Source organism: Dromiciops gliroides, chromosome 1, assembly GCF_019393635.1.
Source record: "Dromiciops gliroides isolate mDroGli1 chromosome 1, mDroGli1.pri, whole genome shotgun sequence".
Lineage (NCBI taxonomy): Eukaryota > Metazoa > Chordata > Mammalia > Microbiotheria > Microbiotheriidae > Dromiciops > Dromiciops gliroides.
In genome coordinates this window covers 689,957,919-690,030,007 of record NC_057861.1, presented here as the reverse complement: position 1 = coordinate 690,030,007, position 72,089 = coordinate 689,957,919, and the positions used below count along the sequence as shown (strand labels likewise).

The 72,089-nt window shown below is 34.9% G+C and overlaps 1 protein-coding gene across 1 annotated transcript; it reads right to left on the bottom strand.

The window, feature by feature from the left end:
- Positions 1-29,750: 29,750 nt before the first annotated feature.
- LOC122753664 (60S acidic ribosomal protein P0-like) lies at positions 29,751-30,666 on the bottom strand. Its single transcript, XM_044001235.1, is given in 2 exon segments — positions 29,751-29,970; positions 29,972-30,666. Coding segments are annotated over 2 exon segments (915 nt in total).
- Between the last annotated feature and the right edge of the window lie 41,423 nt (positions 30,667-72,089).

Sequence of the window (72,089 nt, the reverse complement as noted above, 5' to 3'; positions counted from 1 at the left end):
TGCAAGAATTATTTTTTTCTTTAAAAAGAAAATTGGGGATTCAAATGAGTCCTGGGAGGGAAGTTGTGTTGTAGGGGTAGTAAAATAGATTCCAAAAAAGAAATAAAAGAATGCATTGAAGAATTTTCAATTTACAGAAAAAAGGACATATAAAGTATCTCATAAATTAGGCTGGACATCCTTGAATGTAACACGTTGAATTTAAAAAGTACATTTTAAAAATATTTACATATATTAATGTGTCACCAATTCAGTCTTCACAAAATAAGGTCCAATTCAAATTATATTAAAATGAATTTCCCTAGTAGTATAGCTTTCTTTCTCATTACTCGACTTGGTTCAAAGTTTCATTTTACTGGTATTTGTTTCAAAATAGTTATTCAGGTTTGAACTATTCTTGATGCTACCACATGAGCTAGAATTGATTTTAATACTCCAGAATGAAGCCAATTACAGGCTTTTACATTTACCTGTGTGGAATTATATAGCATCGTGTGTGTGTGTGTGTGTGTGTGTGTGTGTGTGTGTGTGTGTGTGTGTGTGTGTGTGTGTGAGAGAGAGAGAGAGAGAGAGAGAGAGAGAGAGAGTGAGAGAGAGAGAGTTCTTCCATAATATTATTATTGGTAGTCTTCAAGTTTGTCTCTGTTATGTTCTTAAATCACAACAAATTACAATAATATTTTCACCATTTAAAAATATTTCAAAATACAATGACATTTGGAAACAACTAATAATGCAGCTCTAAATCAAGTCTACTATTTGCTTAATTAGTTGGCATTGTGATAGATGTAGCATGCTTTAATGGATAAAGGGTTAGCCTTGGAGGTAGAAAGACCTAACCATAAGTTTAACCTATGACACAAGTGGGCAAGTCCCTAAGATGCTCAGAACACTATGCAACTATATCTCATATTCTGAGCTGTTAATGAGTTGTTAATCTTAACTCACAAAGTAAGCTTACTTATAAGGAATTATTTTCACCAATAGATTTATATCCACAGACATTCTCACAAAAAGGATTACCAATGTATACATCTGTCTCTATATTTTATACTGTATGTTTCTATACACATAAAGAACATAATTCCTATAGTGTCACCTCCATGTGATACCTAGATGCAAAAAATTCCCACAGTTTCTAGTGTTGATTTTGGGAGTGTAAAAAATAAAAGCAGAATGAGAGTTGGTGCCATCATTCAAAAAAAAATACACAGTTTTTAATTTACAACCCTAGTTTTGCTTATATAGTTTATTTCAAAGCCCTGATTCATTTTCTGAATCTATTCTTACCCTTATATTTTTGAAAATTGCATTTTTAACCCTTCTTTCAAAAAAAGTTCCATAGAAGAAGTACTTTTCTTTCATTTTAAAGCAGCTCATATAAGAAGGCCTTTTGCCAGAATATTTTTGCTAACACATTCTGGACCACATCATATAGTCAAAATATATTCCCATGACAGAATGACTGAACATTCACTCTGCTACATTCCAAGCCATAAGATTAACTGAGTCTCAAAAGGGGTGGGGGGGCAGCTTAATATAAATATTCTCCAGTGTTTGGATGGTCAGTGGCTGCAGTGAAGACAGATTTGAAGTCAGAAAATGTGGGGTTAAATATGGCTTCCCCGCTTAATAATTTGGTGACCATAGAATTTCACTTAGCTTCTCTGTTCATTATTTTCTTATCTATCAAATTAGGAGGACAGATTAAGTGGAGTATAAGGACACTTACATCTCCAAATCTATGAACCAATGACATGTTTCTGGATAGATTAAACATACAGCAAGAAAATGGAAAGTATTGAAGTACCTGGGATTATTTTTTTCCCTTTTTAGAATTTTATTTTTCATATTACATGTAAAAACAAATTTTGACATCAATTTTTAAAAATTTTGTGTTCCAACTTCTCTTCATCCCTCTCTTCTCACCCCCTACCTTGAAGAACTCAAGAAATTCAATATAAGTTATACATAAGTAGTCATGGAAAGATCCCAACAATAGCTAGGTTGTGAGAGAAAACAGATAAAAACAAACCTTCAGATTAAGGAGCTGTCAAAAAAAAAATTATGCTTCAATCTGTTTTCAGATACCATCAGTTCTTTCTCTGTAGATGGACTGCAATTTTCATAAGTCCTTCAGAGTAATATTGGATCATTGCCATGCTCATACCCAGAAGATAATCTTACATTATTGTTGTTATTTTGTATACAGTACCTTTCACTCTGCTTCAGTTCATGTAGGTCTTTCCAGATTTTTCTGATGGCATCCTGTTCATCATAACTTTTATATAGTACCTTAAACTTGACAAAGAATTTTCTTCACAATAGCCCAGCAAAGTAGGTACCATACATTTTGCTATTATAATCAATCATCATAAATATTTCCCTCCATCCTATTCCCTTTACTCTATTTTCTGTGTTCTTTTACCCCATTTCTCCTCAAATGTGTTTTGCTTCTGACTGCTCCCTCCCCTTCTCTTCCCTCCCTTCTTTCACCTTTCCCTCCTTATCATCCCTCCCCTCCTACTTTCCTATAGGGTTAGATGGATTATTCCTCCCAATTGGGTATGTAGGATATGCCCTCCTTGAGGAGACTCTGATGAGATTAAGGTTGTTGAGCTAATTCTGTGCTTTAAATTTTCTTCCTCCCTCCTTTCACAAACCTCCCTATGAAATCAAGCAATTCAATATGTTATACTTGTGCAGTTATGCAGAATATCTTCAGCTTCCTCAAAAGTGTTTTGCTTTTTACTGCTTCCTCCCTGAATCTGCCCTTCCTTCATTCCCCTCCCTGCCTCCTTATCTCCTTCCCCTCCCATTTTCCCTCAGGGCAAAATATATTACTATACCCACTTGAATATGTATATTATTCCCTCTTTGAGCCAGTTCTAATGACAGTAAGGTTCCGTAACTCCCCCACTATTTCCCCCTCTTCCCAACCCCTCCATAAGCTTTTTCTTGTTTCCTTCATGTGAACTGTCTCTCCCCAGTCTACCTCTCTACTTACCCCTCCCCCAGTGCATTCCTCCTACCCCTCAACCCTATTTTAAAGAGGTCATCATTGGTTAGCTAGATGACACAGCAGACAAAACACCAGCCCTGGATCCATGAGGCACTGAGCCCAAATCCGGCCTCAGATATAAGCCACCCACCCTGCCTGCCCCACAAAAACCAAGGATAAACAAAAAGTAAATGCTTTACAGATATCATTCCTTCATATTCCATTCAGACCTGTGTCCTATGTCTAAGTGCATTCCTTTCAGTTACCTTAATACTGAGAAAGTTCTTGTGAGTTAGAAGTATTATCTTCCCATGTAGGAATGTAAACAGTTTAATCTTTTAATATCCCTCATGATTTCTTTTTCCTGTTTACATTTTTATGCTTCTTTAGGGTCTTGTATTTGAAAATCAAATTTTCTATTCAGTTCAGGTCTTTCATTGAACATTCCTGAAAGTTCTCTTTTTCATTGAAATCTTTTTTTCTCCACTGAAAGATTATACACAATTTTCCTGGGTAGGTGATTTGGTCTATAGTCCCAGTTCCTTTGCCCTCTGGAATATCATATTTCATACCCACTAATCCTTTAATGTAGATGCTGCTAGATCTTGTGTTATCCTTACTATAGATCAACAGAATTTAAGTTCCTCTTTTCTAGCTGATTGCAACATTTTCTCCTTGACCTGGGAGCTCTGGAATTTGGCTATAATATTCCTGGAGGTTGTCCTTTTGGGATCTCTTTCAGGAGGTGAGTGGTGGATTCTTTCAATTTTTATTTTACCTTCTGCTTCTAGAATATCAGGGCAATTTTCCCTGACAATCTCTTTAAAGATGCTGTCTAAACTCTTATTTTGGTCATGGGTTTCAGGTAGTCCAATGATTTTCAAATTATCTCTCCTAAATCTATTTTCCAGGTCAGGTCAGTTGTTTTTCTAAGGACATATTTCATATTCCCCCTATTTTTTAATTATTCATTTAAATTTGCTTTTCTGTGTCTTGGTTTCTCATAAAATCACTAGCTTCCATTTGTTCAATCCTAATCCTTAGGCAATTATTTTCTTCAGACGATTTTTTTTTGTCTCCTTTTCCACATGACTTTTCAAGCTATTGACTTTTTTCTCATGACTCTCCTGCATTGCTCACATTTGTCTTTACATTCTTTCCCCCACCTCTCTAAATCTTTCTCCTATCTCTCCTACTTTCTCTTTAAAGTCACTTTTGAGCACTATTATGGCCTGAGACCAATACATATTTTTGGAAGCTTTGGATATAGGGACCCTGAGGCCCTTATCCTCTTTTGAGGGTGCACCTCAATCTTACATGTCACTAAAGTATCTTTCAGTAATTCTCAACTTTCTTTGCTTGCTCATCTTGCCATCTTTTATTGACTTTTAACTCCCTCTTATGGTGGGGCCCCACTTCCAAGTTATACTGTCCCCAGATTCAGGGGGCCCCAGGTGTTTTGGTTTGAGGTTGGGCAGATTTTCTCTCACCTGGCCTGTTCTCTGATCTGAAGATAACCTCAAGCCAACTTGCTAATTAACCAGCCACTAGAACTTTGTGTGATGCTGTGGTTCTTAGCTCTGGACAAGCCTGGGCCCCTCCCCCACCTGCCACCACCACTCAAGATTTCTTCCTGGTTCACTTTCTGGGGTGGGATAGCCAAATTCCTCCTTAGGCACTGCATACACCCCTGTATTTCACCACCACCACCACCCCCCACCATCCATTCAGCCCTCTCACCCAACTTTAAGCTTAGTTCCAGAAGACAATCATGCTATAGCTGATTTTGAGGTTCAGGGCTAAGTTCCACTGTCCCAGCATGAATGGGGTCTGTGTTGGTGTGATCAGAATTTGGACTCCTCTTACAGTCCAGCATATCCCCCTCTAATCTGTTTTTGGATGGAAAATAAACTTAGACTATCCTTTTGTGGGTTTTGCTGCTTCTGGGATTGTTTCTTGACTTTTTGAAGGGAGTAATTCTGTCAGCAGCTCTGTGTGTTTAATGTCTTTCCTCTGTCATCTTGGCTTCATCTGGGATTACTTAATAATTAATTCACTGATCTATTTATTATATTACCTTTCATTTCATGTTTTTCTTAATTTTCATTTTCATGTCTTTCATTTCAAGAATTAATTACTAAAAAGAAAATAATGTTTGTATACTTTTATCCCTAATCTGCTTCTGCTCCCAAGAGGAAAAACAAACAAACAAAACACAGAGACAAACATTTTCTCTGGGCTTTTAAAAAATGCTAAATACTTAGGGACCAAAGATATCTAGTACTTCTGTTTGATATCTGGAATAGTTTTTCCACTCTATAAAAAGTGTATTCCTCATAGCAGAGTGCATAGGTTATTATGTGAAGACTACTACCTCTGGTTTTAGGACTTACTGAGCCCATTTCAGAGCTGCTGTTTCACTGTTGGTATCCATCTGCCACCTAACTCTCACCTGTGGCTCCGAAATTCTGTAGAATGTACATTGGCCATACCCTGGAAAAGCCATCTTGGCACATAGTCAAAAACAGGTTGAGGGCAACCAACAGGTTTTAAATCCATCAGTGAGCTAAGGGGATATCTACCCCAAGCATGTGAAGACATCCAGTGGCAGAATCAACGCATGAGAACAATTTGTTCTAACGGCCACAAAGGTGGCAAAAGCAGACACTGAGGACCACTTAGAACTTGGTTAGAGATTGAAAATGCCAAGGTCATCTACCATCACAGGATATCACCAGTTATCTTGACTTTTGTCTTGCCACCGGACTCTAGAAGAGACAGTGTGGCTGATGAGTTTGTGTAAGTATCCCTCCCTTAAATCTAATTCATGGCAAGTAAAGATATCATTCTGTGATGCCATTGGTCTCTGAGAATGAAGGATAAACAGTGATCATTATTCAAAGTACTAAGATACTATAACCTTTGCAGAAAAAAAAATCTCTGTTGTCTTCATATTTTCAGAAGGTAAAAATTGCTCTGAAATGCTTTCTCTAATGTGTACATGTGTGTGTATGTATGTAAATATTTTTTAAATTAAAAAGATTCAAAACATTTTCCCCCACCAATAAACTTCAAAATAAACCCAATTACTGATAACTAATCCTAAATATGCTATTCTTCTTCCTGGCTATGTCATGGGACTTAAATTGAAAGATAAATGACTCGAGTTCAATACCTGCAAGCTGAAAGATAAAATCCTATGTTTTAGTGACATTATTATTCCTTGATTTTTATATTTGAGAGAGTTCTATGGAATACTGTTGTTTACATACAAGTGATCACACACAGTTGTTAGAATTACTTTGACTAACACTGAGCAGTGTATTTCATCTCCATGATTAGAATAATATTGTATTATATGAACAAAAGTTATTCTTGAAAGAGATTGGGGAATCATTCAAACACTTTAAACTGTACTGTCTGGGTTCACCTCCTCCCCCACCTCAATAATTTCTCCAGCAATACCTTCCTATATGAAAGTTCTTAATTGCAGTCATGAGAGTTGCTGTTGCCAATAACATTCATCACTGTGCAGTCAAGTTTGTAATGAGCTTCACTAAATTGTCTATGGAAATATTTGGACCAAAGCCACAAAATCCATCAGAAGTCCTATACTTAAAGTTTCCTGACTTGGTAAAACATAATATTGTGCAGAATACTTGGGACAATCAATAATGTTGACGCAATTTATTTTTGCAATAGAAGTGGTCATTCTTGTGGGCTTTTTCTGACACAGTGTTGCGTGAGAATATATGACCTTTGCCATATGAAATATGATTGAGTTGGTTTCTATGCAATTAATTAGATTTCAAACACTACATATGTTTCAGTCATCTTTATTGTTTGTGTAGTTACTTCTATGGCTTTAAGACTACCTATAACTCCAATGAAAGGTGCACAAATAATTTTTTTAAGCACATATTAGTGACTTTTAGAAATAATACAGCAACTATCACTGTGTAGAAAATAAATAATTTCAATCATTATTCAAGCCCACAAATGAATTATACTTAAGGACAAAGGAATATATGGTTGACAATCAAAATCAACACTGAGAATTTAAAAAAAATGTTGCTTCAAAAGAGCTTAATTAATCCTCAGAAAATTAAAAAAAATACCTACAGAGGGACCTGCCAGAGGTGTTGGTATTGATTCCTTTACATTGTAGCATAGATTTTTTTTTCATTTTAAACAAGAAATTAGTTTTGTTTTATTTTGTTTTAAGATGCTCATCATTGCTACAAAGGAGAAAAGAAAAAAAAAACACTTGTTATGGGAAAGAATGCAATGCCTGAAGTTCTAAGAATTGGAAAAGGACATTTATGCTGATCAAATTCAGTTTTGCAATTCAGGTTATAATAAAATCATTTCAGAAAAAGTCCAAGTGAGACTCCAAGATCTGTGAATAATGAACAGTGTGTAAAAAAAATACTTTCAAAATGTTTCAGGTTTTTTTTTTTTTATTAAAATTGGGCTTGGGCCTGGAAGTCTTGTCCATATTGAACAATTATGCACACATAAATATATTTATATAAAGAGAAAAATTTTTCTGGATATTGCAGAAATTTTCAGAAACAGACAGAATACTAAAACATCACAATCTTATACCATGCTAAACATTATGAAAAAGTGAGAAATTTATTCAATATATCAAATAAATGGCATTGATTGTGGTTTATGAAGTCACATGATTTGAACTCAATGAAAACCGATGGTCAATAATCAAGGCTGAGCTTGGAAAAATAAACTGTTATCAAAGGTGTTATTATTCAAAGTAATAAGAGAATGATTTTTAAATGAGTGGATGAAGTGAGAATGAGTGAATAATATGGTTGAAGAATTAAAGACTATACATCAAAACCTTGTGAACTAAATGTCAAAACACAGAAAGCAATAAAGGCAGCAAAAATATATATTACATAATTAATTTTTGTGTAGGCTTTTTGTATGTCAATAAATTTAATTATTTCAATTGGTACCAGTTAATTTGTATACCTCTGTACCAGAGTTTGCCTTCTTCTGGCACTACTGTTAAAAATGAAGGTCACCTACAATGTCAACTTGAAGCATCTTAAGTTATCTTTAGTTGATATCTTCATAATAACAAGCTGGTCAAGTTGTGCAATAAGGAACTTATTATTTGCAGAATTTTCCATTTTATCTAAATTTAGTTCTGAAAATTTACAACTTACATTAGAGTTAAGTGGAAATATAGTTTTCATTTTGAGTTGTTTATTAAATTTCTCTTCTTTCTCATTAAGGAAAACTCTTAATTTTTGCAAATAAATTAGCTGTGATTAGATGGAAGGTTTTAAAAGCAGATATTTTTGGAAAGTAGATTTAGTCTATTTTGTTTTTTGTCTTTCAATTTAAGAAAAAATATTTAAACTTTTAAACCTTTCCAAACTTGAAACAGAAGTAATCATTTCCCACCACTAATCCCATTATTTTCTCTTCCCTTATTAACTCTTCCCAATATTTTATAAAGACTAATCCAGAAATTAGCCTAATGGTGGCTACTCCCCCATAACCTGAACAGAAAGAGGCCTTTGAATAATTTTCATACAAAGTCCTTCACCTTTAACCACCTTTCACATCTACATTAATTTCAGTAAAGTGATTTGTCATTCTATGATAGATCATATTTACATGGTGACTCCTTCATGATTTAAGAGTACTTCGCCTAACTTATCTCATTGTATTCTTACCACATCCATAATAGAGATAGTGTAAGTTTTATTATAGCCTCAAAATCTCAAGGGCTTATATTTACTAAATGGCTAAGCTTGAATTTCATTTCATATCTTAGGATTCCAAACCCAAAGCCTATTTCAAGTGTGCCATGACAATTCCATTTTTCTAAACATTTTCTTTCTAAACTTTACCTGAAAATGATCTTAATGTTCTTATTGTTGGTTTTCACTAGAATTGTGTTATATAAATTAACATTCTGTCAAATACTACATGAACATGGCATCTTGATTATATTTATCTGAACAATTAGGACAATTTTAACAGGAGATGGAAACTCGTTTTCAAAATTACTATTTACTACATGTGCTAGGCAATACCATAGGCACTGTAGAAGATAGAAAGATGAATCAGGAAATTACACTGATATGAAATTTTTTGTCATTAAGGAGAGGACAGGAAAAAAAGAAAAGAGAAAAGTGGTACCTATTTTTCAATATCCCCATTCTTTTTTAAAGAAGTTTTCTACTTGCCTACCTCAGTGATGTGACTATTTTCTGATCCAGTGTATCACTTTATCCATTCCCTTTCCTTTCTTTCCTTTAAAGATGATCAGAATAGTAAAAAAGTCATGTATCAGTTCCATGTTATTTGACTCCCTCTCTGACTCTTCTTGACATGATTTTCATGGGATGAGAATCTCCCCCTTCCATTAAAATGGAAATACCTCATCATTGTAAAGAATCTGCTAATTTTTGTTTAAATTGATATTTGTGTGTTTCTCTTTATTGCATTCTTTGTATTTAAAATTTTCTATCCAGCACTAATTTTTCATCAGGAATGTTGAATTTTTCTTTTTTTTTCTTTTTTGTTTGTTTTTAACTTAAAGACCTATTTTTCCCTGTGGGATTTTACTCAGTTTTTCTGGTCAATGACTTTTAGTTATGATTTTTTAGTTTTTATCCTTTGAAATATTACATCCCATTCTCTTTGTTTCTCTATAGTGGAAGCTGCCAAATCTTATATAATACCACCTATGGCTCCTCAGTGCTTGAAATCTCTCTTTCAGGCTGTGTGTAATATTTTTTCTTTGACCTGGAAAAAATGGAATTTTCAATTTCAATTTTTTTATAAGAAGCGATTGGTGAAGTCCTCCAATTTTCACTTTACCCTCTTATTCTAATAAGTCTGAAAAATATTTTTAATAATTTCTTGAAATATAAAATATAGGCTCATTTGGATTTCATGTAGTCCAATAATTGTTAAATTCTCTCCTAATTTGTTTTGCAGGCCTCACTTTTATGAGATACTTTATATTTCCTTTTTTTCAGTGTTTTGTCTTTATTTTAATATTACTTGTTGCCTCCTAAACTTATGAACTTTGGTTTGATCCTTCCTAACTTTCAAGGAGTACATTATTTAGATAGTTTTGTACTTATCACACCCAGAAAATAAGTGACCAGAGTCACATATGTTATGTAACCACTGCTAACTCTAGAAAAAATTCAAATTATAAAAAACAGAGCTAATAGTATTTTCAGGCAAAAAATTCTTTATTCTATTGGGGGAGGGAAATTAGATACATGTCTGCTCTGATGCAGAGGAGACACACTACAACAAGGCTAAGTCTTGATACACATAACAGTGGTTAGACAAAGAAACACACATAGCTACAGTTGTAGCTATGACAATGGGGGGTAATAGTAATAATGAGGCAAGTTTGATTCAAAGCACAGATTCAAGGCCAGAACATAGTTCCTGTAGGTGCTTGTCCAAACTTGTGTACCACTTGGAGCTGGTACAGAAATAGTTCTGGGATTTTGCTTCAGTAGAGTTCACCTAGATGGTAAGTACAAAGAATTGTTTTATCCCAAGCCCAGCTCACAACATTTTTGCTGGACCATAGCTTTGGAAAGCAGTGTTTCTAAAATAGTAAAAAGAGAGCAGTGAAAAGAGAGGACTGGTCTTGGCATAGGAATCCTGGCATACCTCTTGTACTAAGCTAGTAATTCTACTTCTACATATTTATTCCCAAACCCTCATTTCTTCTCTTTACTTCTGTCTTTTGAGAATAAAGCCCAAACATATAGTGGCTTTAGAAAGAACTTTAATAGGTCATTTAGCAAAGGGAAGAGGTGGGAAAAGGTGTGGCTCTCCCTAAATCTCTGTTAAGTCTCACATTAGATAGATTTCAAACAAAGATACAAGCATACAAACTGCTGCATGTAGGCTGCTGAAGATGCATATCAATAGGTAAGTATATCTATATCTATATCTATATCTATCAATTTATATATATATATGTATATATATATATATATATATATATATATATATATATGTATCTTTTTTTAATTATTTATTTTTATTTTTGCGGGGCAATGAGGGTTGAGTGACTTGCCCAGGGTCACACAGCTAGTAAGTTTCAAGTGGCTGAGGTCAAATTTGAACTCAGGTTCTCCTGAATCCAGAGCTGGTGATACCTTGCTGTCCCCATAAGTATATATTTTCAAAAAACTCTTTGTTAAGCCAAAACATAATCTATTGAGTCAGACCTCAAACACAAGCATTTTGGGTGGACCCAAGACCAGGGTGGACCCAAAACAAAACCTTGATGGGGTTCAAGTTTTGTCTCCCTTAGAGGGTCTCTTACTTCTGACCCCTCAGATGATCCACACTTCAAAATCTAGGTCAAACACTATCTGGTTACATAAAACTAGATTTAAACAGTATAAACAAAAAATAAATAATAAAGTATTTCCCCACATTTCTTTGATTGAGACTTTGTATTAGGGTCAGGAGCTATGAACTTCTGGGATGGTATGTCAGGGTCTTTATAATCCTAGTCTATATCATTTAGGGTCCTATCACCATATTCTGAAGGAATTGGATGCTATACCTTCAAGGATATTTGAGATGGTAAGGCCAGGGAACTTAAAACTCTCAGCGGGCCCTCAGAAATATGATTGTTGAAATAATCTAATTGTTGCCCTCCTAGAATGTCCTTTGCATTTTCTAGACCCTGAATTAGGTCTAGGCAACAAAACTACAGGCTTACTACTAATTTGGAATTACAGGAAATTGTTGCTTGACCCAACTTGACCCAACTCTTGTCAGTTAACTGTAAATCTCTATAGGTTTATATTTATAAAGGAAAACCTTTTCGTCTGAAGGCTCAAATTCAATATTTCCTCCGACATTCAGCTCCAGGATCAGAATGATAAAGGAGGCACTATATACCTGGTCTGAACCCACTGGTTCAATTTGTGATCTTTCTTCTGGGTTCTGAGCTAGAGAGCTAGTAGCTCAACCCTTTTCCATAGTTTCTATTCTGGTCACTTGTAGAAAGACTTGTGAGTTGGAGCTGACAAAATCACCCACTGTGTTGCTGTTGTTGTATTTTTTTTTCTTTAGAGAAGCAGTGATGGGTTTATTGGAGTAGTTGTGGGGAGAGCTGGATTTTACTTTTATTTCTACTTTACCATCTTTTCTGGTCCAAGCCCAACTGTTCATTCACCATTCCACTCCTACTGGTCTCCATCATCTGCCTTCTCCAATTCTACATCAAACCTACTGATTGCTGCTGGGTGAAATCCCACCATCAGGATTACTCAGTCTATTACAAACATGTCCTATAATCTCAACTGAAATGTCCCTGATGCTGGAAAATCATTTTAATGTTTTTGATAGATTCTTTATCACATCATCTATAAAATTATTTCCCCTCTTCATTTCTCTCCTTAAATTCCAGTGCTAACTGGATAATTTTATTTAACAATAAATTAAACCACACCTTGCATTTTTCTGTTGAATACCTCATCAATCATTCCAAAAATCCAGGTTGGCAACATAAGACTTTTCACTTTCGTCCATTCATCTCCCGCCATATTTAATAAGTTGTTAACTTTTATAATTTCTTATCAATTGGATATGTCTTCTTTTATTTACTCATAAAAGTAAAGCCAGATGACCTTTCATTCAGAATAATTCACTAGTCTTCTAACTGGCTTCCAGAGTTTATGCTTCGCATGGCTGCAAACTAATCAAGCTTTTTTAAAAAAAGGCTTTACTATGTTTCTCTGTTCAACATTTTTGTTTGTTTGTTAGCCCTTATTGCCCTTTGAATAGAGAACAAACTAAATTATCATTTAAAGGGCTTTACTCTCCTACCTTTAAAGCATTCTACAATCCAGTGACTCTGTGTTATTAGTTTTTCCCTGATGTAGTTATTTTATCTTCCATCTTGGAAATTCTGCACAATCTCTCCTCAAAATGTTTCTCCTGCTCACAGCTGCTCATTAGGATTTTGTGAAAGCATTAAAATATCACAGAAGCCATCATCTTTGAAACATGTTACTTAGTCTTCCTAGGGATTAGTGTTCTTTTCTCAAATTACCTTTTATTAATTTCCTATTTATATGCTGGAACTACTACCACCCTGATCAGTAGAATTTGAAATCCTTGATGAGAGGGAGTATTTTTCCTTTGGATATTCAAAGCCTTGTATAATAGCTCAAATGAAATAATATTTGTAAAACATTTTTGAAATAATAAAATGTTACATAAATTCTAGCAGTTTTAGTAGTAGTAGTAGTAATAGTAGTAGTGAATTACTTATTTCCTGGAAGAATTAAGAAATATGCTTCCTTTCTCCTTTATTAAGAAAAAGTAATATTATATAGTATAAGGTACCTCATATTTACTATCATGTACATCAAAAACTATATATCTATATCTATATCTATATCTATCTATATCTATCTATCTATCTATCTATCTATATATATATGGGAGCATGTAGGTGGCTCAGTGGATAAAGCACTGGCCCTGGATTCAGGAAGACCTCAAATCTGACCTCAAACACTTGACACTTACTAGCTGTGTGACCCTGAGCAAGTCACTCAACCCTCATTGCCCCCACAAAAACAAAACAAAACAAACAAAAAACACTATATATCCTTATTGTCTTCCTCTCTTTGTTCCAATGTTCAATCACTTAATCAATAAATATTATTATATTTGGTATTACAGGTGGCTGTGCTAGTTGGTAGGGGTACAAATACAAAGAATTAAACAATCTCACCTCACAAGGAGCTTATAGTCTAATGGGAGAGACAACAAAGTTACACTCACACACACACACACACACACACACACACATATATGTATGTATATATATATACATGTATGTGTGTGTTAGTTATATATGTATATGGGAATTTTTGTATTTGTGTAGATGTACTATATAAAAATAAATATAATATCTGTGTGTATATGTGTATATATGTATATATGCAAATTAGTTAAATCAAAGGCCAATTCGGTGGAAAGGATGGTACTTTAACTGTGTCTTGACAGAAAGAGGGCTTTTAAAATATAGAAATGAGGAGGGGGTGTATGCCACATATGAGGGACAAACAGTGCAAATGCATGAAGACATAAGAGTGCCTTGAGGGAAGAACAGAGAGCATGTCAATTTGGCTGTACAGCATAATATGGATAACAGTGATGTACAATGAGCCTAGAATGAAAGATTCTGGCTAGATTTTGAAGGGCTTTGAGAGCTAAACTGAGAAGATTATATTTGATCCTAGAGGAAATTGTGAGCCACTGGAATTCATTGAGTAGCAAAATCAGTTTGATCTACACTTAAAGAAAATCTCTTTGGCAATATAGTAGAAGGCAAACTGAAGTGCAAAGAAATTTGAAGCAAGGAGATCAATTAAGAAGTCATTATAATGCTTCCTTTGGCAGCACATATACTAAACCTAGAACAATATAGCATCGATGCTGTGCAAGTATGACAAGCAAATTTCCAAAGTATTCTATGTTTTTAAACTCAGCATAGGGGGCAGCTAGGTGGCACAGTGGATAAAGCACCTGCCCTGAATTCAAGAGGACCTGAGTTCAAATCTGACCTCAGACACTTGACACTTACTAGCTATGCGATCCCAGTTAAGTCACTTAACCCTCATTGCCCTGCAAAACAACAACAACAACACTATTAAACTATCAGCAATTGCAACCAAGATTGGAAGAAAAGCAGAGAGCTAAGAAATAACTTAATAGTAAGTTTCTCTGACAAAGGATTCACTTCTCAAATATGTAGAGGATTGATTCAGATTTATATGAATACAAGTCATTCCCCAATTGATAAATGGTCAAAGGATATGAACAGGTAGTTTTCAGAGAAAGTTTTCAAAATTATCTATAGTCATAGAAAAATGTTCTAAATCACCATTGATTAGAAAAATGCAAATTGATACAATTGTGAGGCACTACTTTGCACCTCTCAGATTGGCTACTATGACAGAAATGGAAAATAGTAATTTTTGGAAAGGATATGGGAAAAATGCGACATTAACTCTTAAAGGTATACTTACTAGTGGCATTGATGGTTCAATAGTTATAAACAGTTTAGTGAAAAAGTACAATTTCAAATTCATTTTAAGGTTGGTTGGAATAATTCACAGCTCCATAAACAATACATTAACATATATGATTTATCACAGCCATTCCAACCTTTGTCATTTTACTTTTTATGGAATTTGACAATCTGATGGGTGCAAGTAGAAAATTAGAATTGCTTTCATGTGCATCTGTAATTTCTCTAGTGATTTAGATTAATTTTATATGGCTATTCATACCTTACATGTCATTATCTGAAAATGTCTTGTTTGTATCTTTGACCATCTATCAATAGAGGAATGACTCTCATTATGATAAATTTTAATTACTTCACTATTTATCTTGTAAAGGAGACATTTATCATTGGAATTTGATGCAAATATATTTCTCAGTTTCATGATCACCTTCTAATTTTGGCTCTCTTGGTTTAAGAAAAATGATCAATATAATCAAGATTATCCATTTAATCACTTTGATATTCTCTCTCCCCCTTTTGGAGGGGGCATTAAAATGAACTCTTTCTCTCTCCATAGATCCTAAAGAGAGTTTCTTCCTTCCAAATCCAATTGATTTATGACATCTTCCAACATGTCTAAGTCACCTTCCTATTTGAAGTTTATCTTTATCTATGGTATAAGAAGTTGTGCTATACCTAGCTTCTTTCAGAATGTTTGATATATCCCAGTAGCTCAGACTTTTTTTCTTTATCAAATACTGTACTAATTTCCTTCTCTATGTTTTATACATACATTTCCACACTGATTCTCCTTTCTAAATTTAATTTTGAATTACTACTTTGTAATATAATTTGATATTTGGTACTACTAGGCCAACTTTTTTTTATTGCTGGGCAATGAAGGTTAAATGAATTGCCCAGGGTCACACAGCTAATAAGTGTCAAGTGTCTGAGGCCAGATTTGAACTCAGGTCCCTCTGAATCCAGGGTCAGTGCTTTATCCCCTGTGTTACCCTAGGCCAACTTCTGTCTAACTATTTTCCCCTTATTTGTCTTTAATTTCTTGACTTCTTGTGCCCTTAGATGAATTTTGTTATTACTTTTCCTTATTCTATAAAGTAATATTTGGTAGTTTGGTTCAAGTGGTGAATAAATAAATTAACTTCCACTTATGCTAAGCTGTTAAGAAGTATTTTAAATTTATCTTCCATAGTTTTCATTTATTTTTCAGCTCTTTCTTCTAGCACTCTAATTTCATTTACACATTTTTTATCTTAAAAATAAAACTTTTTAGAAATAATTCTTCCAGTAATACTAGTTGATCTTGTGAGGAAGTGGTATGAGTCTTTGCTCATAAGTGTTTTGATTTATTCTTTTCTTCTAATTCTGTGTCTTGGGTATACATGACATCCTAATAGTAAATCTTTTTTCTTTTTCCTTTGCTCCTTTTTTCAACCTTCTTTCCAGAATTTGATTGAAACCTTATATTAGGTCTGTGCTCTGAGCACTTTTGACAAAACTGTGGTGACCCTATATTCTCCTGGAAAGCCTTATCTAGTGCTTTGTTCCTTGGGTCAGAGTGATAGTCCTGTACCCTTCTTATTTTCTTAGCATCTGGCTCCAAGATCTCCTGTCCTGGTTTATAGCAACAATGTCTTGATATTCTTCTGCTCATGTCTTCTGGCTCTTTAATCCTGGCTCACCCTTGTTTCACATTTCTGGTCCTGGTGCCACCCCTGCTGATTAAATTTCTGATCAAAAACTCTATAGTTGACCCAGTGTGGTTTTTTCCTTAAATATTTGAACATTCCTTGGTCTGGCATTCAAATGATATCTTTATTAAGGTATCTAAGTCATACAATATGCCACTGTGAATATTCTTTACCTTGTCGGCAACCATTTAGGACCATTTTTTAAGCAAAGTATCCTAAATAAAAAGAGTTAATGATAGGATATCTATGGATCTGTTTGTGAGAGATGAAAAAAAATATATGTATATATATACACATACACACAGATATACACATATATGTATAAATATACAAATATATATTCATGTGTGTATATATATATACACATATGTGTATATGTGTATATAAATATATGTATATATATGTCTATGTATATGTGTGTATCTATCCTTCAATGTATACACATATAAATATATGGTGAAAACCTCTTCTTAGTTTTGAGCCAAGAAATTAATAGTGTGAACTTATAACTATCTACTAAGTCTATTGATGTAAGATCTACACTAAAATGTAGCTTCAGGAAAACATTATAAATAATGAGTTTGTCATATAATTTTCCTTCTGGGATGGTTGCTAGGGGCTTTAAATTAATAGCATAGGAAAAGAATGCTGAAATTTAATTCAACAATTTTAATATACCAAGGAAAGAATATAAATACATTCATGTATGCATCTGTATATAGAACTACATGTTCACATGTATTGTACATATGCATCAATTTCCACTTTTTTCTGTAAGTTGCTACTGTATAATTATATATTATGTGTGTGTAGCTATTTGATAACAACAATACCCCTGTAATAGAGGTACTATCAGTTCCATTGTCAGATAAGGAACTTGAGGCTAAAATATATTAGGCCAAAAGTAAAACAGGTAATAAGTCTCTTAGGTGACATTTGAACTCAAGTCTTCCTGACTCCAAGTTTAGCTTTCAATCCACCATACCACCTAGCTCCCAAAGTGCTCTTGCCACCTTCTAACCCCCCACCTCCTCCAACAAATATTTTCCCTTCAGTGACTACAAACATTTCAAGAACTTTTAATTTATATTGAATTCTACAGGGGATAATGATCATGGGCCCCCAGAATTCTAATTTTGGTGGAGTAAAGTACTACAATTTAGAACACGGAACAGCCACTTACTTACCTGTGACTTTGTTGTTTTTATTAATCCCCTCATACCTGGAATATTCCTTGCTACTTCTACTAACTTTCTATTGAATTTTGACCAGTCCAAAAAAGACCAAATCAAATTTCACTTTCTCCATGAAACTAATCAAAACCAACCTTATTAGTGGTAGACTTTCTCCTAAAGATGTTATATAACACTCTTTTCCACGTCTCAAATGTGATTTTCATTTATTACTGTGGTTCTATTTGTGTACTGTACCTTCTTGCTAGACAGTGTTCAAACTGTGAGGTTTAAAATTGGATATATGAGCATTAAACACCACCTTTAACTTTTCCCTTATATATCTCGCAGGCCACTAAGAAAAAGAAGTCTCTGAGTTTTAATCAGTGAGGGATTAGTTTTTATTATTTGGGAATTAATTAGACAACAAAAGGTAATACCAATAAAAGAGATAGGAAAGTAGAAATACAAATGAATAATCTTAGATCTAAGCTTAGTCTATATTCCTTTATAAAACTCATCGAATCCCAATCTGCCTGCCAGGCAGAGAACCAGCACCAAACACCAAAACACACCACCACAGCTAAGCTGCAAAGCCAGAGAGACTGAACTCCCGTTCCACCCTCAGTTTTAAGTTGGTGTCCTGGAAGTTCATCACAGTCTCCACCCCAAAAGGGAGGTCCTTCAAAAGACACTTCAGTAGCATGCGCTCAACTCTCAAATGATTCAGCTAAAACTTCCATTTTTTACCACATTCCCCTCTTTATTTCATTTGAAAAATGAATGTTTGTTCAATGAAATAGAGCTTAAATTTGAATTGTCCTCAGAATCCAAGATAGAGTTCTACATACAATAGGTATTTAATTAATGTTGTTTCATTGCATTTGATAGCAAAGCAAATCAGAATTATAGTTTGATAAGTGACTACTGACACTGCCTGCAAAATGCTACTATGAGTCATATGAATGACCATTAAATTAATCATCCAAGAAATTCAATAGCCCTTTTAAAATAAACTTTGTAATATATTATATTTTATACATGAGGTATGCAGAATACATTTCAATCAGGCTACTTCAGTTCCACTATTTAAATGGACACAAGTAATTTTTTTTGAACCTTCACTTTTAGAATATTTCACTGTATATGGAATGTTTCAAACTAACAAAAAGGTGGGGGATTGTTGAAGATGATTGACTCTGACAATCTCAACTACATGTTAATGACATTAGACCGATGGTTATGTTTACAATGTTATTGAGAGCAAAAACACTGATACTGACATTGGGGAGCTCATATTCTAATGGGTAGACATTTAAACAATTATATGTAAGCTATAAATGAAAACATAGGTAATATAGTAGTGAGGAAGACTCAGATCTTGTAGATAGTGGCATTTCAGCTGAGTCTTCAAGGGGAGTAGCATAATTAGAATATAGAAATTAGGTGAAAGAACATCTAAGCTAAGCATGAGGGACATCTATCAAAATGGCATGAATTTAAGGAACAGAAAGTAGGCCAGTATTGTTAGATTTTAGAACATAAAAGGAGGAAAGTAAAATGGCAAATAGACTGAAAAATCAGCATATTATTAGTTATTAGGGCTCTACTTTCTGGTTCCATATCTGTTACATTTTACCCCCCTGGTTTCTGCAATAGCCTGAAGTCTTGTGAAGCCCCTTTTCTCTCATGGTGTTTTAAGACTGAGACAATTATGTTCAACTCTATGCCTAGCTCTTTAATTTTACTTAACCACTTGCAATCAGATTAGTTTATACAATGCAATATATTTTATCAATATTGATAATACTAATATGCTTATGTAAAGCAATATTTTTACATGAACAATTTCCTCCCAAATACCTCCTAATTTCCTCCCAACAATTTCCCAATGGGCAAAATCACTCCTCTACACCACCATCACACTCTACAGAAAGGAGGAGGGGCAATTAGGCTCACAGTTTAACTCAGTTTCTATAAAGCATTAGCTTTATGATGCTCAATTTCTAAGCCTTATTGAGCTAGTGTACCTCAAACCATTGGCCCTCAGCTTTTCACTGAGGGTATGACTGCAACACCTTGCTTGGATTTCTGTACTCTGAGGACCAATGGTTCAAGCTCCCATTTTGTGCCTCAACTCCCATTCTTAGGCTAGAAGATAATAAAGGCAAAGTTCAAAGTCCCATTGATGTATTTACCTTTGTCTACAGAAGGTCATCTAGTTTGAATATATTTTCCTAAAGATTAAAAGATGAAAAGTAAATATCTAGAAGTTATAATGTACTTTAAGAACAAAAATAAAATATTATTTGAAATATCAGAATTGGTTTTGGTTCAAAAGAACAAGAATTTTCTTAAAAAATTATGGAGGGGTGGCTAGGTGGTGCAGTGGATAAAGCACCGGCCCTGGATTCAGGAGTTTCTGAGTTCAAATCCGGCCTCAGATATTTGACACTTACTAGCTGTGTGACCCTGGGCAAGTCATTTAACCCCATTGCCCCATAAAAAAAATTATGGAAAGCAATCATAATATCTGATGGATTTTTCCTTCAGGGAGAATACATTTTCTTGGTTTTACAAACGTTTCTTAACACATAAAGGAATTTATATTTTGCTTCTTAATTATGTCAATATTTACTTTGATAATTACTGCTTCTAACTATAAATATAACTTACTCTTGCAATGATGTTTATAAAATTCCAGCAGCAAAAGTTAAAAGATATTTGAGTACCAGCTTCATCACTTATTATCTGACACTGAGTAAGTCACTGTTTCTGGAACTAAGTTTTCTCATCTATAAAATGGGTATAATATTTATATTTAAATCCTCTCAGGGCTATTTTGAAAAAAGTGCTTGGTATACCATAGCAATATACAAGGTTAAGCTGGTATAATCAGTATCATCAAGACCTTTAATGAGGTTTGCCAGGTTATGCTTAGACAACTAAAATTGGTTAAGGAGCTTAAAATGGTACTTAAATTGCCATATTGTGACAGCAATCATAATATTGTTGCTTCTATTGACACTGGTTCAAAATACCCAACCTTGAGCAGAGAAAACTAGACTGAGCTTATTGACCTAGCTTTTGTATTAGTTCTTTCTCAGTTGAATATGGAACTTTGTGGTATACATGTTTCATTGCTCCTTTTTGTCATATTTTTAAGTTTACAGCACTTAAGAATAGCTATTTCTCCAACAAAATCTTCTAAAGTTCTAGCTCTTAAAAGAATATTTTTTAAAATATCATTATTTATTTTTTAAATATTTCTCAATTACATATAAAAATTTCATATTATTTTTTAAATTAAGTTCTACATTTTCTCTATCTCCCACCCCTCACTTCTTGAGAAAGCAAAAAAATATAACATGTATTTTACATGTGAAGCCATGTAAAACATATTCCATATTAGCCATGATGTGAAAGAAAACACACACACAGAGAAAAGAAAATAAAGTGTTAAAAGTATGCTTAAATCTGCATGCAGAGTTCAGAGTAGTTCTTTATCTGGAATTGGCCACCATTTTCCATCAAGAGTCCTTTGGAATTATCTTGATGAGAATATCAAAGTCTTTCATAGGTGATGATCCTTATGATATTATTATTAATGTTCTCCTGATTTTACTCACTTCAATTCTCAACAGTTCTTATGTCTTCATAGGTTTTTTTCTGAAATTTTCCTCCTCTTCTTATAACACAATAATATATCCTATCGCAATCATATACCACAATTTGTTAAACTAGTTTCCAGTAGAAGGGCAATCCCTCAATTTTCAATCATTGCCACCACAAAAAGAAGTGTTAAAAACCTTTTTGTACAAATATGTCTTTCCCCCTTTCCTTTAATTTTCTTGAAATAAAGACCTAGTAGTGGTATTGCTGGGTAAAGGGGTCTTAACAGTTTTATATCCTTTTGGACACAGTTCCAAATTATTCTCTACAAATTTGGATCAGTGAACAGCTCCTTCAGCAATGAACTAGTATATCAGTTTTTCCATATGCTCTTCAGCATTTTTCATTTTTCTTTTTTGCATATTAATCAATTGGATGATATGTCAGGCTATACCTCAGAGTTGGTTAATTTGCATTATTCTAAAATAGTGGTATTTCTCTAATAAATAATGATTTGTAACTTTTTTATATGACTATTGGTAGCTTTAATTTCTTCTTTTGAAAACTTCCTATTCATATTCTTTGAAGATTTATCAATTGGAGAATAGCTTTTATATTTACAAATTGGCACAGGTCCCTATCTACTTGTGAAATCAGGCCTTTATCAAAGAAATTTGTTGTAAAATTTTCTCCTCGGTTTTCTGTTTTCTTTCCAATTTTATCTGTATTGCTTTCCTTTGTGCCAAAGCATATAAATTTCATGTAATAAAATTATACATTCTGCTTCCCATCATTGTATTTATCTCTTGTTTGATATAAATTTTTCTATTATGTATATATATATATATATATATATATATATATATATATATACACATATACACATTTGATAGGTATATGTTTTTCATGCTACTCTACATCACATTTCCATTTCTGGCTTAAGAGCTCATGCAACTGCTTCTATACCAGCTACCTAGTCCCGCAAATGGAGCTGCATCCATTTGAAATCTTAGTGAGCATCCACACATGACTCCCCTCTTACCATTATACAGATTTTTCCTGCCAGCTCCTAAACTGTCTTGTGCTAGAAGATTGCCTCACCCTGACTTTTTGTTGGCTCTAACTCTCCAGAGTTATTTAGAAGAGATCTTTTTGTGGTGGCAAAGAATTGGAATTTGATGGAATGTTCATCAATTGAGGAATGGTTAAATAAATTGTGGTATATGATCGTGATAGAATACTATTTTACTGTAAGAAATGGAAGGGATAGATTTTTAATGGCAAAACATGTGAAATGATGCAAAATGAAGTGAGTAAAACTTGGAGATCACTGTGCACAGTAACAACAATGTTGTAATATGGATAAACTCTGAATGACTTGACTACTCTGATCATTATGATAGTCTGAGAATATTCCAAAGGACTCATGACAAAAAAAAAAAATGCTATATATCGCTAGAGAGAGAAATGATGACCTGAGTACAAACTGCCATAAAAACTTCCTATTTTCTGTCTTTTTTTATTTTTTTGCTTTCTTGTGATATGGCTATTAGAGAAATATGTTTTGCTTGATTTTACACATATTAATGGATACAATTTTGCTTGCTTATTTACTGCATGAGGGAAGACCAGGGAGAATATTTAGAAATCAATCTAAAAAGAAAAAAATGTTTAAAATAAATAAGGAAGTAATTGTTTATAATAGAAAAAATAATATTAAAAAAAGAAAAACAATGCAAAGAATAGACAAATTATTATCTCAATACATATAAAACTAGTGAAGTCCTTTAGAGGGATTAGGCAATGAGAGAGATGGTTACTGGTTTCTCCATAATATGAACTTGGAATGATAATTATATTAGTTCTTTTTAATATTTTAATTAAGGCTATCAAGAAAATAAATGTTTCTGAAAGGCAAAACATTAGAAAGCTTTGAGTACTGAAGATTTGAAAATGGCAATCATATGGAGTAAATTTGCTTCTGCATTCAATGCTATGCCATTACATTGTTAGAAGTTCAAGTGAGACTAGAACATGTTCACTTCATTTAATTAGAAGCAATCATCCAAAAATGATTTGGGGACATATTATTTTCCTTCCTTCTTCCTTTCTTTCTTTCTCTTTCTTTCTTTCTTTCGGTTGGGCAAAGAGGGTTTTAAATGTCTTGCCCAGGGTCACACAGCTAGTAAGTGTCAAGGGTCTGAGTTTAGATTTGAACTCAGGTCCTCATGAATCCAGGCTGGTGTTTTATCCACTGCACCACCTAGCTTCCCCCTGGGCAGTTCAGTGGGCCTGGAAGCGTTGGCCCTATTTAGAGAAGGAAGAATTGTGATGACAATGATAATATATTGAGTAGAATTTTTCTGAAATTAGAGACACTCCAAATTGGAAATAGAATACAACATGGTCTTTTACTATGTTACATGTCTTCAAAGTTATAAAATTTATCAGAGATGGAAATTAGCTTGCTTCAATGGCATGGGGATGCACATGATTTAAATCCCTTTTGAAAACATATGCCCCATAATTCAGGATGAAGTTAGAAAAGATGAACTGTGTCTCCAAGTTATTAATATAATTGAGATAAAATTATGTTTCCAATATGATGAATTATAGAACACATGTAAAATTCTTTAAATGTCATGGAACATTGAGTAAAATAAATGTTTTTTATCAATAGGATACATTACATATAAACAGTTTTTAAAGATGTAAAAAGGTTTTATTTATAAGTATAAATATACTTATGTATATAAGTATGTGTGTATGTATATATATATGTGTGTGTGTGTGTTTGTATGTATATATACATATCTATATATAATATACATATATGTGATTTCTGCACCATTTTATGTTGGATTCTTCTTTCTTAAATTGAATACCTGCCAATCATGGGGCTTACCAACCTCAGTACTATATTGTAGCATATTGGTATCAGGGTTATTGAAAATTGTAGAATGTGGAGAGATGACAAGCTACTTGGGAAACTGTAAAAGTAGTCTAGCTGGAAGAGCTAAAGGACAATACGAATAAAATTGAAAGACTATATTGAGACATTCTAGAGAGGAAGTATGGATTGCATGTGAATTTGATTATATAAGAGGATGTGTTGTAAGAAAGAAAAACCCAAGATGATTTTGGGATTATGAACCTAGGTGGAAAGACTGTTATGTTCTCCATAGAAACAGAGTTGAAAGAAGCTTTTGAAAGAGAAATGAGATTTTTTATTTTCAACACATTGAAATAAAAGTGCCATAGGCACATGTATGTAGAAAGGCATAATATAGAGATAGATTTGGGTGTAAGAATATATGGAAATTGTTATACACACAAACACACACACACACACACACACATATATATATACATATACATATACATATACATATACATATACATATACATATACATATACATATACATATACATATACATATACATATACATATACATATACATACATACACACATATACATATTTTTTTCCTATGGGGATGAATGTGATCACCAAAAGAGAATATATAGAAGAAACAAAGGAGAAAAACTAAAGGTATAAACATGTTTAAGGTGGAAGCTGGGATGGACTAGAAGTTTGGACACTGATAATATTATTGTATAAGGTACCAAATATTTCAAGCACTAACAGTAGTTCTTTCTGGTAGTAAATCTTGCCCTGGCAAATGGAGAAGACCAGGAAATAAGAGATAGATACTCAAACATTCTTTCATCTAATAAACATTTAATTGGCAGCTACTATGTACAAAGTGCTCAAATATACGTGCCCCATCTCTATTATCTCTAAAACAAGAAGGCTTATTTAAAAAGCAGTCAATTTTCAAGGAAGATGGTTATTAGATTTCTTATTTTGGTAGATGAAAAGGCAGGTAAAAAGCAAGGACTGGAGAAGAGCTACTCTACTCACCTAGGTTATTATTTAATAGAATTCATATCAGAAATGAAGATGGATTTAAAAGTCTAATGAGAAATTTATCCTCCTATTTAGCAGGTTATGTATGAAATTATTTTTTAAAAACACTATGGAAAATATTTAATACCTGTTCCCTAATTAATTCATTTCTCAGTAAGTAAAAAAAAAGGCTTTAGGACTCCTATCTAATTTCTAGTATGCAGTCATATGTTTGCACTGGATCTTTTGAACTGAATCATCATGAATATATGGTCCAAAGGATAGTTTTTTCAAGCTATTGCATATGGTGATGAACACCTGCCTATCTGAGATTAGAAATGAATCAGTAAATATACTCAAGTGAATGTGCGACACTACAGGCAATATAAGGAAAATAGAAAGTTCTAAAAAGCATAACCCTCCAGAAATCTCTCCTCTTCAGCTGGGAAGTAAACAAAAAAACTAAAAAAGTGTTTTCTGAATGGAAAATACTTTTGCCATTGGTGCAGGAAGGATTTTAGATATCCCTATTAATAGACAAAATCAGGAGCACATGTTCCTGAGAAAACAAGTATTGGACAACTGCCCATTTTCTCTACAAACTTCTCTTCTTTCAATACTCTTTCATTCCCCTGGCTTATAGCAAGAAAGCAAGACTTAATTAGGTTCAAATTTGTCTGAAACACCTGCTAATCACCCTTTTAAAAAGGACCACACCCCACACCCCCTCCATGCTTAGGGTCTCTGAAGGCAACAGCAGGAAAAGTAGCTAGAGATTGGGGTTAGGATGTTGGCAACCATAAAGTACTTAAAACTAGGTATTTAAAGCTTGGAAAATGGTGATGTTTTTCTTTCTATGTATAAGATAGAAATTTGATCTGAAATAGCATTATTATAAAAGCACTCTGAAGAGAGGAACTTTTTCAACTAATGTAGGTCAGTACGGTTTTTTTTTTTTTTTTTACTGTTTATTATCTTAAAGAATTTCCTGAAACACTGAGAAGTTGTATAATTTGTTCAGGGTCGCAGACCTATCTTTCAGAGACAGGCCTTCCTGGCTTGAAAGCCAATTTTCTATCCACTTCAGTATATTGCCTCTTTCTACCCTCCTCCACCCAGTGAAAATCTTTACTGTAATTTCCTTTTTAATATTTATATCTGATTCCTGAAGTCTTTTTTTTTAAAGAATCAGATAAATTACCCTCTAGGAAATTCTAGGAAATTCTCTATGACTATTATTCAGGCTAGCTGCTAATGTACATCAATCATTCTTCATACCAAGAGTCCTCCACTTAGATGATATCACAGTTATGGCTAAAATGATTATGAATTCAAATTATAATATTGAATTAAAAACCCTTTATTAGGGATATATGGATTTGTCTTTTTAAATGTTTTGATAACTTTACTCAATAAAATGGGCTTCCTTTGTAATCCTATGCATTTCATCATATACAATTAAAAACATGATGTTAAGAAGAGATTTCTAGGTTTTCCGAGACTTTCAAAGGGGTCCAGGTCCCAAAAAAATGGACCTCTCACAGAATCACTCTAGAAATCTCACAAGAACATTAATCTTGTTGGTGCTGTAATTTAAAATCAAATATAAAATTGTATTGACATTTGAAGCCTTTTACAACTTGGCCCCAACTTACTTTTTCAGTTTTTATATTACTTTTTTTAATGCACTTTATAACATAGCCAAATTTACCATCTCCCTATACTTTACAAATGCCACTTCACCTCCATCTCCATTCCTAAGCACTAGTTGTACTTCACATGAAATGCATTCATTCCCCAGCTCTGCCTTTTAGAATCCTTAGTTACCTTCAAAACTCAGATTGGTTCCATCTACATGAAGATGAAGCCTTTCCTAATGTACCCCCTTCTATTAGTAACTTTCTCCTCAAAATTGCATTGAACCTATTTTTCTACATTGTCTCTATAACTACATATGTACATGTCTGTCTTGATAAGGTGTTTGAGGGCAAAGAATGTTTCACTCTTTTATTGATTGCTTAGTGCCTAAAAGACTGACTGACACATAGTAAGTCCTTAATAAATGGGTTTCTTAACTGGTTGAAAGATATCACCAGAGAAATCTGATTAAAAATAAAGACGTCACAGCCCACAAAGGACATTATAAATTATGGACAGTCCAAATGTTCCAGTAACATTCAGAAAGTATCAAAATAATATAAGGAAGGACCTTATGTAAAACAGACAGCCTTCATCCTATGAAGAACTTTTGAAGCATGGAGAAAATACATTTGTATTGCATGTATACATATGTATATATGTATTTCTGTTTGTATATATACATGTAGCCATACTGTACATGTCAACTATATATGTATTCATAAACAAATATAGTATCTATACTACACCCCCACATTATTTTTTTAATGTTATTCCATTGCAGAAACATTATAGTCATAAATTCTATCCCTAAAAGTCTTACTGAATGGGTAAATAACCATTTCTTAAGCACTTACATGCAAAACACTGTGCTAAAAGGTGTGTATGTATATGTGTACGTATGTATGTGTGTATATATACACATATACATGTATACAGAGTATGTATGTTTATGTGCATCTGTGTATTTGTATCTATGCAGATCCATGTATGCACATATACTGTTATCTATAACTGTTGTGTATTATATATAATTTTATGTTTTATATATACATACATTCACACATACACACATATATACAACCTTGCCAACATTGGTTAGGTTTACTCATTTCTTGCCAAGATCCTCTCCTTCCTATATTTAAGTTATGCCACAAAAATACCTCTCTTTAACCAGCTGTGTCCTTCCAAATTATGTCTCTCTTCCAAAGCCCTAACTTTGGATACCAGCATAGAAATACCCACTATGGTCTTCAGTTTCTTGCCTGTGATTTCATAGTGAGTAGCAATATTTTATGGATTCTTTGTGGTAGTATAATTTGTCAATATATGTCATCTAAAGTAGACAGTCATTGTCAGGATTGACAAGTTGTAGGGAGTTTTCTGTCATGTCACATGAAGAGAAAACATCTCTCTATAGTTAATGTCAAATTGAAAGATAACCACCTCAGGAATTCCTCATGAGGATTCACCAAATGTTACAACTCTTCTCTTCTTCCTCTAAGACATTGGATCACCTCTTCTACAACAGATGTCTCCTCCTCTCTGTCCACCTGACCATCTAAACAAACAGCACCATATCTTTTCTGTTTCTCCAAATATTATCTAGTCCTTCCATTTTCCTTGCTTGATACACCCCCATAGAAAGAACTGATAAAAAGAGCACTTGTGGATTGTACATATATAACCCACATCATATTGGTTGCTGTCTTGTGGAGGGGGAAGGAATGGGAGGGAGGGAGAAAAATTTGGAACTCTAATTCTTATGAAAATGAATGTTGAAAAGTACCCTTACATGGAACTGGAACAATAAATGTTTGTTGCACTGGAAAAAAAAAGGAGCTAGTAGTGAACTATTGGAGGGGGATGGAGTAAGAGGCATATATATTTTTTAATGTTCCAAATTAAATTGTATGTTTATATCTTACCAATCCTTTGAAACCCTGCTAAAATTTCATGTCCCCACTTCTTGTTGATCTTTATTATCATTGACTCCAAAAGAAAATATTTCTTCTTCCATATATTTACACCTATTTTATTCTGGTATTATAGAATGAACCCTAGACTTAGAATCATAATTGTTTTTCAGTTGTATCTGACTCTTCATGACTCCATGAACCATAATATCCATGAGGTTTTCTTGGAAAAGATACTGGAGTGGTTTGCCATTTCCTTCTCCAGTGGATTAAGACCAACAGAGGTTAAGTAACTTGCCCATGATCACACAGCTAGTAAGCTTCTAAGGTTATATTTGAACTCAGGTCTTCCTGATTCCAGCCTCAGTACTATACCCACTGAACCACCTAGATACCTCTTAGCATCATAATACTGTGATTCAGGGGGCAGCTAGATGGCGCAGTGGTTAAAGCACCGGCCCAGGATTCAGGAGTACTTGAGTTCAAATCCGGCCTCAGACACTTGACACTTACTAGCTATGTGACCATGGGCAAGTCACTGAACCCCCATTGCCTTAAATAATAATAATAATAATAATAATAATAATAATAATAATAATAATAATAATACTGTGATTCAAATCTGGTCTGTGAAACATACTTCCCCTGAGATTTCAAGCAAGTTACTGGACCTGGCATAATGGAAAGTATGTTGGTTTTGAAATCATAGCACCTCCATTTAAATTCTACCTCTTTCACTCATTACTAGCTTCCACCTTGGCCAGAGCAGAAGCAGCAGGTGAGGCAGCAGCAGGTGCAGCAGCAGCAGCTGGGGCCATGGCCACAGGGGCGGCCACAGCAAAAGCTGAAGGGTCAGTGAGGAACGCCTTCACCTTTTCAGCAAGTGGGAAGGTGTAGTCAGGCTCTACAGCTACAGCCAAGACCTGTTTGTACGCATTGATGATGGAGTGGGGTTGCAACAGTTGAGTAGCCAATCTGCAGACAGATGCTGGCAACATTGTGGACACCCTCTAAGAGCTGAAGGTGCAGAGTGTCCTCCGTGATGTCCAGCACTTCAGAGTTGTAGATGCTGCCATTGTCAAACACCTGCTGAATGATCAGCCCAAAGGAGAATGGGGAGATGTTCAACAAGGTGGCCTCGCTGGCGCCCACTTTGCCTCTAGTCTTAATCAACTGTACATCACTCAAGATTTCAATTGTGCCCCTGGAAATCTTGGTGGTGATACCCAGCACCTGGAATAAGGAAGTCTTCTCGGGCCCCAGACCAGTGTTCTGGGCTGGCACGGTGACATCACACGGGGCAATGACACCAGCACGGGCAGCAGCTGGCACCTTATTGGCCAGAAGCATATCCCTGATCTCTGTCAGGTCTTCCTTGGTGAACACAAAGCCCACATTCCCCCAGATATGAGGCAGCAGTTTCTCCAGGGCAGGGTTGTTCTCCAGATGACCACAAATGGCTTTGCACATCATGGTGTTTTTTCCCATTAACACTACGGCCTTCCCACGGAGGGAAATTCGGATCTGCTGCATCTGCTTGGAGCCCACATTGTCTGCTCCCACAATGAAGCATTTTGGATAATCATCCAAAATTTGGATGATCTTGAAGAAGTAATTTGACTTCCAGGTAGCCCTATCTTCCCTGGGCATCTTGAAGGTGCTTCAGGGATTGCCACATGGGGTTTAAAGACAATGTCACTCACATGAGGACACCTGGAGAGAGAAAGCCTTTCATGATATTTTTGAAGGAAGTGTTCTATAAATAGTAAAGGTTCATATAAATGCAAGGTACAATATAGTAGTAACCTCTACAAATTATATTTAAGAAAATGGTTATTTGATTGATATTACACAATAGTTTTTATCCATGAACAGTTTTCTACATAATCCAAATTGAAAGAAAAAATTTTAAAAAGAAAAAGAAGAGGATATTTCATTTCTTGTGAAAACTTCTATATGCTTTTCGCTGTGAAAATTTGGATTCCAGATATACCTGACCACTTGGGCCACTGTGTAGGGCTTATGATTCTCTTGAAAAAAGCATTGACTACATGCAACATCAAAAAAGAAAACATAAATCATGGAGGATTTACATTGTTTAAGGCTATTTTTCCTAAAAACAAAACAAACAACTGTATTTGAGGCTTTTTTTCATGTTCTTAGTGTTCTAGAGTTGTGCTTAAAAAGTGAAATAGCATGGTGAAAGATTGATATGCATAAGAAGAGTCAACTAAAGGACTATTAGAACAGTCCCATATAACAGATTCATGAGGCTGCTAGGTGGTACAGTAGATAAAGTACCATCCTTGAATTCAGAAGGACCTGAGTTCAATTTGGTCTCAGACACTTGACACTTACTAGCTGTGTGACCCTGGGCAAATCACTTAACCCTCATTGCCCTGCAAAAACACACACACACATACACACACACACAAAACAAACAAAAAATAGAATCAGATTCTTGTAAAAAAAAAAACATTCAAGTGAGATAGTAAGTTTTCAGGTTTGTCTTCTATCTCTACTGAGTGTTGCCAGCAAGTATAAATACATCTATTTTACCTTCTATCAAACTGATTCCAACTCAAACTAGACACAGAGTAGAGATCAACAGTAGATGGTATTTTTCCCTGTCCAGTTAAGCAGAATCATGGTTTTCATGGCTATATCCCCAGAATTAGAGAAGCTACATGTAAACATAATCTATTTCCTTATGCAGATATTAATTTTAATAAGATCTTCCATTGTTTTTTTCTATGAACTTTGAGCTCTTGCATGAAAAAGCATCAGAAAGCCAGGCTACTCTTATTATCTTCCATGAATCTATGTCTCTGTTCACCTAAAATCTTTAAGGCTATACAAAATTAGGACAATGTGGAGAGTTGAAATTACTGATCATTTGGTCTATGCAGGGAGTGAAAAAGCATAATACGTACCAATGCAATCAACTTGAAGATATTTTTTATCACTTTTTGAATTCTATCTTTCCAAGGCTGCTTACTCATTTCTATAATATTCTCTCTATTCTTAATAAGAAGATCTACTATTCAATTCAATACACATTTTAAACACCTACTATGTGCAAGGTACTTTGAAAAGCACTAAATATGCAAATACATAAACTAAATTACTTACCTTTCAAAAGCTCATGTTCTACTTGGGAAATATAGATCGAATGCAGAAGAATAAAAGCAATATAATATGAAAGAAATTATTAACTAGTGAGATTACAGAAAATTTCACGCAAAAAGTAAAAACTAAATTGAGATATGAAGGAAAAAATCTGGATTCTCAAAGATCTTTTTGAAGAGGGAATGCTTCGAGCAAGAATGATATATATGTCAAATATCTAGAGGTGTACAATTGGTCTGTAATGCAGATTGTGTAAAAGGGAAATAGATAATATAAGACTTGAAAGGGAATTGGAAATGAATTTATGGTAATCTTTACATATTAGAATTTATGGGGATTTTTATATATTATATACCATGCTTTTGCATGGTATTTTTTTTCTAAGAGGTCAATGAGAAAAGAGAAGAAAAAAAAACTTTAGAGCAAGAAGAAAACAAAGTCAGAACTCCCTTCAGAAGAAAATGGGACTTGAGTGAAAAAATATTGGAGAGAAGAGATAATAGAATGAGGGAGATTGAAAACTGGTACTGATTAAGAAGGAATTACCGTCATTGAGATAAATGGTGATGTGTACATGAACTGTAGTGTTAGCCACATGACTAGATAGAATGAGGCAACTATGAGAATAGTTATAGAGGTTGAAATGATGAGATATGGCTACTGACTAAATAGGTGAACATTTATTGATCTTTGATATTAAGGGAAAAAAGAAAAAGTTCCTTCTTTATTCATTTATGTTAACTTAATTTTACCTGTGGAGCATCTAAAAAGTTTTTGGCGGCAGAGGGCAGTGCCCTGTGTGAATATAGACTGTGCCTAAAGAATATCTAAGTGATTGTATTTATCTGCTAGTGTCTTTCCTGAATATTACAAGTATAAAAGCAAATTATAAGACATGAATTGCTCTGGGCTGGAGTAGTATAAATAAGCAAGATTTTGCAAAGATAGTTTCCATGTGCTATTGATGAATGTCATTTATACAGGCCCCTGACACTTGAGAAATGATGGAAGAAATATACAACACATAAAGTCAAATACTTACCAAATACTCCCAGGCTTATGTTTCTCTTAGAAAAGGCAAAGGTGAGAAAAAATCAACCCCTAAGGGATTTCAAAATAAGATGAAGGTCTACTAACTATCAAGTTATACAAAATTATTTTTTTCCTAGATTCATGGGGCCTCTAGAATTATGAATTTTATAGCTCTCTCTCCATACCCTTAGAAGAGTGTGCTGACTATGTCAAGATGATGGACGATGCCTAACATTTGGATTTACCTACATAAATTAATAATAAAGATGCTGACAAATATGTATATGTTTCTGTCAGAGGAAAAGGTTCAATTCTTTTGTATTGAACTATTATGGGATAATAAAATGTAAGATGCATTCTAAGAAAGAGGATAGTCATATTCTTCAACAATATAATCATGTGAAAAACAATGCAACCCAACTATAATGTAATAATATAATAAAACAAGATGACAGAGTCTAATGGGGCGTGACAGCACCAAATTTCCAAACAAGGAAGAAAGAGAAATTAGGATTTAGTTGCTAGGCCAGAGCACTTCCAAATGGGTTCCAATAAAGAAACAAGTCTCATATGAAGTATAGCCAATACAGTCAGATTTATTTTAATGCAGCTTATTGTAGTAGAAAGGCAATCTCAAAGTCAAGTCACATAAAATACAGGATCCTCCATTTTGCATTTAAAGTTCTTCAAAACCTACCCTCTCTTTCCCTTTGCAGTCTTCTTGTATTTTCCCCAATCTATGAATGCTATGATTCAGATAAATTGGCCCACTTGCTAATTCTTCTTTCCATATGACACTCCACCTCCCAATTTGATTCCTGGGATGTTCTCTTTCTTCATGCTTACCTATTGACTTCCTTTAAGATTCAACTCAAATTTTACATTCCATAGGATTTCCCATTTCCCATTTCCAATCTCTCCCACCACCTCATTCCTAGTACATTCTACCTGTGGTTAATTACTAGAAACACTGCATATATTTTATACATTCATAGTTATTTCCATAGTATTTCATCCATGAGGCTGAAGTCTTTGTTGGTAGTACCATATTACTTTCCTTTATTTGTATTTCATGCACTTCTCACATAGTCTACCACATAGTAAGAGAACAATACATATTTTTGATGGACTGATTATTTACACAAATCTCAATTACAAAGATTATCAAGTGGTAGTATTTAATAATTGACTCCTTTTATTTTTTTGGCAGGGCAATGAGGGTTAGTGTTTGCCCAGGATCACACAGCTAGTAAGTGTCAAGTGTCTGAGGCCAGATTTGAACTCAGGTCCTCCTGAATCCAAGGCTGGTGCTTTATCCACTGTGCCACCTGGCTGCCCCCTAATTGACTACTTTTGTAGAATAAAGGACAGTTTTGCTACATATCCAAAGCATTCTAATAAATTAGGCATTCAAAGGAAATAAACAATAAATTCTCCAAGGAAGAAAACCAAGTAATCAACAACCATACAAAAATCTTCCACATCACTAATAATAAGTGAAAAGATGAAACTAAAACAAAAGAAAGAGAAAAAATGAAACTAAAAACCCCTCTGCAATTCTATCTCACAACCTGTGAGCAAGGTTTAGACTCAATATTTAAAAAAGCAAAAAGGAAAGATTAAGGAAGAAAAAAAAGGAAGGAAAGAAGGAAGGAAGGAAGGAATTTAGCCTTAGGTACCTTTAAGAGTAACTTCAGACACTTCCACTTATAGAATGAAACTTTTCTTGATTTCCTTATTTGTTAATGTGTCTTATATTCACTCATATGTTTACATGTTGTATCCATCAGTAGACTGTTAATCCTAGATTGTAAGGACTGTTTTTCACTTTTCACTTGAAGCCCACATTGACCCATTCCCTATCTTCTCATATAAACATAACCACACTACAGAGTTTTCAGTCAAAGATTCTTAGTAATCTCAATGAAAGCAATTCACTGCTAACTCCATATGGACACCAGCACTGAGCTTCCCAAAAAATAAGGTATAAAGGCCACACTATGATGTATCTAGGAATAACAAAGAAGCTAATTCCTTTCCCCTTTAAATTTTCCCTACATATTCATTGTAAATGACTTACCCAGAGAAATAAGTTCCTTTCCTTCTTTGTTGGGGTGGGGACAGTTGGAGAGACAGGAAAGAGCATAATTTGATGTGGCTGAAACCGAAACTTTTTGAGGACTCCTCCCCATAACAGACAATGCCACAGATAAGCCTTGGATGGAAATCACAGAGAACCAATGGGCCATATGTACCCCCAATATGAACAGAAGAGGAAACAATACAAAAAACCTCTTTAGACCTAGGGATCTTGAAAATTACAAGTTGAAATTAGGTGGAAAGGAAGATTTTTGAGAATTTGAGAATGGATCCAGGTAATATCCTCTATTTCTACTCAGGATATTTCTGTCACAAATCAATGGTCTTAGTTTTGCTTATGATTTCATTTAATAAGTCTGCTTCTATGGATGTATCTTTTTCTGAAGCCATCTCTCTTATTCTTTCTAGTCAATATCTCTATAAGCATTAAAAGCATGCCTCCAAAGGTTTTCTACAGGTAAACTGTAACGTAGACCGTCTTAGAATTTTGTATCTCATATCATTGCTATTTGCTAGTCAAGTTATCCCTTGGAGTTAAATTGAAATTCAATATTAAAGAAAGACTGAGGAGTGTTAGTTGTGGGGTGGGGGTGGGGTGGAGAGACATTAGATAATCTTAAAATAAGTTTTTCATCTTCCTGTTCTGAGATATGTACATGTTCTTTATTTTACTTGAAACTCGAAAATTCATTGAAAATAAAAAGGGGGAAAGAGGTTATATTAGATTTGATTCAACCTGAATGTTTTCATCAAGCCAAGGCCACCTGCCCCCAAGTCAAATCTTCATATTTTTTGATACCTACTAGGAGAATCCTGGAAGCTTTATTTCTTTTCCCCCTCAAACAATGAAATCACAAAAATTATACAAAAGAATTGTGGTATGATTTGTTTTTGAATAAATAATTCCAACAGAGCCTTTTTGGAGTTGTGACCTCCCACCAGATTGGAACAGGACAGGCATTATTAGTTGTCTGAGAGATTCTGTAAAAGGTTGAACATGGTTTGGAACTACAGTACATTTGCAGATTAGTGTAATTTTTCTAGCTACTCAAAGAACTATAAAGGCAATAGCAAAAAAACAGGTAAAATTATAGTGTATTTCAAACATAAAATGTCATTGCCGAGCAACATTGTTTCTCATCATTACTACCCTTTTAAAATACCTTGAAAAAATGTGATGTGAATACTAAGCAGGTAGCTTGGTTATGGGTAATGGAGAATGCAGAGGAAGAAAGATGGATTTTGATTTCTAAACTCAACCTGGGGGTGATGTTTTGTGATTTAAGTTGGCCCCACTCATAAGGTGAAAAAAAAGGCCAAGAGCAAATGAAACAGGGGAGGTCATGTTTGCCTTGGCTATTAAGAAAGAAGAGAAAAGAAAAAGAATTAAATATCTTAAGTTCAGAGTGGGGAGTACAGAATGAGTGTGGTTGGTTGCTCTGCTAAGACCTGACTTTAAGTCTATTCCCATTTCTCCATGAATTAGAGGTTTCTGTCAATTACAAGTGAGTAGGGAGGTAGAGGAAGCACTGGCTATATGAGCTTCTTTCTTTAACTGAGGTTATGTCCCCAAGACACAAAGATGAGATGAGTCATAGGTCCTTAATCCCTAAATATTTCATCTAATGACTAGCCTTACTAGATGGTACAACTTAAACATTGGTTAGAAACTCTGCTCTAATTGCTATTTTGCTTTGTCCACTGGCACAAGGAATGACAATCTCAGTGTTAAACAATTGAACTTTATCTTTTCTGGGACTTCTAACTTAGGTGTTTGGGAGTGGAATAGCTTTTGGAGAAACTGCAAGCAACCAATTGTGGTGTAGATGCATGATTATGCATTATTTTTTTATTGATTCTATATGAAAAGTGAATGACTAGATAGTATCCAAGAATGACTATCATCCTAGGGAAGTCTCTATTATATCAAGGTTGCATGGCTAAGATTCAGTGAAAGAGAGTAGGGTCAAAGAGAAAGCCATGTTCACTCAGAGAATATCTCAGAGCATTAATTCATACATCCACCATTTAGAAAAATAAGATGATTGCAAACCACTCAGAGGAAGTTGGAGCTAAGGAATAGAAGTTTGTCCACCTTTTACAAACTGGTTTGCATTTATCTATGATTTCCTCTGATAAGAATAGAGTACAATGGCACTAGGGCAAGTGTGCGGGTTTGCCTGGTGTCTGACTCTATTTAATATGAGCAGTTCAGTTGTTAGTAAGGCCATTAGGGGCTAAATATTAAATGGGTGATCATCTTCCTAGGTCCTCTGTCTCATTAAAACATAATTTATGGCACAAGAGAGAGCTCGTATTCTTCACAGCCTAGCATAGCACTGCACAGCAAAGAGAATATCTCTGATCCGACTTTTTTTTACAGTATTTTAGAAAATAAGGAAAAAAAAAACCCTGATATCTGGATTGTTTGTATACATTGAAGAGTTTCATAAGATTTTGCTTCAACTTTTGCATCATTTTGCTTCCTGTCAGAAATCATCAAGGGTCTATAGGCTGAATAATGAGAAAGAATAAGATTTTTTGTTCAGAGGCAGTAGAAGCCTACTGTAACATACAAGGCCACATTTAATGAAAATGTTTTGAGAGATGCATCCCATAATAGAATTTCAGATCCACTAAGAAAGAGATCTGGATCTCTTTCAAAACACTGATATGAAATACCATTGGATAGTAAAGAAACATCCTTTCCCTCCAAGAGACAAGGACCTACAGAAGTCATCAAATTACTTTTAAAAAATAGATGGTGCTGTCTTGGGTATCTCTTGAATAAATCTGAGCTACTGAAGAAAAGCCCCCATTAAACAAATGCATAAATGCAATCTGATTTTTAGGATATCCTTGGTCCTGTGACTGATTTTTTTTTTTTTTGCAGGGCAATGAGGTCAAGTGACTTGCCCATGGTCGCACAGCTAGTAAGTGTCAAGTGTCTCGGTCCGGATTTGTACTCATATCCTCCTGAATCCAGGGCTGGTGTTTTATCCACTACACTACCTAGCTGCCCTACTCCTATAACTGATGTTGCCCAACACTTCATTTCTTTCCTGAAGCCTGACACCACACCATTTTTTTTTGTTTTTTTTGTTTGTTTGTTTTTAAATTATACCCTGATCCTATCCCAATGTCTTTTTTTTTTATTTTAAAAATGTTATTATCATGCCATTAAACAAATTTCCCCACAGGAACTACACATTACTTTATTCAGTGCCTTCTGTAGGTTATTTTAAATATGACAACATATTTTCATAAAGAAAAATAAACTGCATAATATGATCAATTTAAATAACATTTTGTGTTGGCAGAAAAACATTTCCATTTGAATTTTACTAGTGCCTTAAAATATTCAGTAGAGAAAATAGGAAGCAAAAATCACAGGAGATACTTTTAGTAATGATGGTCATGATGATGGCAGAAGCACATGGATTCCATTTTAAAGAAAATAATTTTTAAAATACATTTAGGGGGCAGCTTGGTGGCACAGTGAATAAAGCACTGGCCCTGGATTCAGGAGTACCTGATTTCAAATCCAGCCTCAGACACTTGACACTTAATAGCTGTGTGACCCTGGGCAAGTCACTTAACCCCCATTGCCCCACAAAAAAAAAAAAATTTAATTTCAGAGTTTCGTACATTCTCTTTCCAAGTCATCATCAGTTATGATATCTATTCATTTAGCCTTAAAATATATTTATATTTAATAATTTTACTAATCATTTCTAATGATTTAAATTTTTTCCTTTAATTTCCATTATTCTTTTGTTTGGGGGTTTTTTTAAGTATTTTATGATTTTCCAAGTGGCATATACTCATCAAAGCAATGAAACAAAATATCATACCTAACTCATTGTTCATTTAATCTAATTTAATCTATTTTAGCTAGGCTAAACAAATATTGCAAATATACACTTTTTTATTATTGAGCAAGAAATTGCAGTTCAGGATCTTATTGTACATTACATTTGCATTCCCTTGCCTACCATATTGGGTAGGTAGTTAAATAAATGTGTTTCAACTGATCAGTTTCAAGTGGAGCTTTTATACCATGTCTGCCTGGTTTTCATTATTCTTCTGACCATTTGGGAAATAAATCAGCAAAAAAAGGTTTTGTTTTAAAGGGCATATTTCAATATGCTGATATCCAGACCTTATGGCAATCTGTTCCTTTCATGAGAAAAAAGAAAAATATTTCCATTTAGCTTGAACAGTATTGGATTAGAGGAGTCAATCCTATGATCCCAGGGGAAGGGGAGAGAGAAAATATACTAGGTCTAGACTATTATTTTTCATCCATTAAGGAATCAAAATGAGGAAATAAGTAATCATATAAGGGCATCAAATACTTTTGTAGCCCATATCTGTCTGAATTTGGGCTTCAAAACAATCACAAACACCCAGAAGTACATTTTTGTGCTTCCCAGGAATAAAGAATCAAAGAAAACATGGCAAACTAGGTCCCATTATTCAAAGCCCACACCTAAATAAACAACACAGACAAAACAAAACGAATAAACAATGAGAACAGTTAAGACATCATCTTGTAAAACTTTAATATGTCAGGGGCAAACTAATCTTAGTGTGCCAGCAATAGCAAAGCATAACTCATTAAATAGATGCCACTAATTTTATCACAGTGTGTAGGAAGGAAGCATTTAATGCAATAGACTAGGACTGTAGGATTATAGACTTGGTGCTGGAATCAAGTTTCAGTGATGCCAATGAAATCATTCATCACAGAATCAGCAACTCCCTTCAAAGTCGAAATAAACATCAAGGACCATTTATTCCCAGCATTAATAGAAAGTAATCCCCAACAAGTAGCCATTATAGCTTGTGCTTGGTGACATTCAATGGGAAAAGGAAGAGGAAGGAGACTACTTACCATGATAACCTATATCCACTTTTGAAAGCTATAATTGTTGGGAATTTGTTACTAATATTAAGCCTGGACTTCCTGCTTTTCAGTTTCTCTTCAATATTCTGGTTTCTGCCCACCATGGACAAATAACATGTCCCTCCCTTTTTCCATTTAATATGTCTTCAAAGATTTGAAGAAAGTTATATCAATGAGTCTTTTCTTCTCTATGCCATGACCCCTTTTAAATCCAGTATTAAAATATAAACGCATCTGGGGCAGCTAGGTGACGCAGTGGATAGAGCACCGGCCCTGGATTCAGAAGGACCTGAGTTCAAATCCGGCCTCAGACACTTAACACTTACTAGCTGTGTGACCCTGGGCAAGTCACTTAACCCCAATTGCCCCACCAAAAAAAACCAAAAACAAAACAAAAACAAAAACATATAAACGCATCTATTTGTCCTTTAAAGCACTCCACAATCTATTCTCAACCAGTAGTCCTTTTCTTATACTCTGTGTTTTGGCCAAAGTGGCTTTCTTGCTATTCCTAATGCAGAATATTATAGACCTTTGAACTGGCTATATCCCCAAACTAGGATGTGCTCCTTCCTTACCAATACCTCTAGATTCCTTTGTTTCCTTTAAAACTCTACTCAAGGGACACCTTCTACCTTGAGCCTTTCTTGGTCCCTTCCCTACCACAACCTATCTTGCACTAATCTTGTCTGTGTATGTGCAGGCAATTATCTCCTTGGATAGAATGTAAGCTCCATGAGGACAAGAATTCTATTTCTGTCATTTCACTAGTGTCTCATAGCATCTGTGCTTTTAGTACATCAGGTTGTACTGCATAAATATTTACTCATTAATTGATGGATTAAATATAGATAGAAACAAGAATCCTCACAATTCTGTTGCGCTCCACTGGATATTCTCTACCTTATCAACATGCTACCTAAATTGACATACACATAATTAAACAGAATATTCTAGATCTCATATTAAAAGCAAAATTCAGAATAATTATTTTCTTTCTAATTCTAGAAAACCATCCATCTCTTAATACAGGCCAAGACTGTATAACTCTTTGTGACTAAAATATGATACTTTTTAAAAGTCAAACTTGCAGAGTCTTAGCTGTACTCATGCTATCTGCCAGGCTCTTTTAGGTTTCCCCCTTGTTGGATAACAGACAAGAATTGTCACTGTGTTTAGGATTATGATGGAATACTAGTGTGCTGTAAGAAATTATGAGTAGTGCTTGTACTTGAAAAGTGCTTGAAAGTACCAGGCTTTCAGTAAATGAGTGTTGATTGAAGGAATTCCTATTTTATAGATAAGGAAAATGAGAATCAGAGAAGATAAGTAACTTGGCAAAAAAGCATACATCAATAAATGATAAAGAATTGGGAGTTGGAACCAGGACTTTGGGCAAAAAGTCCAGTATTCCTTCTACCAAACAATGGAAAGAGAGTTTGGGGATGGCCTAATATTGTAAATAAACATAAATTCTTGAGGCTTTAAGATATCTTACCAACCTTCAAATCCAGTTGCCTCATTTTTCAGGGAAGGAAATTGGAGGTCAGAATGATTAAGTGGTTTTTCTATGGTCACATGGAATAATAAGGAGCAATCACAGGATTTGAACTATAATCTTTTGAAGTTGAGAACAAATCTAGTACACACTATTCCCATTCTGCAAGCAGATTTCAGTCTTCCTTAGAAATACATACTCACTGGATGATCATATGGATAACTATGTAATGTTTAGCCTTAAGAAAGAAAAGGCCAAGATAATTATAACATTAATAATAGATTAAAGCATCTATATCAGTTTCCTATCTTTGATCTATCATACCTTTGAAAACAGAATATTTTAATATTGCTATCATATAGCGATCCAAGGAATGTTTGTTCCATGGAATAATACCTTTAGAAGAGTCATGTGAAAGTGAAGACTCTTTTGAACCTATATTGAGCATAAGGTCAGTAAAATGTGATTATACATATGCATTGTTTTACATTTTTTTAAAGTAGTTTTTACCGAAAGTAGTTTTTGTTAAATACCTCAAGTCCAGTGTTATTCATAGCATGTGGATTGTACACCTTTGAGTTAGACTTAGATGGCTGGTGCTGTCCTGCTTGTCTCAAGCTCCCTTTCCTATTCAGGACATGTTGAGTCTCTGCTCTGGATGATGACTGCTGTTCCCTGCAGGAAAAGTCACCATTTTCCTTCAGTCTCTGAGACTCAGTCAGCGGGATGCTTATGCTCAAGCAGAGGCACCTGACTCTTATTTAATCGGCACTGATTTGCCTACCTTCAATTGTGAATTACATCACCTGGGGAAAGATTGCCCACAAAGTAAATTATATTGATTTCAATTAATAATGCTATTAGAAGTAAATAGATCAATGTTCATTTTAGTGTTTAAGCAACAGACTGCAGAAAATAGTAGGGGGGGGGTTCTTTTCTGGTTGCTGACTTTAGTGTTGCATGTCTGCCTTTGTGTGATTCTGTTTGTTGGATACATGTGGAGACAGTTGACACATTCTGGCTTATGATGTTTAAACTGATATATCATAGAAGTACAGAAAGTGTAATTTTGGAACAATCTATTCAGGTTCAACATGATAAAAGAAACAGTGATGTCCTCAGGCATCAAATATAGAGTTAAATTTAGATCTAGATATAGATAGATAGATGACAGATATAGAGATAGATATACACAAATATACACACATATATACACACATACATATACATACATATATACACAGACATACATATACCTGAATACATGTACTACTCACTCTATTACAGAATATATATATGTAGCATATATTTAATATAGTCTATAATGAACAATTTAACATATATGTGATATCTAATATAAAAGACATGCAGATAAAACATATTCATGTTCATATATTCGCTATATGCATATATTATATTGTGTATATATACATACATGTATTTGTATGTCTGTGTATATATATATATATATAAATAAAAAATTCTTACTTTTTCACATTGAAACATGGAAAATCACTTCATCTATGACATATCAAAGACAGATATACATTACTCTATGCCATTGATATAAGCATGGAAAATTGCTCTAAGATAGAATATTCAAAAAGCAAATATTCCCCTTCTGACATTGAGTAAAAAGATGGGTTATTTTTTCTGCTTCTGCTCTAATTCTGTGATTTTAAAGTAAGCTTCTTAACTATTGTGTACTTAACTACCCTGACCTATACATTTTAATATATATTTTTTTAATTTCTGATTTTATCAGTGCCGCCACTATCTCTGTTGATGCATATTAGAATCCCTTTACACCTTTGCATCTTCTTGTCATGTGTGATTATTGTCCCCATTTTCCCAGAAACTTTCAGGGTTGCTTTCTCTAAACTAGTGCAGCCTCCCCTTTACTCATGGATGCTCCCTTCATTCATTCAGTCATTCAAGCTCTTCATCTCTAACCTTTCATTGTTACTATTAGCCTAATTCAATTTCCAATCATCTTCAACATTCTCTTTGTTTTCATTTACAGTAAGTATGTTGGGATATAGAGCTAGAAGTGTCACTAAAGATCATTTAGTCAAATTCCCTCATATTCCCATGGAAGAAAGTAAGTTGCAAAGGAATTGGGTGATTTGCTCAAGATCACACAGGTAACAAATGAGTTGATTATCTCAATTTGAACTCATCTTTTTTTAATCCAAATCTAGCAATCTGCTTACATGTAAATCATCACTGATACCATGTTACAGATGAGGGAAGTCCATTACATGGCTTTCCATCTTCCTCTAGAGAGTTAACAATTAAATTTTTCTAAGACTTTATGTGAAGCAACACTGCACAGTAGATGTAGCCTTGGATTCAGGAAAACTCAGATTAAAAATTTGCCTCTGCCACACATTGTCCTTGTGATCCTGGGTTCATAATTTAACTTCTCAGTACTCTATGTAATTCACTAAGATTAAAATTTCCAGAAAATGTGTTGGCCTACATTAGTCAAGGGAGATTATTTTTTTCTTCCAGATGTTCCTTATATCACTGAAACCACAGGTACAGTCCTTATACTCTATCCTAATTGTTATTTATTTATTTTGGCTCACAGACACATTTCATCACTGGGAGAAGATTTATATTAAAATGGTAAGATTTTTTTTGCCATCACCAAAAAATAATATCAATGAAAGCACTGTTCAGCTCTTTAGAAAGAAGAGCATGTATATCTCTTTATACTGATCCCCCAAGAATACCATTCATGTCTGTGGTCTTCTTAGTCTGTAATACCCCAGGACCTCTGCATTTCCCTTCTCTTACTGGATTTCAGAAACACAATGTGAAGGATACCCAAAGATCACATAGTCTAACCCAGGATTGGGATCAATCCCTGCTACAATTTTTCCCAACAAGTGATCACCTAGCCTTTGACTGAAAAACTTCAATGAGGTGTAGTTGAATCCACAACCTCCTAATGTTATCCAATCCATTTTTGCATAAATCAAATTGCTGGGAAGATTTGTGTTTTTTTCTTAATATGGGCAATGAATTGGCTTCTTTAGCCACTGTTACAGGTCTGTCCTTTCAGATCAAGTAGAATAAATCTAATAACTCTTTCAAGTTACAACCTTCCAAATACCTGAAGATAGCTAGTATCACTCTGCCCCATTCCCTCCTCTGGCAAAATATCCTCACTTCTTTCAACAAATCTTCATATAACATGATGGTGATTTTTTAAAATCATAGATATTCCCTTAGATTGTCTTCAGTTTGTTCATATCCTATGTATAATACAGAACCCAGACCACAATATAATGTCTCAGATGCACTCTTATTTGTTTGGTTTTGTTTGGTTTGTTTTGTTTTTTTTTTGTTTTTTTTTTTTTGGTGAGGTAATTGGGGTTAAGTGACTTGCCCAGGGTCACATAGCTGCTAAGTGTCAAGTATCTGAGGCCATATTTGAACTCAGGCCCTCCTGACTCCAGGTCTGGTGCTCTATCCACTGTGCCACCTAGCTGCCCCTCAGATGCACTCTTTTTTTTTTTCACTGAAATATTATTTTAAATTTTTTTAAATTAATAAATTATTTTATTTTTTTTCCATTACATGTAAAGATAGTTCTCAACCTTTGTTTATACAAGCTTTACAATTTCAGATTTTTCTCCCTCCCTCCCCTCCGTCCCCCCTCCCCTAGACAGCAGGTAATCTGAAACAGGTTATATACATATATATATATATATATATATATATATATATATATATATATATATATATATATACACACACACACACACACATAATAACATTAATCCTATTTCTGCATTAGTCATGTTATAAGAGAAAAAAATCAGAACAATGATGGAAAACCTCAAAATAGAAAAAAAAAACAGCATCAAAAACAAAAGAAATAGTCTGATTCCTTTAGCATCTATACTCCACAGTTCTTTTTTTTTTTCTTTTCCTGGATTTGGAGATCCTCTTCCATCACGAGTTCCCTGGAACTCTTCTGTGCCATTGCATTGCTGAGAAAAATATAGTCCATCACAGTAGATCAACACTCAATGTTGATGTTACTGTGTACAATGTTCTTTTAGTTCTGCTCATCTCAGTCATCATCAGCCCACACAAGACCCTCCAGGTTTCTCTGAACTCCTCCTGATCATCGTTTCTTATAGCACAATAGTATTCTATTTTATTCATATACCACAACTTGTCCAGCCATTCCCCAATTGATGGGCACCCCCTCAACTTCCAATTCTTTGCCACCACATAAAGAGTAGCTATAAATATTTTTGTACATGTGGGTCCCTTTCCCCTTTCCATGATCTCTTTGGGAAAACGATCCAAAAGTGGTATTGCTAGGTCAAAGGGTATGCACAGCTTTATCGCCCTTTGGGCATAATTCCAAATTGCTCTCCAGAATGGTTGGATCAGTTCACAGCTCCACCAAAAATGCATTAGTGTTCCAATTTCCCCACAGCCTCTCCAACATTTATTATCTTCCTTTTTTGTCATTTTAGCCAATCTGATAGGTGTCAGGTGGTGCCTCAGAGTTGTTTTAATTTGCATCTCTCTAATCATTAGAGATTTAGAGCATTTTTTCATATGGGAATAGATGGCTTTGGTTTCTTCATCAGAAAACTGCCTGTTCATATCCTTTGACCATTTCTCAATTGGGGAATGACTTGGGTTCTTATAAATTTGATTTAGTTCCCTATATATTTTAGAGATGGGGCCTTTATCAGAAGTACTGGCCTCAAAAATTGTTTCCCTGCTTTCTGCCTCCCTTCTAATTTTGGATGCATTGCTTCTGTTTGTACAAAAATTTTTTAATTTAATGTAATCAAAATCATCCACTTTGTATTTTATAATATACTCTATCTCTTGTTTGCTCAAAAACTGTTTTCCTTTCCAAAGATCTGATAGGTAAACTATTCCTTTCTCTCCTAATTTACCTATGGTATCACCTCTAATGTCTAAATCGTGTATCCATTTTGACCTTATTTTAGTATAAGGTGTAAGATGTTGGTCTATGCCTAATTTCTGCCATACTATCTTCCAGTTTTCCCAGCAGTTTTTGTCAAATACTGAGTTCCTATCCCAGAAGCTGGAGTCTTTGGGTTTATCAAACACTACATTACTAGTGTCATTTACTACTGCATTTCCTGAGCCTAGCCTATTCCATTGATCTACCACTCTATTTTTTAGCCAGTACCAGATAGTTTTGATGACTGCCGCTTTATAGTAAAGCTCCAGGTTTGGTACCACTAACCCACCTTCCTGTGAATTTTTTTTCATCATTTCCCTGGATATTCTTGATTTTGTTTTTCCACATGAATTTTGTTATTATTTTTTCTAGCTCTATAAAATAATTTTTAGGTAGTCTGATTGGTATGGCACTGAATAAGTAAATTAATTTAGGCAGTATTGTCATTTTTACTATATTAGCTCTGCCTATCCATGAGCAATCGATATCTTTCCAGTTATTTAGATCTGATTTGATTTGTGTGAAGAGTGTTTGGTAGTTGTCTTTATAGAGTTCCTGGGTTTGTCTTGGCAAGTAGACACCCAAATATTTTATATTATCTCCCGTTACTTTAAATGGAATTTCTCTTTCTATCTCTTGCTGCTGGACTTTGTTGGTCATGTATAGAAATGCTGATGATTTATGTGGATTTATTTTATATCCTGCTACTTTGCTAAAGTTGTTAATTTTTTCAAGTAATTTTTGAGTTGATTCTCCAGGATTCCTTAAGTATACCATCATATAACTGCAAAGAGTGATAGTTTTGTTTCCTCCTTGCCTATTCTAATTCCTTTAATTCCTTTCTCTTCTCTGATTACTAAAGCTAACATTTCTAGTACAACATTAAATAATAGGGGTGATAATGGACATCCCTGTTTCACCCCTGATCTTATTGGGAAGGCCTCCAATTTATCTCCATTGCATATAATACTTGCTGATGGCTTTAGGTAGATACTGTTTATTATTTTAAGGAAAGCTCCACCTATTCCTAAATTCTCTAGTGTTTTTATTAGGAATGGGTGTTGTATTTTGTCAAAAGCTTTCTCTGCATCTATTGAGATAATCATATGATTTTGGTTGGTTTTCTTATTGATGTGGTTGATTATGTTAATAGTTTTCCTAATGTTGAACCAGCCCTGCATTCCTGGTATAAATCCCACCTGGTCATAGTGTATTATCCTGGTGATCACTTGCTGTAATCTCCTTGCTAATATCTTATTTAAGATTTTAGCATCAATATTCATTAGGGAAATTGGTCTAAAATTTTCTTTCTCTGTTTTTGCTTTGCCTGGTTTTGGTATCACCACCATATTTGTGTCATAAAATGAATTTGGTAGAACTCCTTCTTCCCCTATTTTTCCAAATAATTTGTATAATATTGGAATTAATTGTTCTTTAAATGTTTGGTAAAATTCACCCATAAACCCATCTGTCCCTGGGGATTTTTTCTTAGGGAGTTCATTAATGGCTTCTTCAATTTCTTTTTCTAATATGGGTTTATTTAAGGATTTTATTTCTTCTTCAGTTAACCTGGGAAGTTTGTAGTTTTGTAAATATTCATCCATTTCATTTAGATTGTCAAATTTACTGGCATACAGTTGGGCAAAATAATTCCTAATTATTTATTTAATTTCTGCTTCATTGGTGGTAACATCCTCTTTTTCGTTTTTGATACTGGTAATTTGGTTTTCTTCTTTCTTTTTTTAATCAAATTAACCAATATTTTATCTATTTTATTGGTTTTTTCATAAAACCAGCTCTTAGTTTTATTGATTAATTCTATAGTTTTTTTGCTTTCAATCTTATTAATTTCTCCTTTGATTTTCAGGATCTCTAATTTAGTATCTAATTAGGGATTTCTAATTTAGTATCTAATTGGAGATTTCTATTTGTGCTTTTTAAGTTGCATGCCCAATTCATTAATCTCCTCTTTCACTTTTTTATTCATGTAAGCATTTAGAGCTATAAATTTTCCCCTAATCACTGCTTTGGCTGCATCCCATAGATTTTGGTATGTTGTCTCATTATTGTCATTTTCTTGGATATAGTTATTGATTGTTTCTATGATTTCTTGTTTGGCCCATTCATTCTTTAGAATGAAATTATTTAGTTTCCAATTGATTTTCATTCTTCTTTTCCCTGGCTCTTTCTTACATGTAATTTTTATTGCATCATGATCTGAAAAGGATGCATTTACTATTTCTGCCTTTCTACATTTAACTATGATGTTTTTTGTGCCCTAATACGTGGTCAATTTTTGAAAATGTGCCATGTACTGCTGAGAAAAAGGTATATTCCTTTCTATCCCCATTCAATTTTCTCCAGACATCTATCATGTCTAACTTTTCTAGTAATCTATTCACCTCTTTCACTTCTTTCTTATTTATTTTTTGGCTAGATTTATCTAATTCTGAGAGGGGGAGATTCAGATCCCCCACTAGTATAGTATTGCTATCTAATTCCTCTTGTAACTCATTTAACTTCTCCTCTAAGAACTTGGATGCTATACCACTTGGCGCATACATATTCAATATTGATATTACTTCATTATCTATAGTACCTTTAAGCAAGATGTAATTTCATTCCTTATCTCTTTTACTGAGATCTATTTTTGCCTTCACTTTGTCTGCTTTTTTTACTTTAGCTGAAGCATAATATATTCTACTCCAGCCTTTTACCTTTACTCTGTGTGTATCTCTCTGCTTCAAATGTGTTTCTTGTAAACAGCATAGTGTAGGATTCTGGTTTTTAATCCACTCTGCAATTAGCTTCCGTTTTATAGCAGAGTTCATCCCATAAACATTCACAGTTATTATTACTGTCTATTCCCCTCCATTCTATTTACCCCCTTTGTACTTTCCCCCCCTTCTTTCACCCTATTCCTCCTCACCGAGGTTTTACTTCTTACCCTTGCCTCCCCCAATCTGCCCTCCCTTTTTATCAACCCCCTCTCTTTTCTTTACCCTTTTCTCCCTTGCTTTTGTCCTCCCTTCTATCAGTTCCCCCCGTTTCCCTTCCCCTTTTGATTCCCTAAAGAATGACTTAAGTTTCTTTATCCCAATGAACGTATATGTTATTCCCTCTTTGAATCAAATCTAATGAGAATAGGGTTGAAACAATGTTCACCCCTCCTTTCTTTCCCTCTATTGTAATAGGTTTTTTTTTAACCTCTTCATTTGATATAATTCATCCCCTTCTACCTACCCTTTCCTCTCCTCCCCATAGACTTCCTTTTTAACCCCTTAATTTTCTTTGTATCATCACATCAAAGACAATTTATATTTATACCCTCTGTGTAAAGTCCTTCTCTCTGCCCAAATAAATTTACAGTTCTTAAGAGTTATGAGTATTATCTTCCCATGTAGGTATATAAACAGTTTAACCTAATAGGGTAACCTTTTTTTTTTTTCTCCTCCTCTGTTTACCTTTTTAAACTTCTCTTGAGTCTTGTATGTTGAGATCAAATTTTCTATTCAGTTCTGGTCTTTTCACCAGGAAAGATTGAAAATCCCCAATGTCATTTAATGTCCATCTTTTCCCCTGAAAGAAAATGCACAATTTTGCTGGGTAATAGATTCTTGGCTGCAATCCAAGCTCCTTTGCCTTCTGGAATATCATATTCCATGCCTTGCGGTCCTTTAATGTTGAAGCTGCCAGGTCCTGAGCAATACTCACTGTGGCTCCATGATATTTAAATTGCTTCTTTCTGGCTGCTTGGAGTATTTTCTCCTTCACCTGATAATTCTGGAATTTGGCTACAATATTCCTTGGAGTTTTCCTTTTGGGGTCTCTTTCAGGAGGTGATTGGTGGATTCTTTCAATGATGATTTTATCCTCTGATTCTATGATATCAGGGCATAATTTCCTAATAATTTCCTGGAATATGGTGTCTAGATTCTTTTTCTGGTCATGGCTTTCAGGCAGTCCAATGATTCTCAAATTGTCTCTCCTTCGATCTGTTTTCCAGATCTGTTGTCTTTCCAATGAGGTATTTCACATTTTCTTCTATTTTTTCATTCTTTTGATTTTCTTGACTGATTCCTGGTGTCTCATGGATTCCTTATCTTCCAACTGTCCAATTTTAATTTTTAGAGCATTGTTTTCTTCGGTAAGATTATGCAACTTTTTTTCCATTTGGCCAAGTGAATTTTTTAAGGCACTGTTTTCTTCAATGAGATTATGCACCTTTTTTTCCATTTGGCCGGTCAATCTTTGTGCTTCCTTTTCCAAGCTGCTGATTCTTTTTTCATAGTTTTCTTGTTTTGCTTTCATTTCTCTCCCCATTTTTTCTTCTACCTCTCTCAATTGATTTTTAAAGTCCTTTTTGAGCTCTTCCAGGAAGGCTTTTTGTTCCTGAGACCAATTCACCTTCCCTCCTGAGGCTTCACATGTAGGCAATTTGAGGGTATTGTCCTCATCTGAGTTTGCATTGGCTTCTTCCCTATTGATACAGAAACTCTCACTGGAGAGAGCTCTTTTTTGCTTCTTACTCATTATTGCAGCTTATTTATTTATTTTTTAAGTTGAGGTCTGCTCTCGGGGCACCAGAGTCCCTGTTTTGGGCTTCTTGTGCAGGGGTATAGGTGCTGTGAGACCGGCTTTTTACTCTGAGGCCTTTATGGTGTGTGGAGATCCCCCGCCCTGCACTTCCTGTCTGATTGTGCTTGGCCAGCCAGGCACCAGACCCCTGTGTCTGTTCCTGCCTGACCCATTCGTCGCCCTCCCGGTGGGTGCAGGTAGGTTTTTCCACTGTCCTTCTTGGCCACCAGATTTTTGAACCAGGTTCCAGGGGCCTCAGTTGTTAGGCTGTCGCCCACAGCTCCTGCTGACTTGCCCTGACCCCCTCGGCGCTGGGTTGCTGCCTTGCGCTGGGCCTCCCTTTTGCCCGAGTCAGACCGACCTTTTCCTGAAGTCTTCTAAATTATCTCTGGTTGGAGGACTGTGTCTCTCTGTCCCTTTGCAGGTTCTGTAGTTTCAGAATCCGTCCAGAGGCTTGATTTAATGTTCTTTTTGAGGGAACAGAAGGAGAGCTCAGGCAGTTTGCTGCTTCCTCTCCACCATCTTGGCTCCGCCCCTTAAATGTACTCTTAAAAGGACAGAATACATTGGGAGTAATGCCTCTCATGTTCTGTTGCCTTGCTTAGATACAAGCTAAAAATGTATTTTCATTTTAGACTGTCCTTTCACACTATGAGTTTGTATTGGTTTTGAAGTCTACCAAAAACAAAACTTATTTTGGATCAAATTCTATCAAGCCATTCTTCCTCCATTCTATCCTTGTGAAATGGATTTTTTGAACTAAAATATAAGGTTTTATTCATAACTATTAAATGTATATTATTCCATCTTATCACTAAGCAGAGGTCTTGGAACATATTAGTCACTTAATAAATGTTTGTCATTTGATTAATTGATTTCAGGCCAGTGTTGTATACTATCAAAACCTCATGGGACACATAATATGTCATGCAAAAATGGTAAGAATTGGGGCAGGTAGATGGTGCAGTGGATAAAGCACCGGCTCTGAATTCAGGAGGTCCTGAGTTCAAATCTGGTCTCAGACACTTGACATTTACTAGCTATGTGACCCTGGGCAAGTCGCAACCCTCATTGCCCTGCAAAAACAAAATCAAAAACAAAAAAAAATTGGTAAGTATTTGTTATGATTTCATGCCATCTACAAATTTCTTAAGCTGGCCACCTATGCTTTTATTCAAGGGATTGAAAAAGATGTTAAAAAACAAAAGGCCAAAGGCAAAACTGTGAAAGCATTCATTAAAGATCTCCTTCCAAACTGATATCAAAGTTTTAGCTCTTCTCTCTCTGTATATTACATTTTAACCATTTTCTAATGTGCTCAAATTTTGTCTAGACCAGAATTTATCCTTTTAAAAATGAATTTTCTTTATGTATTTGTTTTGTCTTAACATTTTTTGTTAATCATACATACACACACACAGAGGCACATACACATACATTTGTGTATATGTATATATGCATACATGTATATACACATATATGTATACACACCTATATACATATACATATGTATACATGCATACATACATACACACATACACACACATTTATCTTCTCCCCATTTATCTAAGAATAAGAACAGGCAAGAAACATAAAAATAGTTCAGGAAGCTACAGATCAATAAAAGTCAACATATATAGTGATTCACATTTAGAATACTCCACCTCTTAAAAGAAGTAAGAAAACTACATTTTCTTATCTCTTATTTGGGAACAAACTTTGTCATTATGATTTTCAGGGTCTTTTTGATGATATTCTTCCTCCCCCAAAGAAGGGGAGAGGGCATCACAGAGAAGGCAAAGGAGATACTTATGGTTAAGTCAAGTCAACAAGAATTTATTGAGTGTCTAATATGTTCCAGGAATTGTACAAAGCTCTCGTAATACAAAGAAACCCCACCTGGATCTCCTCCAAAATTCAACATTCTAAAAGACCTCACAGTTCAATTGGGGGGGGGTGGTAAACAAACAAGATATAGACAGTATAAATTATAGATGATCTTAGAGAAATGACCCTAGCATTAAAACAGATGGGGATGACCAATATCTTTTCACAAAAGGCAGGGTTTTAGGTAATACATGAAAGAAGTCAGGGAAGCCAAAATATAAAAATGAGTAAAGATAATTCCCAGAACAAAGGAAGGGGTGGCCACTATAAATAAGTCATTGGGAGATGAAGTTTTTTCTTTGAGGAACAGCAAGAAGGACAGCGTCACTGAATCATAAATTATATGGAGTGGGACACAATTGGTTGGTTTTTGCACTTTGTTCTCAGAGAGGATCCTAATGACATCACTATGTTGGAATCAAAGTACAATGTGTCCAACTGTGGCTAATCAAACTAATATAAGCTAGAGAGGTTCTACCATAAGTTGGACACAAATAGTCCACATAAACATTTAGTGTAGAGATGTCTCTAAATTTGTACATCTCATGTTTCCTTTGAACTACTGCTCTTCTGCTTCACTCATGGAGCAGAATACCTTCTTTGATGCAGGCATTCTATGTCAGGAAGTCCTTTGCCAGTGTTTCCTATGTCACAGAATAAATTTCAAAGTTCTTTAGAGAGAACTTGAATATCCTTGTATCACTTCTTTTGACCTTCATGTGAGCACTTACCTTATATGAGTTCCTTGTGAAATAGTCTTTTAGGAGTAAGGTAACATATAAAAAGACTGGAAGGTAGGGAAGTGCTCTTTTAAGAAGGGATTAAAAAAAACAAACAGAATTTTCTATTTGATCCTAGAGATAATAGGGAGACACTGGAGTTTATTGGATTTGGGATCAGAAGGTAACATGGTTAGATCTACACTTCAAGAAAATCAATTTGACAGCTGAATGGAAAATCAATTGAAATGGGAAGGGAGACCAAGCTGAAAGCTATTGTAATAGTCCAGGTATGATGGTTTGCTCAAACTTAGTTGCAGTGAAGGTAGAATCAAGGGGACCTGGCAACCAATCAGATATGAGGGGATAAGAGAGAGTGAACTGTCAAGGATGATAGTTAGGCTTTGAGCTTAGGTGATTTTGAGGATAGTAGTTCCCTGGACATGGTAGGAGTGAGTAGAGTAGACATAACATATAATTTTCAAGAAACTTTGAGAAAAAATAAAAGCAAAAGACTTCCTCAAGGGGTCATATGAAAGAGAAAAGAGGTAGACTGGTCATGGGCCATGAATGAGGGATGAATGGTAGATAGCCATGGATATCTCTGAGTACTCTGTCAATACTTGAAAAAAAAAACAGGGAGGCTTTAACTTTTCTATACCTTAAACTATTTTGTTTCTTTTTAAAATTTTATTCCATACACTCTGTGCATATATTTTTATCCATAATAATTTACAAGTTGTCTGCTTAATAGAAAGTGATCCCTTTGAGCTCAAGGACAATGTTTTTGTAGCTTTTTTGTATCCCCAGAACTTACAACAGCATCTAACAATAATAAGCACTTAATAAATGGTTGCTGATTGACTAATAACAACACTTTGGGCAGACCATGGAACTTTTTAGGAAGATGTGGTTAGAAGTGGTAGCTAGTTGGAGCAGTGGGTAGATAGCTGGGCCTGAAATCAGGAGGAAATGAGTTTAAATCCATCCTCAGACACTTATTACCTGTGCAACTGTGGGCAAATCACTTAACCTTGTTTGTCTCAGTATCCTTACCTGATAATCTGGAATAGGAAATGGTAAAGCACTCCAGTATCTCTTCCAAGAAAATTCCAAATGGGGTCAGAAAGAGTTTGACTGGACTGAAAATGACTAAACAACAACAGCAGCAGCAACAGCATACCATTTTCCCATTCTACTAGCCACTTATAACTTATACTACCATATGATGCTATGAATACATAGCGATACTACCAATGATACGACCATATACACCGTACATATTTTAACACACTTGGTTATTCCCCAAGTAGGTTATGGCTAAAGAAATTGAATCCTGTATTTTGCCAGCATCTAGATTGGAAGCTGTTGAGTATCTGCGTCTGTCTGTCTGTCTGTCTGTCTGTCTCTCTCTCTCTCTCTCTCTCTCCCCCTCTGTCTCTGCCAATCTATCTTTCTCTCTGCCTCTCTTTCTCTCTCATCTCTCTCTTTTTCTCTCTCTCTCTCTCCTCTCTTTCAAGGTCATGAAAATCAATATGAAGTAATTCCTATCTAAACTTTCAGTTTTCTTTTCAGAACGTCTTAATCTTTGGACATCCATTCCAGATATCTTCTTACTGTAATGCTTATTCCCATTAGAGTTACCAAAAGATTATAGAGAAATGAAAGATATCTAAAGAATAACAGCAAATTACACATGAAAAAAAATGTGCACCAAAAGTAAAACTATTATTAAATACATATATAACAGGAAAATGAAATGAGCCAGTCATGTAGTAAGAATGAAGACTAATGAATTGTTATTTGTGGTGTTGTTCTTGTTTGCAGGAATGCTTCAAGTGCTTCTTTTTTCTTGAACAATTACTTTTTTGCTAGAATGGATAGGGTCATTTTTGCCGGATATGTCACTTTGGAGTGCATTTTGAGTGTTGGTGACTTAGAGAACATAGTATTAAATTTCCATCTGCAGCTGCTAGTGGGTTTGGAATGTTGTTTTATTCTGATTCCCTTTCTTTTATGTTTTATAAGCCTGTTTACTTATATGATATTTTGTTTATTATTATAATTATTTGCTTTAACTACTATTTATCTCAGAGTTTAAAGTATAATTGTGCCTACCTCTCTTACTCTACAAATGAAATCTGTAGATCCTTTCAATTTGTGCTTTATTTATTATATTCAAAAATTTGGGGCTGATTTCCTGAGTAATTTCTAACATTATGTGGTTCAGTTTTGTTGTTGTTTTTTTACTTATTCTTCTAGGAGGCCAAAGATGCCCATATATTTTTTTATATCTTATCTTTCAAATCAACTCATTTAGGTGGTATGGACAGCATGTGTTCTCAATTCCACTACTTTTTTGCTTCTCTTCTTCCAGATTGTCTTTTCCTATATAGATATAGATAACTATACTTTTATTCTGTTTTCCTTCTTTGAAGAGATAATCCTGGATTCTTTTTTTTTCAGTTCCTAATTACTTGTTACATAGGCCATAACTTCTGATGTTTGCTCCTTTCCAATATTTACTTTCAAGATTCTGATTTCTCTTTTCTCATTCTGAAATATCCTTCCATGTGTGAGAAAATAATGGGGTTCTATGAGACCCAGAGAGCTTGGCCAGACTATTTTTAAGGCCAGCCCAGAGTCAGGAGAATTTTAAAGGAAATGTGGTTGGACCTTGGACTGTGAACAGGTTTTAAAACACACCTACCTGAAGGCTTTTTCCCCTCAGAGGGCTCCATACGCTAACATCAGCACACACTATGTAGACCCACCCTCAAATTCAGTAAACCAAAGATTTGAATGGTGCTAGCTAAGTAGTTTTGAGTTATGTGTAAGGATGGGCTCTCCTCGGGCCCAAAGGAAGCTTACAGAGCCATCCAAAGCTTTGGGTGGTCTGTACTTTGTACCTGTGGAGAGCATGCCCACATTGATAAGATAACAAATTCATCTAAATATTGAAGTAATCAAGAGTAACAAGTAGGTAGTAATGAGGAGGCTTGATTATTCTTGACAACACATCTTATATGTACTGTTACCTACATTCACCTTATTGAAATAGAATGAGCTGAATATATCAGAAAATAAACACTGGGAACTGCTTTGTGGCAAAGCAGAATTTAGTGGAATGCAGCTCGTCTTGCATCCAAATTGTGAAATGGTTAGTTGCTAAATTATCTATGGGATTTCATAATGTTGTTTTGTTTATCTGTTAAAAAGCTCGAAGATAATGTTATCATACTGATCCTCTAGTACTCTCATTTGTCTAGAAAAAATAATGGATCAGGGAGAAAGGGATGTACTTAAGCAAAGTAAAGTTTTGGTGTAGAAAGTAGATTGATAAGCAAACATTTTTAGAAACTATTGTTTCCTTTTCCTTCTATGCTTTCAATCTTTTTTATGCTGGCTTTATTAGACACCTTTAAATAGATAACAAAAAAGATAATGTCTACAAAGCAGCATGAATAATTGTATCTAATTTCCATAAGAAAGGTAGAAAACAAAAAGGGTATTTTAATTCCATAGCTAATTTCAGGTTTTGATTGAACTCTGAGTTGATCCTGAGGTATATGAGCTGCAAAAATATTTTTTTCCCTTTGAATTATACAGTAATATGAGAATCCATAACTAGAACCCAATAATACTTTTTTTGAAAATGGATGTGAAGGGAAAAGTATCAGTTGAAATTCTGATCTTTATCATTAGACATCCCCAAAAGGTCCATGAGTTAAAATAGAATTATAACTGTTAAAAAGATATTGGGGGCAGCTAGGTAGTGCAGTGGATAGAGCACCGGCCCTGGAGTCAGGAGGACCTTAGTTCAAATCCGGCCTCAGACACTTAACACTTACTAGCTGTGTGACCCTGGGCAAGTCACTTAACCCCAATTGCCTCACTCAAAAAAAAAAAAAAGACATTGAAACAGTATTCCCATATTATTCATCTCAATTAAATGCTGCTCTGTAATTCTGTTTTAAATAAAGTTAATTTGTATGTTTTCTGTTGTAGATGAAGTATAACTTAATAAGCGTGGAGGATGTTGTCAGGAGGATGTTTTAATGACCTGTATTCCAATCCCAACTATGACATATTCTATTGGTATGAACTGGTACAAGTCACTTTTTCTCCCCAAATTCAGTACATAAAATGAAGGTGTTTCACTAGATGTTATCAGAGATGTCTCTAGCATTAGACCTAAGCTCCTATAACCCTAAGAGGATTTCAATAATGAGGAAGACTCTTCTATCATGTCTAACTGAACAAAAGGGAGGGGGGGGTTAAGTATAAAACAAGAAAATAAAAACCAAAAATATATTGGATTGAAAAACCACCAAATGGTTCTTTTTTTTCATCTGAATGAAGTTGGATCAAAGGCTCAAGCTGGCTGATAGCCCAATGATTGTTATTCAAAAACTATACAAATTTAGTAGTCATTGAGGATCATAGTGGAGTTATAAAAAAAAAAAAACTTTTTAGGATCACCCTTTGCCAACCTAATTATTTAGCACTTAGGTGAACTGGATGTGATACTATACCCTTTCTAAAGGTTTCATGGTTTTCTTAAAAATATGCCAAACAAATGGGTGAAAACTGGAAAAAAAATGGCTTACTTGAATGAGAACAACTATTTTAAGTGATATATGTGCTAAAAGGATGAATAGTTACCAGTACAGTAGATGTAACCAAAGTGAGCTATACTAACATGTACTTGGAACAGAAATCAACTCTTCACAGGGTGGCTTCACAGTGTAAAAATGACCTGGTCTATGTGGAATGGCAAAACAACTCTACTATGCAACTAAGATACTTTAACTAGGAACACTGGGCCATATGATGATTTCAGACTTGGCAGGCTAAATAGATATTGACAAGTCCTACGCAAAACATTATTTTACTCACAGTATATAAAGTTATGTGCAGATCGCATCTTATTCCTAATATAATATAAGAACTGATTTCAAGTGATATGTTTCAGCCCAAATGAAGCCATAGACTGTTTTTATTGCTAACAGTCTTCAAGAAAATAAATTATACTACATTCCCGAGACAAAGAATCCATTGTATCATAGTCTTATAGTAAATAAATATTTCATATAATATTTTCCTATTTTCCTCTGGATTTCTCCATCATGCATCAGAAAGCTCTTCATCAGGTAGCCTAGTCATACCAGATATAAAAGAATATTATAAAGTGGTAACAAAAACAATTTGGTACTGGCTAAGAAATAGACTGCTGGATCACACAGATATGTTAGGCACACAAGATACAGTAGTACATGACTACAGAAATCTACAATTTGAGGGGGCAGCTAGGTGGCACAGTGGATAAAGCACAAACCCTGGATTCAGGAGGACCTGAGTTTGAATCCAGCCTCAGACACTTGACACTTACTAGCTGTGTGACCCTGGGAAAGTCACTTAACCCTCGTTACCCTGCAAAAAAAAAAGGGGGAGGAAAAAAAAACAAATCTGCTATTTGATAAGCCCAAAGACTCCAGCTTCTAGGATAAGAACTCATTAGTTGGCAAAAACTGCTAGGAAAACTGGAAAATAATATTTCAGAAACTAAGCATAAACCCACATTTTATACAATATGCCAAAATTAGGCAAAAATAGGTACATGATTTAGGCATAAAGGGTGATACCATAACCAAATTAGAAAAGGAAGTAATAGGTTACCTGTCAGATCTATGGAGAAGGGAAGAATTTATGACCAAAGAAGAGATAGAGAATATCATGAAATGTAAAATGGATAATTTTTATTACATTAAATTAAAAAGATGTTCCACAAAGAAAACCTAGCAACCAAGATGAGAAGGAAAACAGAAAATTGGAAAACAATTTGTAAAGCCAGTGTTTTTGATAAAGGCCCCATTTCTCAGATATATAGAGAACTGAATCAAATTTTTTTAATAAAACAAGTCATTCCCCAATTGAGAAATGGTCAAAGGATATGAATAGGCAATTGTCAGATGAAGAAATTTTCTTCTGAATCTATAAATAGTCACATGAAAAAATATTATTAAACACTATTTATTAGAGAAATGCAAATTACTACTGCTCTGAGGTAACACCTCAGACCTATCAGATTGGCCAATAAGACAGAAAAGGAAAAATGATAAATATTGGCGATGTGAGAAAATCGGAACACTAATGCATTATTGGTGGATGTGTGAAGTGATCAAACCATTATGGAGAACAATTTAGAACTATGGCCAAAGGGCTATAAAACTATGCATACCCTTTGACCCAGCAATATCAGTACTAGGTCTATGTCCCAAAAAGATCATAAAAAATGTTTCACATGTACAAAAAATATTTATAGCAGCTCTTTTTGTAGTGGTAAAAAATTGCAAGTTATAGGGATGCCCATCACTTGGGGAATGTATATGAATGTAATGTAATACTATTGTGCTATAAGAAATGATGATCAGGCAAATTTCAGGAAAACCTGGAAAGCTTTACATGAACTGATTCTGAGTGATTAAGCAGAACCAGGAGAATATTGTGTGCAGTAACAGCAACATTTTATGATGATTCACTGTGGTAGATTTAGCTCTTCTCAGCAATACAATGACCCAAGATAATTACAAAAGACTCATGATCAAAATTGTTCTCTACCTGCAGGAAAACAACTAAAGTGTCTGGATGAAGATAGAAGCATACTATTTTCACTTTTTTTCTTTCTTCTTTCTTGTGTTTTTTTTTCCATTTTTATCTGATTCTTCTTTCACATAAGTAACGTGGAAATATGTTTAACTAACAAGATTGTAGTATATGATATATACCAGATCACTTGCTCTCTTGGGGAGGGGGAAGGTAAAGGAGGGAGGGAGAAAAAATTAAAACTTAAAATCTTACAAAAAAATGAGGACAGAGCAAAGATGGCAGAGAGAAGCCAGGAAGTTGCCTGAACATTCCCATATTTCTATCAAAAACATTAAATCAAGCCTCTAAACAGATTCTGGAACTATAGAACCTACAAAAAGAGACACAATCCTCCTACTTGAGATAATTTAGAAGACTTCAGGCAAGGTTGGTCTCACCTGGATGAAGGGGGAGGGTGGCTCAGCACTGCTTAGCTCAGTGGGCAGCTTTACACTGCTACAACTCAACACAGATGAGAGTGGGGCAGGTGAGAGCAGTAAGAAGCTTGCAACAGTGAAGCCTGTGAAGACTTCAACTTTATAAGTTTAAAAATAAGAAAAATGAGCAAGAAAAAAAGGGCCCTTACCAGTGAAAGCTTCTATGGGGAAAGGGAAGACCAAAACTCAAACTCAGATGAGTTTGTCAAAATGCCTACAAGTGAAGACTCAAGTGGGAATAGAATGTTGTCTCAAGACCAAAAAGCCTTCTTTGAAGAGCTCAAAAAGGCTTTTAAAAATCAAATGAGAGAGGTAGAAGAAAAAATGGGAAAAGAAATGAGAGAAATGAGAGTTACACTGGAAAAAAGAAGCACAAAAATTGACTGAGGAAAACAATTCCTTAAAAAATACAGTTGGCCAAATGACAGGGGAAAAATGGCCAAATGGAAAAAGAGGTGCAAAAGCTTACTGAGGAAAATAATGCCTTACAAATTAAAATTGGACAGATGGAAGCTAATAACTCCACGAGACACCAAGAGTCTGTCAAGCAGAATCAAAAGACTGAAAAAACAGAAGAAAATGTAAAATACCTCATTGAAAAACAATTGACATGGAAAATAGATCCAAGAGAGATAACCTGAAAATTATTGGACTACCTGAAAGACATGATCAAGAAAAGAGTCTAGATATCATATTCCAGGAAATTGTCAAGTAGAACTGCCCTGAAATTATAGAATCAGAGGACAAAAATCATCATTGAAAGAATCCACCGATCACCTCCTGAAACAGACCCCAAAAGGAAATCTTCAAGGTATATTGTAGCCAAACTCCAGTATCGTTAGGTGAAGGAGAAAATACTCCAAGCAGCCAGAAAGAAACCACTCAAATACCATGGAGCCACAGTCAGGATTTCACAGGACCTGACAGCTTCAATATTAAAGGATTGCAGGGCTTGGAATATGATTTTCAGGAAGGTAAAGGAGCTTGGATTACAACCTATAATCAACTACCCAGCATAATTTATCATTCTTTCACGGGAAAAGATGGATATTCAATGAAATAGGGGACTTCCAAGCCTTCCTGAGAAAAAGAGCAGAACTGAACAGAAAATTTGATCTCCAAATGTATAACTCAAGAGAAATATAAAGAGGTAAACAAGGGGGTGTGGGGGCAGAGAGGTTGTGCAATGAGGTTAAACTGCTTGCATTCCTATGAGAGAGGATAATACTTTTAACTCTTGGGATCTGTATCTCCATAAAGGTATTGTTATTAAATTGATTTTAATGTGATGATATAAAGAAACTTAAGGGGCAGAATAAAAGAAGACTAGGGTTAGGAGAGAAAAGGGGAGGTGGAATGGGATTAATTACATCATATGAAGAGGCACAAAGAGATCCCATTACAATAGATGGAAAGAAGGGATCGGGGAGCATTGTTTCAACCTTATTCTCATCAGATTGGTTCAACAAGGGAATAAAATACATTCCTATTTATATAAAGGAACTTAGTCTTTAAGGAAATAAAAGGGGAAGAGCAAAAGGGTGGTATTAATAGAAGAGAGGGCAGAAGCAGGATGGGGGGAATTGGAGGGGGGAATGGTAAGAAAAAGAAAGACAGCTGATAAAAGGGAGGGCAGATTGAGAGAGCCAGTGTTCAGAAGCAAAACACTGGTCAAGAGAAAGAGGGTGAAAGAAGGGGAAAAAAGATTATAAACAAAGGGGAAAAGAGAATAGAATGGAGGGAAATAATCAGTTAATAATCTTAGCTGTGAATGTGAATGGGATGAACTCTCCCATAAAACTGAAGCAAATAGCAGAGTGGATTAAAAATCATACTCCTACAGTATGTTGTTTACAAGAAACCCATCTGAAGCAAAGAGATACACACAGAATAAAGGTAAAAGTTTGGAGCAAAATATATTATGCTTCAGCTAACATCAAAAAAGCAGTGGTAGCAATTCTTATCTCAGACAAAGCAAAAGCAAAAATAGATCTAATTAAAAGAGATGAGGAGCAGCTAGGTGGTGCAGTGGATAGAGCACTGGCCCTGGAGTCAGGAGTACCTGAGTTCAAATCTGGCCTCAGACACTTAACACTTACTAGCTGTGTGAATCTGGGCAAGTCACTTAACCCCCATTGCCCTGCCAAAAAAAAAAAAAAAAGAGAGAGATGAGGAAGGAAACTACATCTTGCTAAAAGGTATGATAGATTATGAAGTAATATTAATACTAAATATGTATGCACCAAATGGTATAGAATCCAAATTCTTAGAGAAGTTAAATGAGTTACAAGAGGAAATAGAAAGCAAAACTATACTAGTGGGGAATCTGAACCTTCCCCTCTCAAAATTAGATAAATCTAACCACAAAATAAAGAAAAAAGTGAAAGAGGTCAATAGAATGGTAGAAAAGTTAGATATGATAGATATCTGGAGAAAACTGAATGGGGATAGAAAGGAATATACCATTTTCTCAGCATTACATGGCATGTACTCAAAAATTGACCATGTATTAGGGCACAAAAAAGTCATAGTCAAATGGAGAAAGGCAAAAATAGTAAATGCATCCTTTTCAGATCACGATGCAATAAAAATTACATGTAATAAAGAGCTAGGGAAAGCTAGACTGAAAATTAATTGGAAATTATATAAATAAAATCTTACAAAAATGAATGTTGAGGGGAAGCTAGGTGGCATAATAGATAAAGCACAGGCCCTGGATTCAGGAGGACCTTAGTTCAAATCTGGCCTCAGAAACTTGATACATACTAGCTGTGTGACCTTGGGCAAGTCACTTAAACCTCATTGTCTGCCGAAAAAATGAATGTTGAAGGGGCAGCTAGGTGGCACAGTGGATAAAGCACCAGCCCTGGATTCAGGAGGACCCGAGTTCAAATCCGGCCCCAAACACTTGACACTTACTAGCTGTGTGACCCTGGGCAAGTCACTTAACCCTCATTGCCCCACCAAAAAAAAAAAAAAAAGAATGTTGAAACCTATCTGTACAAGTAATTGGAAAAAATAAAATCTTATTAAAAAATGAATGCTCTTCATCCTAGAAGATCACTAAATCTCACAACTCAAACGTACCTTCTGGTCCTGAGGGCTCTCCCTCTCATTAGAGAGGAAGTATCAAATATTTGGCTCACAACATTCTCATTGCCTTTGTGGTAAAAATTATTTGTGCTAAAATTATTATTGCAGTTTTTGGCTGACTCATTTGGGAGGGGCCACACCTGACCCACCTTGAAGTTATATAAGCTACTGAGGTCAGAAGGAGAACTCTCCATAGACAGTTTTTGAAGGAGCTCCCCTTTTGGGGGAGGAAAAGATTGAACACTCCCGGAAAGGAAGCAGAGGTTTTTCCATAACTCTAGGTCTCTTCTAGAATGTGCTCTGTCTCTGGAGGTTCTCTTGGTTTTCTCCCCTTCTGGTGGCACAAGCTCTCACTCTCTCGGGCTTCCAGGTTTTGGTGAGTTAATTACAGAAAACCCTAAATTCCATTGAACTAGCTTAATTGGAAACGGTCTTGGAATCAGAATAACCTGAGTCCAAATCCCACCTCAGACACAAAGTCTATGTGACCCTAAGTAAGTCATTTACCATTTGTCAGCTTAATTCTTCATTTGTAAAATGGGGACAATAACAGTGTTTTGTGAGGACCAATAAATAACTAAAAAAAAATACCATCAGGATAGTTAAGTATTTTTTTTCATATCTATCTGCCCAAGGCAAGTATTCCCAAGGTTCTGCTTCCCCAAACAGAAAGGGAGATGAAAAAAGTCACTTTTAACCTCCTGCATGATAATTTTCTCCCCTTTGGAAATCACAAGGGTCTGTGGAGGTAGAAGACTAAAGATTCTGATGACTTATGTCCTCCTTCCCCAGAACAACATACCACAGTCTGATGTGTCTATACTCATTAATTTTTCTACCCTAAACTGTGTGTATGTATGTATGTATGTATGTATGTATGTATGTATGCATATATATTTACTCAATCTAGGCTAATAATGTCTTATCTCAGAGATCCTTAGGAAGCTTGCTATAAATTTTACATCGACTAATTTTTATATTAGTGGATACTGCTCATATTCTGGAGGTTACTTGAGCATACTTTGTGCTTTTAAGAATATTAAACATTTCCCTTGCAATATTGTTTACACTATTAATTTACTTTGTAAAATCCTTTCTCCATAATTAGTGCAAAGGGGATCTTTAGCCAAGTCCTCTTGGAATTACCACAGCTTTTAAATTTGTGGAGACTCAGTTAAAAAGCATTTATTGTAATTGAATAAGCATAGGGAAGAATGTCTAAATACTATTTGATTAGTACTATAATATATGGAATACTTACCTACTTTATAATTTCACATTTTTCTATAACCACACCTAATGAAGATAGATAAATCATTATGCATTGTTCACTGATTATTTCATGTGTAAATTATTTCACGTGCATATCTCAGCAGTACACAGGCAGGGACCATGATGCCTTAGACTATTTTGATTATTTCTTATCACTTATCACAACTTTAGGCAAAGACGAAATTTATGGAAATAACTGCTGGAAGGAAGTTTAGATGAAATTTCTAATACTTCTTGCTTGAGAACATTTCTGTCTTAGAACATTTGCCACAGTATAATGGCAAGAGTACTAGATGTGGGGATATGTGACCTGGATGTATATCCTAGATTTGACACTTACAACCTCCTTAAACAAAGGTCTTCTGACCTGGGCCTTGGATTCCTCACTAGTCAATAATGGATTTGGACTAGACAACTTTCAAAATTCCTTCCCGTTGTAAATTTAATGAACCTATCCCCTTTTTTTCCAGGTTGGAAAGGCAAGTCATTTATGTCAGAACTGTTTCTGTATAACTGCAACTTTCTCTTTTCCAGCAGAGGGCAACCGTCACATTACTGAGGGCTGATGGGTTTGCTGTTACCAAGTTGATAATGAGACGGTAAGTTATAATTTTAGGCCAAAGTTACCAGTAATAGACCAGCAAAGTCTTCATCAACTTGAGAAAAGACAAGAAGAGGAAGTGTCCAAATGAATAACTGAATTAGTGTAAGTCAAAGGATAGCTGGGACATAGGTCAGAATACCTTTAACTAGAATGGAAAGGCAAGTCTATATCAACAGAGAAGCAGAAGTAAACAGAATCACATCCCAGAGATTTGGTTCTGGGTCCCTGACAAGGGATATGCAGGAAATGAAGATAGGTCACCAGAATTTAATATGGGAAAATTGGCCATTAATGTGGCTCTTTAGAGGAAAGTCCCTTCTAACACATTTTATATGTGTGGCTCTAAAGTTAGTGCTTTCTTAGATCAGACTCTTGGGGGAGGAAATGACATATTCCCAAGGTAAACAATATTTAACAAAAGAGAAGGTTTACTTTGCCCACACACACACAGCAAGGATATTCAAAGATATATAGCAAGGACACAGAGACTCTTAGCTTTTCTACATGCAACCCTCCTTATCTCCACAAACGTGTCTATCATCAGAGTATAAGGACTCATGACATCTCAGGCATCCACCAAGTAGGAGAGGCACAGAGTTCATATGCCTTGGTCTTTTTATTGGCTCTAATCAAGAGCTACAATAGAGTAGTTGAGAACAATGGGGTTTCTCAAGGGAAGAAAGTTTCACCTGGGATGCCTCCAGGTAAACTGGAGTCAAAGGAATTTATGTGGGGGTTACATAAGGGAGAAAAAAGTCTGTGTCAGGCCAAGGAAGGCTGCATCAGGAAACTGCTATCCTACTCCAACAGTTTATGTGGGGTGGCTCTGCAGAGTGAGTACAATTAAATTGATACTCAAAGTTCTCATTGACAATTCCCTTTTAACCATATCAACCACATATGAGGGGTTGTAAGATCACAAATTTAGGTAGCAAAGTGTTTAGAAAATTGGTGTTAGAATCAAGAAGACCATTTCAAATCTTACCTCAGATACTTAGTAGCTGTTTGATCCTGGGTGAGTCATATAACCATTCTCAGTTTCCTTACTGGTCAAATGAGTAATAGAGAGGATGGCCTCTGAGGTCTCATCCAGCTCAAGATCCATGATGCTGATTTAGAAATGGAAGAGACCTCCAAGGTCATCATGTCCACGTGGCCCCCTTAATTTATACTTGACATCTAATGACTTTCCCAAGTTCATCTTTGACAGTCTCTTATAAAGATCTATTTATTTTGTGTTGACCAAATAATGTATAAGGACTTCTGATAATCCAGTATACTGAAATATTTATCACACTACGAGATAATATGTGGACTTTGAAAAGGAAAATATAGTTCTGAATCATAGCTTTGCCATTTACTACCTTTGTGACCTTGGATAATTCATTCCCTTTTCTGGAACACAGTTTCTTCATGTGTAAAAATGAGATAATTGGATTAGATGAACTGTAAGGCTTCTTGTAATACTATATTATATCACAGTAATATTTTCTTTTGTCAAAATCGAGGCTAAAATTGTTATTTTCAAAAAAATTCAAATGTGTGTGTTATATAAAGTAAAATGGCCCTTTGCAACAACAAGAAGAAAAAGATAATGAAAAATGGAACATTACAAATTCTGGTAATTAATTATAGGCACAAAGATAAGAATTACATTGGTAAAGAGAACTTCTCAGTGAGGAACCTTCTACTGGTATAAATCAGCCCCTTCTCTGCAATTTGTAGTTTCCTAGGGCACTGAGAGGGGAAGAGATACATCCAAGGTAACGTAGCCAGCATGTGTTAAAGGCAGTACATGCATTTAATCGATGGTAAAGGCCCCAAAGTCTATACATATATTTCATGTTATGTCACACGTAAAAATGACTCAAAATCCTAATGGTCAGACAACCTTTCAATAGCCCCAGGATGTGGACCATAGTTTAGCTTAGAAAAGACAAAACTGAACTAATGATATGCTAAAGTATTAGGACCTTGAAGTCATTATACTTCCTCACAGTATACATTCATAGGGGTGAGGGGATCATGAACTGATTCCATGCCTTCTACTGACTATCCTGGTCTTTGGTGGTCTTCTCATTACCATTTCTTTATCATTAGTTACCCACAGATCTCCTGAATTTAAAAAGAGGACTCCCAGCAGGAGAGAGGGAATCATTGATCACAGGTCTTTTTAATCAGTCTCTCTCTGCTACAAAAAGTAGCTTCCACTTCTGAAGTATGTCCCCTCCTGACTATAGTTTGGTTATGGACAGATAGGTTGTCTGAATCTAAGAGTACACACAAATACGTTCTTTTATGCCTCTACCTACATGCATCCTATTCCTCTAGAGCTCCAGCTAAACAATCATTATTTTAAGAGGTATGTGGGGATTACTATTTGCATAGTCAGGGTAGCTCATGGCTCATCCTAATTTCTGATGCTGTTCTAACACCCTGAAACCAAGCCAATAGGAGTTATTGGGCCACATCAATTACTCCATTATTCTCATGAAAAATTAAACCATTTTATGCAATTTTCTTAACTATAAGGGAGGCATGTCTCATTTATTTGTTTGATAGGGGGTTTCATTGTCACCTACTCTAAAAGTAGCAATCCTAATAATAGCATACATACATATATACATACATACATACACACATACATACATTAGGGACCAAATGAGATGATGCATACAAAGTGTCGTATACATACAAAGTGTTGTATATATGTACATGTATATGTGTATGTATGTACCTATATGTATATGTACATGTGAGTATACACATACTTTTATACGTAATCCATTTGATCCCTATATGAAGTCTGAGTGACAGACACTACAAGAATAATATGTTCCCATATTATAGATGAGGAAACCAAAACAGATAAATAATATGACTTAGAAAATTCAATGAGGTACAATGGAAAGAGTAATGTATTATACTGGGTGTCCTATAAACATTAAAACTCAGCATGTTGAAAACTGAACTTATTATTTTTCTACAAATAGATATTCATTCTTTTAAAATTCTCTATTAACTGCTGAGGGTACTACCAGGTCATCTAAGCTTACAATCTAGGTGTCATTCTCAGTACTATACTCTTTCAGCCTATATCCTATGTGTTGCAAAGTCTTAAGGATTCTACCTTCAACATACCTCTCATTTAACAAAACCACCACAATGATACAGGCCTTCATCACCTCAGATTACATGGAGTATTGCAAAGACCTTCCAGTTGGTCTCTATGTCTCATCTGTCCCTATTCCCATCCATTCTCCATTCATCTGCCAAATGATTTCCCTAAAGCACAAGTCTGACCATGTTATTATTCCCCCCCTTACAAAATTCTGACTCCCTATTTAACTGCAGGATCAAAAATATAATTGTTTCTAGCTTTCCCATAATTTAGTCCCTTCCACATATTCTATCATCCAGTGACACTGGCTTCCATGCTGTTCTTACCACACATATGACACTCTTATCTCTCTGTTGCAGAACTTTTCATTGTTTTATTTGTTTGTTTGTTGTTTGTTTGGGGTTTTATCCACACCTGTATTATCCTGTCTTCTCTGGCTTCCAGCAAGTATCTATAAGAGTCCTTCCACAGCCTCACTATATGCTAATGCCTTCCCTCTAAGATTACTCTCAATTTACTTGGTATCTCTAGTGTATGAACAAACTCTCAATTTTAGGTCAATTTGTATAAGACTCTCTTAGTGAAAAATGATTACTTAAAGCTCTATGTGTGCCTCAGGGCTGGAATAGCCAAGTAATTGGGAGAGGAGAGATTCTTGTTATTTTGGCTTCAGCCTTCTAGAGAGGAGATATATGATTTCCAGATTCATTGCAGTGAGAGGTACCTAAAAGAACAGAAAAACTCCAGGGAAAGCTAACAGGTAGAAGAGTTGGTTTCTTGATTACATCCCCATACCCAGATTGGCATACTAAAGACTTTGTGGATAAAACATAGTATTTTCTCTTATGGTTGAGCTGAGATATCTTCTTATAGTTTGGTATATTCTAGTTTGAAAAACTTTGATAATTTCTATTGGATGAATGGGTTTATTTGCTATTATCTATGTGTGATGATCTTTGTGTAACTGGTATTTCTTAGGAAAGGAGTCAAACCTTTGGATATGTAGTTTGTAGCACTCTTTCCACACTAAAGGGAAAGCAATCAAGAGAGTGAGTCATACCTTAAAAAATATTTTTTCCTCGCCTAACAGTGTTAATAAGAGCAGATATAATCGTAGCTTGGTAGTCCCTTTCTGAGTATAGCAGAATGGGAAAACTCATGACTTCAACCTCCCATTCCCTTCCTGGAAGGAATCATAGTTCACTCTTAGAGAAAGGTGGGTAGATAAAAAGACTCTGGAGATATCTACTCATAGCTTTCTGGGAACTACATGTAACAGACCTCGGTAGACATATATAACATAAATGGGTGATAAACAGGCACCCTAAAAATACAAAGTTAGTTCTGTGCTGTCTTGCTCATTAAAATAGTTATTTAAGGAGAATTGATGTTTTCCTATCTTTGCATCCCAGTATTTAGCACAATTTCTGACACATAGTACGTACCTAAAAATACTTTCTAAGAGTATTACTTGAATATCAATTTGAAATCAATATTTATTAACCTCCTTGTTATTTACCTCTATGTTAACCCTTAAACACTAGCCTAAAGGTTAGAGATACAAAGAAAAAAGGGAAATAGTCCCCTGACTCAAGGAATTTATATTCTAACAGGAGAGGCAACTTGTACATAATGACTACATATATATATATACATACATATATACACACACAGATAGAAAATGTAACACATATGTATTTATATGCATACATGTGTATATATACACATAAATATATACACACATATTTAATACTGAGTACTTTGGGAAAGTGCATTAGCATCTGGAAGGAAAGGAGGGAATGGATGCAAGTGATGTCGTGCAGATAAAAATGATAAGATTTGGTAACTGATTAAATTTGGAGTGAATGAGAGTAAGCAGTTGAAGATAATGATAAAATTGCACACTTGGGTAACTGGGAAGATAGTGGAGTCTGCAATGGTAATATGGAAGTTTGGAAGAATGTTGAGCTTGAGGAGAAAGGTGATGAATTATCCCATGTAAACTTGTTCAACTCATTTAGCATCATTAAGTCCCAGTTTTGTTATCTGTAAAATGAATTAGTTTGACTAGATGACCTTCAAGGTCTTTTTGAGCTTTAGACTTGCCCTAGGTCACACAATACATAAATGTTCTATGAATGAAGTAAGAACCTTTCTGGGAATTCTAAATAATTTCAGTGGACACAGACTTTAATTCAGATTTTTTGATTCCTAAAACCTCTATAACATCATGCCTCTGAAAATTACCATTTAAAATCTTCTATATGTCTTAAAAATGTGCATTTGGAATTTATTGCTGTTTCCTAAGTGTCCAAATAAAGGTATTAGAGTATGGAAAAGTAAAATAATTTATGAACTTCACTCACATCATTAGGATTTCCGTTGACAATTTCATCCTAAGAAATAAGCAGACAGGACTTCGATTTGTCCTGGATATTTTTACTTCAACATTCAAGGTCATATACACTCTCAGTCTTTTTATTCTGGAATTTGCTGTCCAAGATACTATTCTATTCTAATTGCTGAAAGTATTATATAGCCTACTATCTCTAGCTTCCCTGAGCCATGCTTCACCTCAGAACCTGCTCATATTATTGCCTCCCAACATGCAGATAGATATCTTTCCCTTATCCTCATTTTCATGATCTGGAATCATAATCAAATTCATACTTACATTGTTACTGCAAGGAGAATGTGCATTTACACTTCACCACCACGCCTGTAACTCCACTAAACATACCAGTAGCTTCTTAAACACAAACAACTATGATGCATTTTCACAACTATAATTTCTCCCCTATTTAATGAAACCTCCTTTGTGGGCAAAAAGGCTGTTACTTTTGTATTTGTATTCCCAATGCTTAGCACAGAACTTAAAATATAGTAAATGTTTAACTAGTTTTTATTCATTAATTTATTTATTCACTTTGTTTCTCCTAAGAAGGACGGTATATAGACAGGAAGGGTGAATAAAGTCAGCCAGCCAATTTGAAAGATTTTGCCCTGAACTGACTGTATAACTAATTGACTGATAATTCATTCAAATGAGCTAAACTTGTTATGTGTGTGAATCCACA